At 36.2% G+C, this 72,089-nt stretch overlaps 2 protein-coding genes and 1 long non-coding RNA gene across 5 annotated transcripts; 1 reads left to right on the top strand and 2 right to left on the bottom strand.

The window, feature by feature from the left end:
• Positions 1-1,286: 1,286 nt before the first annotated feature.
• Positions 1,287-3,645, bottom strand: LOC115925992. The gene is made up of 2 exons (XR_004064916.1): positions 3,465-3,645; positions 1,287-2,461 (listed from the first exon to the last, which is right to left on the bottom strand). It is a non-coding gene; the product is annotated as an uncharacterized LOC115925992 (long non-coding RNA).
• A 466-nt stretch (positions 3,646-4,111) lies between these two features.
• Positions 4,112-10,321, top strand: LOC756921 (kinetochore protein Spc25). Its single transcript, XM_001196956.4, has 7 exons — positions 4,112-4,191; positions 5,050-5,243; positions 6,130-6,195; positions 6,827-6,973; positions 7,659-7,763; positions 8,618-8,713; positions 9,589-10,321. The coding sequence occupies exons 2-7, from the start codon at positions 5,057-5,059 to the stop codon at positions 9,708-9,710; spliced, it is 723 nt and encodes a 240-aa protein (XP_001196956.1). The 5' UTR covers positions 4,112-4,191; positions 5,050-5,056; the 3' UTR covers positions 9,711-10,321.
• A 1,506-nt stretch (positions 10,322-11,827) lies between these two features.
• Positions 11,828-67,018, bottom strand: LOC115918244 (ras-associated and pleckstrin homology domains-containing protein 1-like). Of its 3 annotated transcripts, none has more exons than XM_030990148.1 (13): positions 66,898-67,018; positions 44,357-44,931; positions 42,771-42,926; positions 41,250-41,409; positions 40,523-40,647; positions 39,470-39,685; positions 37,273-37,383; positions 35,096-35,194; positions 34,468-34,639; positions 32,404-32,564; positions 31,251-31,304; positions 27,913-29,315; positions 11,828-17,447 (listed from the first exon to the last, which is right to left on the bottom strand). In XM_030990148.1, the coding sequence occupies exons 1-13, from the start codon at positions 66,986-66,988 to the stop codon at positions 17,144-17,146; spliced, it is 3,627 nt and encodes a 1,208-aa protein (XP_030846008.1). In that variant the 5' UTR covers positions 66,989-67,018; the 3' UTR covers positions 11,828-17,143. The 3 variants fall into 3 exon arrangements, with proteins under 3 accessions (XP_030846008.1, XP_030846007.1, XP_030846006.1); XM_030990147.1 differs by lacking the exon at positions 11,828-17,447 and having other exon boundaries at positions 22,405-28,535; positions 29,139-29,315; XM_030990146.1 differs by lacking the exon at positions 11,828-17,447 and having other exon boundaries at positions 22,405-29,315.
• Positions 67,019-72,089: the final 5,071 nt, after the last annotated feature.

Genomic DNA, 72,089 nt, shown 5'->3' with positions numbered 1-72,089 from the left:
GCAATGTATTTCCATATGCACTACTGGGTCTGAATCATACAACTACACAGACTTGAATAAGCACATCGCGACACATACGCATATTGATTTGTCAAACTGGCAAATCAGAGTCTGTGTTTGAAGACTACTATGCCATCGTTTAATACATGTACATTTCGTATGGGAAGTAGCAGAGAAATCATAAGTCCACGCGCATGCGCACATGGGATTTTTGCTCTCTCGAGTACGGAAAAAAAATTCGCGGGGGGGGGAGCGATTGGCATTGGTATTGTCATTGAAAAATGAAAATATGATTGTTCCCATCCCTGCTTTTAAATTTCATGGCTGTATTGCAGGCGGTTGGTTGTAAAAGTTCTGAAATGTGTTTTTATTTAAATTGTAAACCATGGACTAATCAATGACATGAGAAGAGCCTTAAACATCAATTTATTTTGGTAATCCCCAGGCATTCTTTGATAGTAATATTTTATTTGATGTTTCTTTTGTCAATTTATGTAACTCCAGTTCATGTGTATTTTTAAAAAATAAGATAATTACAAAATTCTTTCCCTTATTCTCTTTTCTGTTTGTTTTTGTTTTATAGTGACCCGCAAAATATATATCTGATCATTTATTTTCTGTTTTTGTTTGTATGGTAATGACTATCGGATAACATTTTTAATGTGTGGTGGGTTGAAAGGGCGCAAATAAAATTAATAATATTTTAATTTTCACCTTCAACATCATTATCACAATCATCAAAGTCATCATCGCCATCACAATCATTATCATCATCACCACTATTAACATCACCATCATAATCACTGTCATGATCATCGCCATCACCATTGCCATCATCACAATCACCATCAGCATTATCACCATAGCCATCATGATCATCCCCATCACCATCATCATAATCACCGTCAGCATTATCACCATAACCATCACGATCATTGCCATCACCATCATCATTATCACCAAAGCCATCATGATCATCACCATCAGTATTATCACCATAGCCATCACAATCATCATAATCATCATCCTAATCACTGTCAGCATTATTACCATAGCCATCACCATCATCATCATAATCACCGTCAGCATTATCACCATTGCCATCATCATAATCACCGTCAGTATTATCACCATAGCCATCACCATTATCATAATCACCGTCATCACCATAGCCATCATGATCATTGCCATCGTCATCATTATCACCATAGCCGGTTAAACACAAAATATATTATTAAGACTACTACTAATGATAAATAATTATAAATGAAATTGGACTAATAATATTTCCATTTTATAATATTCATATTTTATTTATAAACTGACTTTGACATGTATGTTGAGAACTTGAGACCAGTGAAAAAAATACACGGGCTCAGGACGAAATAGCCCCCGAAATGCCCAAAAGAGCCCCCGAAGATCAGAAAAGAGCCCCCATAAATTTGCATAGAGTTCAATGCAAAACAAATTTTAGAGTGTTATTTTTACGCAGGCAAGCTTGAAAAGTAGCCCCCGAAAAATACGTACTAATTTTTACCCTGCTTGAGACCATTACTTGCATAACATGTGTCACTGAGAATAAAAGTATTATCTGAGTAAAACATCTTTAAATTGTATAACGGTGACAGTTCAATCAGTTTTTTATTATAATAAATGCTTTGTTCATGTAAAGCTCAGGAATCCCACCTTCGAAGTATCACTATCAGAGATACAAAAATGTAATCACTTGAAATGGATTTTTCTTTCTTCTTCTTCTTCTTCTTCTTCTTCGAGATAATCTGCCTCCTTCAATACTGAAGATTCTTGCAGATGCCGTATTATACTCGGCCTGGTTGGGGGTATGCAGGTGGACCATTACACCGGGGTTTCCCCCTACTCTTATATGAATGGTGCAATGGGTTACTGAAAGAATAAGCTGAACAAAATCCTTCTTGTCCTTCTCCCAAACTCCGCTTTCAAGATTGTTTGTTCCTACATGTATGTGAAGTCTAGCAAACGCTGATTCAGGAATGCAATGGAGACTGATGTGTGAAGTCTGTGTCTTAGATAATTTGTTGTCAATGTTCCGCAAGTTCGATGGTTGATTGCATCCGTCAGAAAAACAACAACATCTACATCTAAGGTGGTACTGGACAGGACCAATTGTTATATACATCCAGACTTCCGTGGCATCGCAAACTGTCAACAAACATCACAACTGAGGGTGCAGAGTTCAAAAATAAAAATAAAAAGGTGCTCATAAAAATACAGTTGGTTGCAGACATCATCTAATTTTTAGATGAAGTAGAGCCACATCGACGCTCTAGCCCGCCTGTGTACAGCTGCGCTGAGTGGTCATTCTGCATGTAGCTCCAAACTTTGGTATGGAAAGACTTGGCTGATGTTGACTTTGATGATGGTGGCTGCCGGCTGGTAGTTGATTCCATTACGAGGATAGAAGCTGTTCTTGTATTCTTCGGTCCTGGCAAATGACAAATGATAAGAAGGAATATAAAATTGCTTAGTTCAGGTATGGGGATTTTAAAAGATCTGATCAAAGTAGCTGTCAATTTATGGTAGACAAAACCTGCTTGCATTAAAAAATTGTTTTTAATGAAAACAAATTACAGGTGTCAAATTCATGAAGTTTTCCCTTCATTTTTCCACATGTGCACAAGTTGTAAAATGTAAGTGTTTAACTTTGGCTTTTTGTTTCAATTCTGCTTTGTTCATAATCATAATACAACTCGTACAAGGGAAATGCTGCTTATTTCTATGGCTGGTTGTAAAGTTTGAGTTGACCAGAACCAAAACAAAAGGCACAACCAAACTAGTTTGAGAATCCCTAAATTAATAATATAATTATCTGAGTCTGACCAGACGCCAGAGTCACTGTTTAACTCTCACAGTTGACTGTTAAATTCGTGTAAAAATAAAATGGATTAAGCATAAATATTATCAAGAGAGCTTGCTAATTTAATGGAATAGTACACGTAAGTCGAGGGCCCCAGATCAGATATGGCTTTGTTTTATGCCGGATCGGTACAGAAAAGGCTATGTATGGGACCGATACGCGGTCACGGTGATGACTACGAAAGTGCGGCCATGTTGGCGAAACGTACACTTTTCGCGCCATATCGGCAAAAATGAGTGATTTTAACGTAGCCGTCACACAACTTCCGGTTGAAAATCGAAAAATGTGTAACTTTCATGGCCATAAAAGCTAATAAAATACATCGTGCATCAATCGAACTCTGCGCTTTTTCACTTCTGCCAACATTTTTCTTGTGAAAAATCAAAAAATTGGGGAAAAACATTGCTAATACCAGTCAGGAACACGCTAAATGCAAGGTAATGTCAGAATACCTCCTACGAAAGAAGGAAAATATGGACACATTTCAATGAATATTTACAATCACTTAGATGCGGTAAAATTAGGAAAATTTCATATCAAAATACGTAGAAAAGTATGGAGATTCACTTACCCCTACATGCTACGCAGCACAGTAAAAGCCATAGCAGCTGTGATAAAGTTTGTTGACCTGTGCAAAAGTCTCTCGAAATCTCGCAAATCGCGGGACACGAAATACGACAGTTTATCGCACTTCCGGGTGCTGTGTAAATTTGGGCATTCTGCCTAATTATCGCGGGCGTTGCGGACTGACTGTACAGAGATGTGAGCAATTACACGATACTTTAGAAAAAATACTAATTATTTGAAAGCAGTACAGCTGTGATTTGTTCATTTCCCCATAACTAATGTAACCCCAAGGAAAAAGGAATGCATGTTTTCTGTCTTTCTTTGCTCGATTATTTCACTCACAAGATATATAGGAATCATATACAAAACACAAAACGACTGTTTACGCTGTCGAGTCCAATGCAAAGTATGTGATCAATCCACAGAGAGTATCTTTGCGTTGCCGTACAAAAGTAAGTAAGAACTGTGCACTTATTTTGTTACTTTTTGTATACTTTAGGTTTTAAAACTTAAGTAAAACTATTGTTTTAATTCTTTTAAATTATGAAATATATATTTTTTGTTTATTAAAGTATTAATTACTAATATTTTATTTCTTTAAAAAAAACTTTAAAAAACTATTTTTGGTGAAAATTCCCGGTAAGTTTTGATTTAGAATTAGATCTAGTGTTCGAAGACGAACAACAATTTGCTGCGGTTTTGCCTGTTATTGTAGATGTCTTTTCTCAAAGGTAAGAAGAAGATGATTATGTAGCATAAATCATATGATTGTGAATAAATCATGTTAATCTTGATGCCTTTATGATATAGAAATGTTCGCTATAGAATTATGTAGTGTCCCACATGTTTAAAATCATGTTAGATCGATTGGCCGCCGAACTGTGACCAAATTGTATTGTGATTGTGATTCATATTACAATCGCCGCGCCGCAAACAATTTTGTACGCACCCCCGAAACAATGCAAATTTAATGAACAAAACTGCATTGTAATGTACTATTATATCGTTAGTAGAGTCTAGGTTATACTAGATCTAGATCTAGACTAGATCTAGATATTCTTCTTTTTCTTCTTCTTCTTCGCCTCCCTCATCCTTCTGACTTGAGTTATTCTTCTCCTAAAATGAGTACAGCTCCTCATTCTTTTCCTCCTCCTCTAGTCCTACTCCTCATAGACCCTACTTCTACTTCTCCCCCTCCTTCTCCTTCTCCCTTTTTTTTTTTTTTTTCTTTTCCTTCTCCTTCTTGATCTTCCAACTTCCAAGAATATTTCTTGACAATTTAATAAAATTATAATAAGACGTGTTGTTTCACTTTCAGAACATTTTAGCCAGATATTAGATAATGGATATTGTTTAAAATAACATTAACAATGCTAGACTCCTAGAGCAATTTATTTTTTGGCCTGATGCCACTCACTTTTCAGGCTAAATAATGATCTCATTTTTGTTTACGATTGGCACTTTACGTATGGTCTGTTGACTTCATTGTCTCCTTCTGCCTCGCTATTAATGGCTTGATACATAAATTATTATGAAGTTTTAACATCAATGAATCAATCATTTCAATATCACTGATGATTATTTTCTAGCTTTACCATGACGTCGCATGCTGATATGACTGGGAGCGTGATGGGGACCGTTGCAGACCAAGAGATTGCCAATCTCTCCAGTAAGCTGAGCCAGGTCAGTGATAAGTTCATCAACCAATGGACCGGCGTAAACCTTCTCCAGCATCTAAAGCACAATGAAGGACAACTACGACAGTTCATCAAACAAGCGGAAGGTAATTAAGGCAATGAGTATTGGATGAAATCATTCAGGGCCCTGTTTCATAATACTTGTTATCAATAACAAGTAACGTCCATCGGATAGGACGTTAAATGGAGGCCATGTGTATAGGAGAGTCACCACCCTTGCACGTTGATAACCCACTGCACTATTCGTATAAGAGTAGATAGAAACCCCGGTGTAGTGGTCCACCTGCACACCCCAATCAGGCCAAGTATATACACGTACACCATCTGCAAGAATCTTCAGTATTGAAGGAGGCAGATTTTCTTGAAGAAGAAGAAGAAAAAGAATATTTCCTGTTATGAGCTACTGAAATCATGGCATTTGATTTGCTAAGAGCAAGAGCCTTGTTCAGACATAAAGTTAATCAAATTATTATAAAGAATGCTGTAGAAGAAAGTCTAGGTGTAAACAAATAGTTCATAAGGATTGGATAAAAAGGAAGAGCACACTTTTCTTTTTTTCTATGTTTTTGAAGAATGAAGATACAGAAGTGCACTATGCTTACATAATTTTATTTTGCTGTGGTGGTGCTTTTGAGAAGGCTTCCCAAGTTGTGTGAACACGGTTTTATTGGTAGCAAGTTACTTTATCACTTTGAGTCTTCATTTCTCCTGTATAAATTGATTTTGCTCAGTTTGATCACATTCGTATGTTTGCAGTTGATGTTTCTTTTAGATGAAGTTTCCTGACAAAATCCATTTTTGTTAGTTTATCCCAATACATAAAAATAAATAAAATTAAAGATTCGTTCTCATTATCTCTCCCTCTCTCTCTCTCTCTCTCTCTCTCTCTCTTTCTCATGAATTTTAACTTCTAAACCATACCATATGTTTCATTTGAAATTCTTTTTAATTCAATTTCCCGTTCCTTTACAGATCAAATTGAAAGTCTGAAAGGAGAAATGGTAGCATTAAAACAGCAAGCTTCCAGCAGTCAGTTAGGTAAGTAAGATGTGACTACAAGATAAAATGTACACAAATTACACCACCAGGGGCCTCCAGTTGTGCAGGCTTCTTTAAATAAATATGTTGTTTGATAAATTACAATTATTTTTTGGGTGTAAAATGACAAAAGATCCTACAGTGCAAGAAGTTAATCGCAGATAGGGTAATGACACTCTACTCGGTTATTTCCAACTCTATGTATTCATAGTAGGATTTTTAATATGTTTTCATTCTTTCTTTATTTTTGTAAACAGAAAGGCATACATATTTGATAATTGTTTTACTTTGGTTTCAATCTAATGAATATCCAATCATAACCAAACAGTGTGCATTGTATCTTGTTTTTTTAATATTTTTTGTGTAAAAATCATTTAGAGAAAGATATGCATTTAGATGTATGACATGACAAAATTGCCAGTATGATGATTTTATTGATAGGTTTCACATAGGTTAGTCTTTATCTTTATAATGTTATCAAAGTATTTATTCTTATCAAAATATATTTAAGTTATTTAAAGTTTAAAAAATCATATATGATGTCAGAATTAAATACAATTTAACATTTAATGCCAAGTTCCAGGGAAATCTGTTTGTATATTTATTAGTGTATTTTGGGGTTTTATTTCAGCTGTGGCAAATCAAGAGTCCCAAGCCAGGGACATTGAGAAGGCTATTGAACAAGCCCGGACTACAACGGAGCAGCTACTCTTCCAGAAAGAGCAATGGGAAAAACAGCTGGTGGAAGAGACTAAGCAGTGCGGAGAGCAGAAAGAATGTAAGCTTTGCTACTGGTAATCAAATTGTGGTAGTCATTACAGTGCCATCGGTAATAATAATAATGATAATAGCTCACATTTATAATAAGCCTTGTACTTTGTTTCTAGGCGCAGCACATATTATTACTTCGGTCATCGGATTCAGGCTTACCCGCAACACAATGAATGCATATTTTCCACTCTCTTGGGAGCATTCCAACCAGTCGCCATTTTACAAGCGCAACTTGCTAATCCAACCACATTGACTTTCGCATCCTACCGGGTACCCATTTAACACTTGGGTGGAGAGTGGCAAATGTAGATCAATGTAGATCAATAGGTGTATCATCCCATATTACTTGTACCTGATGTTCATGGTTGATTTCCGTTCTGAAAGTGTCCTTAATTGTTTTTTTCATTGTCATATTCATATTCATATAATACTGACTGGCCTTAAGGGGGATATTAGAATTTACTGCTCACACTAGAATCATATTTCCAGCCCCAAGTTGCAAATTGGAAAAGGCACTTTGAAAATTGATTTATTATTGTCATCACTATCATCATTAACATCATAATAATCAACATCACCATGATCACCATCCTCATCACTGTATCAATTTATCATTTATTTTTCTCTCCCATACAGTGATGTAGGCTGTAAAATGATTTGTATTTGTATTCTTGAATTCCTTCATATTTTAGTGATTGAAGCCCAAGAGCGAGCAACCAGACAGAGGCTTGAAGCACTGAATAAAGCTGAGCATTACTTCAAGGACATCATGGCTTTAGAGTTCAGGAAGATTGATGGTGAGGACTAGCTAAAGCAAAACTTGTGTATAAAGACCGCTCAAGGGAGACATTACAAAATTTGGTCTTTATAGGGAGGTGCACGTTCATGTACCGGTTCTTTTCCAATGAGAAACTTTTCAAAGGACCCCCACCCCCAATTAAAAAGGTTTTCATACTCATTTGGTCTTTATATACAGGTTAAAAGTACTAATTTGTCTTTTTAGACGCAGTCAAACCTGATTAAGTCACCACCTGTCAGAAAGACCATTGTCTATATATTCGTCACTGTCTGTTTGAATATTCCTGAAGAGAAATTCACATTGAGCATGTTAGGAACCTGTACATAAAGACCAGCTGACTTATTAAACTGATTTCGGGTGTTTTTTTTTTCTTCTTTTCCTTTGATTTTTTTGTTGAAATTTCCAATTTATTGCCAAGTAAAAGATTTTTTTAATTAAAAAAAAAATATATATATTTACTGAAAATCAAATGGCATATGGTCACTCAACTCAAAAGAGCACACTTGTGGATGTTTATTTTGTTCTTTCTGCTTGTACATTTTACATATTTTTGCAGGACTGAATTAATTTTTTTTAAAGCAAAACTAAATGTGGAATTTCGTTATTGATTTTGAAAACACATTCTTGAATGAGAATGAGGAGTTAAAAAGGCACTGTATTACTTTAAAATTTCTCAGTGACCACTCCTGGCAAACAGTTTGAATTTTAAAAATATTTTTCCCACTCTCAATCTTATTAGAAAATCTTTATTGTTATCAATTGTAAAACGCAAAGACTTTTCTATACATGCTTTGCAAAAACTTAAGGTATTATCAGTATTAATATAGTCATGTGATTCTTCTTTTTTATCAGGTGATCATCTACAGTTTGTCTTCACTAACGTGGACTCTAAGAACCATGATAGGAGCTTCTATCTGACGATCAAAATTGATAACAGCCAATATCAAGGTATGTTCGGTGCCTTCCACTTTTCCTCTGTCAGAAGCCACAGGCATATCTATTTAGCTTTATTATTTTTTTACCTATGGTCTTTGATCTGGGGGGTGTTTCACAAAGATCCCAAGTCGAACTTAACTTAGTTGGACTTTTAAGCAAAAAATCAAATATTCTAGACTTTTTATAAATTCCACATCAAGAACATGAAATCTCCTTGAAAGTAGAAAATATGAATGATTTGAATCAACATCTTATGCCTTTTAAAATAACTTTTACAAAATATTTTTATAGATGCTAACAGCTTTCCATAATTGTTAAGTCCAACTTGGAGATAAGTTCAACTTTGAATCTTTGTGAAACACCCCCATGGTTGAAAATTGTTGGTAGGGAAGTAGGAGGGCACCCTCGCCTGCTCACTACACCCTGCGGCCCTCAGGCTCCCCCTTACGTATGACTTTAGTAGAGATAACCTCTTGAAATTATTCTGAATAATTGACTAGTTTTAAATGCTTTTGAAATTAATCTGAATAATTGATGCAAATTAATTAAAGTGGTGTTGTTATCTTCACTTCTGAAAAATTTCATGCCTGAAATAACAAAGAAGTTAAATCATTTATTCACAAATGGGACTTGAATTAATACTGGATTTCTTGCCTTCCTAAAAACCCAGTCTTGTTTCACTTTTGTGCTAGATACAAGATAAATTGGCATTAGACCAAATGAAAGAAAGTCATACATGTATTTTCTAGGTACATGTACATTTTAAAATATTTGTGCCACAATTGCAATACAACATTAAATGGTAATTGTATATAGAGTGTTTAGATCCATAAAATATGAGTAATACCGTAATTATAATTTCCTTTTTTGTCATCTTTGACCCAAAGTGACCGACTGCTGCCCAGCTATAGATGGCATTCCAGAGATGGTCGCAGGGCTCAACAAGTCCAATAACCTCATGAAGTTTGTCGTAGAAGCGAGGAAAAAGTTCAAGCTTACAACGACTTGAAATCAGCATTGGATTCTTTCATTCACATCGTAACGAAAGAATGGTGAATCGTATTTATATTTTCACCACATAACATATGTTTTAGAAAATATCTAATTTTATAGATACTCTAATAACTTCTCATATGATTTCTTTTTTCTTCAAGAAATGTTCAAAAATAAAAAAAATTATATGCCTATTTGGATTTGCCTGTACTGGTGTTGCTGGTATGACCAGCTGTCAACAATAATTTATTTAAACCTGAAGTGATAATTCCTTTCAATTGCAGAATAATTTTTTTTGTAATGAATTAAATAAACAGATTGAATGTACACACACTTGAGTTATATTTAATCACTATTCACATATGCACCAACACTGCTTTCTTATAGAGACTTGAAAAATTATTTTCTATACTTGAAGAGGATAACAGAAGCTGGCGAGTCTTTGCCTACAGATTACAAATTGTGTGTCCTTTTTTGTAGAATGAAACACATCTAATGCATATACATGTATATGTTTTTGTGTGTTTCTGTAATTAAAAGACTAAGATTTAATGTAGTCAAACTTGTTGGCCAAAATCACGAGACCACAATATTGAATAACCTTGGGTCGATCTTTTTTATATATTCAATAATATTCAATGTTGATGTTGTATAAAAGATACCTAATTTAGGAGAGAATGAAATAGTTTCAAGAATTATTATGTTTCTAGCTGCATTTGCAGATTGATTATGTAATATAGCAAATATATCTTAGGTAAATAAAGATAGATTCTAAACTTGTCCTGACCTTCACCGATAAAATTCTACTATTAGTTCACACATGGATATTGTTGAAGGCTTGTTGACTACTGAAGAGAAAATATCAGACAATAGATAAATTCATATTAATCATTTATTAAAATTGAAAAGATTTTTTTTTTAAATACTTGTAATTAATTGAAGCCCTCTACAGTGTTGGGAGCCCCGGCCCCAAATATTTCCCTAAATATTTCCCCCCAATAACGTGTTTGAAGAAAAATATTGATAAAAGAATACATAATTTGGGTTTTCTGTTGTACACAGAAAACCTAAATTTTGTACATTTGACTTCAAACACATTTGTTTTGAAAATCCTCGCAGAAATGTGTCTTAAATGACATCCTCTTTCACATTACGATACAATTTAAGAGAAATTTGGCCATCAAATTTTTGAGGGCTCCCAACACTTTAGAGGGGCTTAAACTTGTACATAGACTTGTAAATATTGTACATATATGCTTGTAAATGAAAAATGTTTGTTTATCAAAAACACTTTTGAAGGCTGTATATGTGTATTATACTTTAAAAAAATGTTGTACATTGTATCTTATTACAAATAAATCATAATCTAAAATGTATATAACTTTATTTTTGTTATTATTTGCGCCTCCTAATATTTGTCTTATTTTTAGGGAATATATTGGATGTTTGGAGCCAGCTAGAAGAACATTAACTTTGTGATATACACTGCATGAGTTAACACTCTCGTGGCTCCAAATAGACGATTTTATGTTTTCGTGTGATTTGTAACCAAGAACGATAGGTGGACTGGTTGAAAAAAAAATTATAAGCTTTTCAACGTATCATATTCTCAAGAAGAAGAACAAATCTGGACAAATAACTTAGTTATTCCATTTCAGGACACCAGTTTAAGTATCTCTTGATTATTTCACACATGGACAACAGCTATCCAGCCAAAATGACCCCCAAAGTGATTGACCCACTGGGTTACAAGGGGGGGGGGGGGGGGACATTATCCATACAGAATTATTATTACATTTACATGTCTTGGGGATGATAGCTAGTACAAAGACAGTTTGTCACCAAATATTTTCATTTCAATGAAATGGACCTGTTTACCAACACATTCAAATTTTATGCATACTTTTTAAACAAAGGTTGTTCTTGAAAACCTGAAGGCTTGCCCGAGGCATCCCAACATAGCAGTATGCAGACTGCATTTCAAGTATTGTAGTTCATTCATTAATATCGGGTTAATGGAATAACTTGTCACTAGGTCCCCAGGAAAGAAACATCCATACATTTGAATATGTTTGTAAACTGGTTTATTGAATCAACCACTTACTAAAAATCAAGCACAGAAGAAAGTCTTCATTTGGTTAGTCATAAGTTGATCTTTATTACAGTTAAATAAAACAACATGTGATAAATCAGGGAAGAGATAAGGTATATTATATTTACAAAAACTTTCTAGAGACTGCATTTTGCTAGCTACCCATAGTACATCATAGTACAACTTCCATACATCCATTCTACCTGTAGCTCAATATTAAACACAAAAACATGTTTTTAATTAGGCTACAACCATTCAAAAAAATGATGACAAATACAGTAAGTTTGGTATTTGGTAATACCAGTAATGATCACAAGTGTCAGAATATACAAGGTATGGTAAATGAATGTCTGCTTTAATATAGTAAAATGTTGACCACCAGGCGCCCAATTTTTGCAATTTTTCAAAGACTTTTTATCCTGTTTTTTTTAAATAAATGGCTATGCTCACTCATGCTTGAAAAGTATGATTCCAATTGCATAACATCTTAAAGAGGATTCATTTGTTGATTTTGAGATATGAAAGATATCTTTATATTAAACATTTATTTGAAAATCTTAATTATAAATAGTCTCCACTTTTTTCCTTTTTTTTTTTGCTGAGTGTATAATGTAGTCAACCCTGTCCTAGCTAGCAAAAATCCACTTTCTGTAGAGGACTTTATATACCACTTTTTTTACTTCCTGACAATCCTGTGAAACGTGGAAAACAGTTTATGAAGACCAACTGCATTTATACACATTTCACTGTTTCTTATATACAATTTTTCTTAATTAATCCTGCCATATGAACAAAAGATTTTATGTAAAATCAGGTTCCCAATAGACGGCTTTTCTTGTTCCCCTTGATTTTTCTGACCACACGTGACTGTAACATGAAAAAAAAAAAAAAAAGAGACAAACTAATGCATGCTTGTCATATTCTCATAATCAGACTCGCATAAACCACCAAATTTCACACACCTCACACGATTAAAACAGTTCTCTAATTTCACCATCATTTACAAAATTCTAGAACATACTCAATTAAAACTTCCCACATAAATGTACCGGTATGTGTCATAAACACTCAACTAAATTCCTTTGCTCAGAATTCTTTGGTGTACTCTATCTCTATCATTAAAGCGCCCACACAGGGGCATCACTAGATCATTTTGAACAGGGGGGGGGGGGGGGGGGAGGTGTCAAACCACATTCGCCAACAAGAACAAGGAACATGCAGAAAAAGGGGTAAACATGTGTTTTGATTTTTAAAGATTTGGCAACAATCTATGAAAATATTAAATTTCCAGACAAAATGTTTGTTATGTGCTATTGGGAGGGGAGGGAGGGGGGGGGGGGGTTACTCCACACATCTAGTTACGCTCCTGTTTAGCACTGGCTAGAACTCAAGCTGCACTCGTCCAAATTTATCATGCACTGTACTCGTAACACATCATTCAACATCAATACATCCCTAGAAATATGAATGTACAGAGATTTTGCCCATGGATGTGATAAAACATGGCCATCACTTTACCTCCAGCCCTGATTTTTCATATAATGATATCTGTAAAGCGCTCAGAGACATCACAGTTTTTTTCATTTATAGTGCTATACAAAATCCATATTATTATTAATATTACTTCCTTTTGTTAGTAAAATAGTTTGACTAAACTGTCAAATTTTCATGCAAGTACCCTGTGCATATGTACATGTACATGTACATGTATAAAGGGATATTCATCTGGATGATATCTTCCTTTAAATAATGAAATAAATATGTAACATGTTTACGACTACACAAACCCTTGTTAATAGCATTAACTTAGAACATCTAGATTTTCTCCACAAATAGTACATTATATAAATACTAATTCATCTTCTGCGTAGAGTAATTAATTAACATACATGTACATGTATATGCAAGGGAATAGACAATGAATTGTAATTTTCTAAAACACTCACAATGTTGGTCATTTTTACATTTTCAGGGACATACAGTGTACAAGCATAATCAACCAATATCTAATATCGATTGCATAGATATTGACCTATTATATAATCCTATTTATTGCATAGACCTTTACTTTGTTTACCATACAGATCTAATAAACCTCCTAATTTTCTGGGGTTTTTTTGCAGGATGGGGCATACTATGAAAACCAAAATTTATATACAGTTTGAATATCAGGGATTCCGTTAATACAATCTCAACTACAATGTACTATACATTTTTATTTTATTACTGTGTACATCAGTAATAACTTCAAAACAATGCCATGCTTGGATTTTTGTTGTGATTAATAATGATAAATGAAAATTCTATGAAGATTATTAAATACTCTTCAAAAGAAATTCAAGAAACTGACATTATCGGAATAAACAGTAAACACACACATACTTTTTCTAACCTGTAGTACTGGTGTTAAAGAAAAATGCATGAAAATTAGTAATTAGATAATTGATTAATTACTATTGAAAAATAATAATAGAAGGTTACATTCCATCCTACACATGAAATACATGCAAATAATTAAAAAGATCTTTCAAAGACTTTGTTATTAATATTCCTATTCTATAAGTCCTAAATAAGAGGGAGATGAAATGCCGTATACATACATCCAAAGAATTGATCTGGAAATGATAAAATACAGTTCTGAACATAGAGCCCAGTATGGGGGAGAACTATAATTGCTATAACTCTAAATTTATCAAAATTTGATCTCAATGATATTGATCAATGTGTGGTCTACTATATAATTTAAAAAATGCAGATGTCTTTATTCTTTCTAGAGTTGATTTCAATTAATCTCTCTCCTTACATGTATATCTGAACAAATACAAGCCATAGAAAGTTTAGTTTTCACAGGAAAAAGTTACATGTTCAACTCTTTATAAAGAGTACAAGGATATAAACTAAATAGCCAATTTAAAAGGCAAAGCTTCTTCATACAAGAAGAGTAATGTACCATCCTTGAAATCACAACTAAAGAATTATTATCATGTCTCATCATTTTACCCAAAGAAATGAGTTGTTCTAAGTTTAACTGTACAAGAAAGTTTGGAGAAGAAAAAAAAATCAATTGGCACTGTTATCTATGGCAAGAAATTTCTTTTTGAATCCCAACTGTCTTTAGGAAATTTCCTAATTTATTGGTAGCACCTTTTGACATAAACAATATTACAGTTTAAATAATTTTTAAAAATACTACAATCATACATGTAGTACACTTGCAGGTTGTATAAGCCTGCGTTATCTGAACTTTATCTTCATTACAATCGTCATTCTTGACTTTCTGTTCTAGGCATCTAATTAATGTCAACCATAAAACTATGGGATATGGCACAACTCAAATTCATCCCATAAGAGACAATGTGCAAAATGAGCTGATATGATACATGGATAATTTGATTTTATCAAGCAGTGCATATGGGTATGTGCAGGAACATAATTTAGAGTTAATACAAATCTAAAGTTGGCCGAGATGTGGAATTCAAAATCATTTCTTTCGTTTACAATTTGGCATTTCACTTTTGTTACATGTTCCTCCATTTTTGTTGTTTTACTGGATTAGAGAAATCCTAATTTGATGTAGATTTACAAAGTATATCACACCAAGCATGTACAGATACAAGTTGAATTAATGCTCTCCCCAATAAAATTATTATTTACATACATACATGTAATTCTCACAACCATACTGTTCATCGACAATACAACTACCGGTAATCTCTAAGCACTACGATTTCACTATTGCATCATGATCAGTTTAGTAAGTATATATATTACAACGATTACAGGATAACAATTATATCAATCTATGTAAAATTAAAGGTCAATGTATGGTAAAAAATATACCATACCATCGCTTTTTTTTTGAAGGTGTTTTGTTTCTAAATCTTCTAATAGACAAGTGCACTTTAATTTCTAAATTGCATAATTTTGAAACAGGATGGAAAAGAGTCACATGTACATCAAGACCGTGCTTTAAATGCTAGACTTCCTTGAAGGAGGGGAGACCATGAAATTTGTTTTAAGGTGTTCCTCAGTACTGTTCCTGTGCACCTTAGCAGTTTAGGGCGGCTGGTTATGTATTCACCATGCACAGCGCCTGAAGTTTCTGGTATTGCGCATAGTAAATACATGATCAGCTGGCCCTGCGTAGCTAAGGTACGCTCTAACATTACTGTGGAACGTCCTTACCTAACATGCAGTTCATTAAAGCTAATCTTGAGCTCTTCCCCATTTCTAGTCCTCGATATACAAATAATACAATGGTGCATGGGTATTATTGGGCGACTGTTGAATAATTGTTCTAAAATTAATACTGACGAAATGGTGGAACTCCCAGCTATCGCATCTGATGCTTGCAATGCAAAATACAAATATGGGAGTACAGATTCACATACTACACTGTGTAAAGAAATGAGAGAATTATCCCTAGAAGACTAAATACATGGAGTTGCAGCATTTTAGTTCTATGACATTTATAAAATGGAAAATACATGTATCAGCCACCGGTACTTTTTGATCTTCATGACATATCTTGTTTTGAGGGGTGGGGGAGGCTTACAATGAGTCAGATTCTTTACTGTTCAGTCATAAAAAATCTTTGGGCTTCAAACACTTTATCCGCAAGACACCCCCGACAAGACCAACACCAGATCGACCATAGACCAAACAAAAATTACACTACCCCAAATGGACAAAATGCTCTTGGTTATCGTTATCGGTCGACTTGTAGTTGGTTTGGTCATGTGGCTTGGGTATTAGAGTTGTGGGTGGTACAGACAAAGAGTTGCCAATACAACTTATTGAGGTTTTTAAGGACAAGATGGAAGGTATATCGTCAGCTGATGTTCAGTATTTCAGAAGAAGTCTAGAGCTTCACATAGATCAGCCTCCTAGGGGTACATTCACACATGAAGTGGTAAACAGCTTCAAAATCCTGGCACAGCAAAATAAAATGACATACAGTGCAAACATAGTGCGCTTCACATTTACGCATGTTGCATCAGGTATAGGCGAGTTTATAGAGAGTCATGTGGTGGACTGAAAAATCAGTCTATTTCATTTGGGAATACATGTAATATGTTCCGCTGAGACCGATTCTGGCTTAAATGGCAATAGTCGAAAGATGGTAAAAACTTCTCCAAGCAGAAGGACTACGCTGTCTAGGTGGGTTGCTAATTTTGTCGCCTCCCACTTGCCATTCAAGTCTTGAAATATTTAAAGTTTGCTGCGGCGTTTTTGAGGTGATTACCGCGCCATATGTGAATGACCCTTACGTAATAGCTGCGTGTGAATAGGGACATGCTAATTAAGCAGTCATGCAAATTACAGCTGGCTAGTGTGAATCCCCCCAAAACGTTATGCTACCTATCCAAAGAACGATACTGCCATGGCTCCCACACGGAGGTGGACTTCATTGATGACGACGACGGTGATGGCGACGCCGGCTGATACAGGGATCGATGCGACGATGATGATGACATTGGGGTTGGCGATGAGGGAAATCTTGATGGTGGGGGTGACGTCATGGATCTCAAAGACGATGAGGATGATGAAGATGGGAACGACAGAGACATCGATGGCGATGTCTGCATCATCGACCAGGGATCGTATTGCGGATGATTATTAATCCTCTCCGTCACTTGACTCTGCCTCATGAGAGGAGTCCTATATATATATATATTTTTTTTTTTAGGGGGGGGGGGGAGGGATTAAGTAGAAATTAAAATTGAATGGAGGGGGGGGGGCAAAAAAAGAGAAGAACAAACAAAGGATTAGTTTCAATACCTCTTGTAATACATCAAAGTACAACCTCAATATATTGTTTTTAATAGTACATATACAGATAATCAAATCTATGACAACAAACAGCCCCACAGAAACAAACGAGAAGCAGAACAAAGCTCTTTTTTCTAGTGGTAAGGGAAGTATTTCATCCTTCCTGTCCTCAACTTGAATTATTCAAAATATATTGTACCTCAAATGAAAAATACTGACATGATTTTACTATTTCTATTCATCACATATTCAAGATATATCATCATGCTATTGTTGCTGTAAACGTGGACGAATTTAAAAGTAAATTGTCATTATGATATGAAAGTACAAACTGTCTCGTTTTCACGTCAAATTAGGCCTTTCCTGTTTACAAAAATTCAGCTTATGAGAGTCTAATGATATTGAAAGCAAAACTGAATGCACAAAAAAATTGTTCTTCCTTCCTTTGGACAATTATTCTAAAATCAAGGAATATTTCTGACTTCAAACATTTTAATGACACTAGATGATATCAATCAAGAAAAGAACCATATATTTACATTCAAAAATCCATAAAGCATTTCTTACATTATACAATGCAGACAACATAATCACAGCCATTCTGTGATATATAAAGCTCTGATAACTCTTTAATAAAACCAGTGGAATAGCAAATTCTGCCTGTGATATGCAACTGAAGGATTCAAGTGATCGTCTCTGATCAATTGAAGAAATTACTGAAATCGCTAAATATGAATATAATACAATTAGCAAGCTTTTTTTAAACTTCCTTCTTTCTCTTAAAGTTAATAGGGAAGCATATCTCAATTTATTCCAAATTGCCATTCCACTGAAAACTCTTTTATCAAATCAACAACAAACTTTGAAGTGAGGTCATATCATAATGTGCTTTCTGAAAAGTCAACAAAAAATATTTACAATCTGGTTAAAGTTTCATAAAACTAACCAATCTGCATCATCACAATGATGTTTGGAACAAATTTGCTTGTTCTGTTTATATTTTGATCACATTCTATTTGTACTTCCTTCTATTAAAAAAACATTATAGTCGATTGCCTGAGCAAAATAAGGTAGTCCGAAGTGATGAAAATATATGACAAAATTGTGCTGTGACAACTTCCACAGCCTGTTTTGAGATTATTTATATATCATGATTTTATTTGTATAATTCAAAAAAATAGTTGGGAAAAGAAAACATAGATTTTTGTTTTAAAAAATTGCCAAATCCAAATCAGAATTCAATAAAAAAGGTAAGTTTTCAGAAAGATTTTGAAAGAAAACAAGGGACAAAAAAATGTGATGAACAAAGTTAGAGAAGAAAAGAAACGGAAATGATATAACCTCACTCCACATAACGCATTCTGGGTACAATACAAAAATACATAAGAACATAATATCAAATAACCATGCAATTTCATTGTTGCAAATCAAATTCTCAGAACAAAGCGCAGATGCACATACATGTACATACAGGTAAAGAAAATTGTGAAAAATGCATTAACACAACACAGAAAACTCCTGAATATCGTTACAGAAACATTACCATTCTGAAAATTTGTGATTTCTCATTAGAGTACAAAATTGTTTTTGAAACCCCCATTTGTCAGTAACTAGAATACACATCTTAAACAAATACAAGTGCAAACTTGATATCCAATCTTACATAATAAGAATAGCGCACATGGTATTTTCACAAATACTTTTATCTTAAATTATCCCGAACTTATTGAAAGAATCCAATTTCAAAGGAAATTCACATCAAAGTGATTCCATGGCTCATTTAATTAAATATCTCTTTAAAATTAATTCTAGATTTTCTAGAAATCTCTGTTATCAAAGCACAAATCAATTTTCTGCTCGTACTATCGTTTGCTCAAAATCAGCTCCTTTGATAAGAAATATTTAGGCTAATACATGTATGTACTATTTTCTTATACCAAATATACAAATTCAAAAAGACCTTGCATTTGATATTACATCCTAAAATTCCTACCGGTACATACATATATTTCGCAGGTTAAGTTCATTGTTAAGAAGAAAAAGAGGGAGAAAAAAAAAACATATCGAATGATGAAGTCTGTGTTAGATTTACCCAAAACCTTAACTTTGCAAAATAAAAAGCTATAGGAAAAAACTTTAAACAAATTAATACAACAATACATATGTACCAACAAGAAATAAATACATTGAAACTAATAAATTATACCACATGCCGACATTAAACACATGCATTAATCAACAGATAGAGGAAATAAATCAAACAAAAAGGAAACTTACATTGACACAAACGATGAAAGCATGCAAGGTATGTGACAGGAATGCGAAGGTAGAGGGCAGTGTGCATACAAGGTAGTAGCAGACACGTGCGGTACATGGCAGGCAGCAAGGCTTTTTTTAAATTTCCATTTAATTTATTTTCATTTCTTTGTGATAAAAGCTTTAATATTTTGAGAGAAAATTAATGTGCTGGGGTTTTTTTTATTGAATATTTATCAACTACTTGCTGCGAAGGCAGTGATTTGGTTTTTAGCATTTTTTTTTATTAACAAAATTGTGTTGTAAAGAAATATCAGGTACAAAAAAGCAGTATTAAACCTAAGTTTATAACACTTGCCTGATATTTTCAAAGACAGCATATAAAATTGTGAGGCAAAATTTAATAAAGCTAGAAAATTCCTACAAATGTTCAGTTCTAAATTGCAAATTCTTACCTTAGCAAATATTTTTTGAATCCTATATTCTATTATTGTTAATTTGAAATATTTGTTTTAAAACTAGGATATTCTTTTGTTATTAAAGAAGACTTTTTAGATACCAATTCAAGCAAGCAAAGTAGAGATAGTAAAAACTGCAAAGTGCTGGAAGAAAATACCAGAAAATATAAGTGCAGATCACAAAAGAACAGAATCGAGTGCAATACAACGATGCAAGGTGCAAGATAACACACAACTCCGGTGCAGCAGTGCTTCAACGATAAACATCTGTCAAATCATTTGAATACATATCTATGCTTACTAATTATGTTGGTTAATATTCTAGGTTTCTCGCTGCTTAGGGCGGAGGAAGTCCATCATTAGAAGTATCAAAATTGAGAATCAAAAAAAGAGGGGGAAAAAGAGGGAAAGGAAGACAAAAGAAAGGGAGAGAGAGAGAGAGAGAGAGAACAAGGCACAAAAACAGATACCTAGCTCAAATGTGGCAGATATTTACAATGTCTTTGGATGTTTTAAAGTGCTATTTCAAATAATTAACTTTTTTGTTCTTGCTTTCTTTTTTTGCTGTATGCAGGATAAAAAATAGATAGACAATAAATATGTATGACAATAGATATTTCTAATAGTACCAATTGATGTATGTAATGAGTGGGAGTGAAAACATGTTTATGAGGGGAGAGAATTGGATGAAAACCACAACGATGACAACAATTTCAAACAGTAAACAACATATTAACCACTCATTAAGTTACAAGGTTTCACATTATCATGTAAAACCTCATTTTTTTGCCATTACAATCTATTAAGTCTCTGAGTTAAATTTGATATGAGAATGTCTGAATTGAATTCATGCCTATTGTCAATTGGAACGTGTGATTATTAAAAGATGAGAATCTTTGCAACATCAAAATATCTGACATTGAAGGAAAAAGTTAATAGTGTCAGTTCTCAATTAACTAGAAAGTTACAGAAAGAGTACAGATATATCACACAGCTATATAATATTTGGTTAGTGTCCAGAATTCCAATTAGTTAAGAAAATTAAATATATTTTAATCTGCATAGATGCAACAAGAGTGATTAATTGTTTGTTTACTATTCATATACCAGTTCAAATCGATTGCTTTGTTCACACTCGCTAAAAACACACACATCAGGCACCTTTCACACTCTGTGGAATTATCGTTATATCTTGGAGGAAGGAAGGGGAAGGGGCGGGTGATTTGTGCAATATATTCATGAAAAGATGTTATTTTGGATCTTTACAAACAAGTAATGTTCTGCTGTGTGCTTATATACCATCTAAATAGTGAAAACTGTATGTAATTTGTGCAATCTAAATGTGTAAATAAAATATGTTAATGGTAATTTCAAAATTTACCACTGCCCTTTGTGGGTCGATTTGAATTTGCATGAAATACACTCCTACACTGAACATTGATATAGCTTTAGAAAATGGAAATTGAGCATGTATGAAAAGTTTGAATACAAAGGGCAGAATTTTGACATGTTAAAAGGAGGAGGCATTACATGATAGTTTACAGGTTGGAGGTATACATACATGTGTTTTGAAGTTGGTACAAGTTGAAGCCCTTTTCTTAATATCAGCATTATGTGACTTTGTTGGACAATTGACGAGGTTGAATAGTTGAACGGAACAGATTGAAAATATCACACACAATCAACACACATGAATGTAATGGAAACCCACAAGTTTGTGAAAATGCTTCACAACTCCAGCACAGAGTGACCTAAAGCGTTTGATAATTCAAATAATGAAATTCCAATTGTCATGGAAGCTCAATGTAAATACATGTACAAAAAGTTCCTGCCAAATTTAGGAAGACTGAAAAATGTGAGAGGGGAGTTTAGAATCAATTTCTGCGCTGAATTTGCAAACATAATCACTGAATGATCACAGAGAAAGAACAATGAACATGAGAACATAGACAGACTTAAAACCACAAATGAAATACATGTACAAACAAAATATAAATGAACTTGTGTGGAGACAGAACAATAATGGATGATGGGGGACAAATGGTCTGATGGATGAGAGGGGAGGAAAAGGGAGAATAAATGAGAATAAACCCAAGGCAAGAAATAAAAACAAAAAATTAAGAATGCAAGAGTGGTTTTCATCTTATCATGGCTTGTGGCATATATTTTCATTGTATCATACAAGAATAGCATAGCAATCCTGGCCCCATTTCACAAAACTTGTCATCAGTGACAAATGACAGTTTTTTGTTATAAGCTACTGAAATCCTTGCTTCTGATTGGTTATCAGCAGATTTGTCACTGATTTATGTCATTTGCCATTGAAAAAAAAGTTTTGTGAAACAGGTCCCAGGTGGTCTCATTTTAGTGATAACAAATTATAGAAGAAAACAGCAGATTTATGGCTACAACTGCCTCATGATGCAAAAACCTTCACATTTTTCTCTTCATATACACTTTCATCTTAATATCAAATGCTTTGTATCAACTTCTTTCTTCTGATAAGATGTCAAAAGACTTTAATATCATCACAACATTTACTTTGCAATTCCTTTATTTCTTCCTTCCTGTGTAAATTACTTTTTTGTAAGAGTGATACTTAGTTTAAAGATAAAAAAGTTATAGTTGCCAATGATGAGATACATATTTCTATTTGAACTTGCAAGACAAAAGAGCAGATAAAAATGTCAAAGGTCGTATCACTTCCAATCAAGGAAGCACGCCCTCTATGTGCAGTTTGTGTACAGTTAGCATAATCCATGGTTATTGGAATATCAATTATAATCATGATTAATATAGTCATCGCCTCTGACATCAAGAATGTTATATTGCAGTGTCATTTCTGACTAACCGTAAGTTTTCTTGTAATGTTGAGATATCGCAAATTCATACTTACTATATAATTATGGATATATCTTATCAATGAGTATATACATTATCTTACAGACTATAGTTAATATAAAAGTTGTTAAAACTCAAAGTAATATATATTAATATACCAAAATAACTCTTGCATAAAATCAATCAGATCCAAATAACATTACACTACAGTCCCACAAACCCTTTCTCCTGTTAGGGGTACGTGCCATTCCATCAATAAAACTACTGTATGGTTTACTAACAAAATGAAAACATGATGTGAATTTGTACAAGGTGAGATGTCATTATAATATCATTAAGGTTCATAAAACATAATCTTTTTAAATATTTCAAATGTTAAAATGTCAAAACAAAGAAAGCCTATAAGTATCATTTCCAATGATAAGTTTTTAGCAATGAATAAAACTGTTCATCACGCTCACTGATGAAAGATAAAATATTCTATTTTCAAAGACAAAAATATATTAATCTAGTTTTCTTGTTTTCCTTCCATCTTTCAGCTTCATCAGTCTATCATATCAAAGACGTGGTGCTACCTAACTGCTCATATTTACAAGCAACTTTTACCATTTTGGAGGGATATACTGATCCCTAAATTAATCTTGTCAATCTCAAAAATCTAGAGCATCGATTACAATTTTCTGAATAGTTTAAACATAAAAATGGAAATCAACAAGGAGCCAATTTTAGGTTATACACAAAACATTCAATTTACATTGTACACATTATCCGTCTAAAATAGGGATATGTTCATATAGAAAATACACAGTATGTACAAGCTGTACTGTATGTACACATATAGAAAATATCATAATAAGAAACCGACACTGGTGGACCAATTCAAACTTTGGTTGGTATTGGAAAGAGAATACATTCATCACATACAGACCAGTAATATTGATGAACTGTCTCTTGGCAAAACAGACATGCAATAACATGCATGGGACTGGGGAGAAACAGACCACATATGATTACTTTAAATGTATATGTCGGACTTAACAAAGAGAATAAATATTTGTATATATCAATGAAGAACATTGCATTTAAGCTTTGGGATGGGGGGGGGGTGGGGGGGGGGGGAGGTGTATATGAGATCAAGATAGCTGCCCTTTTCTACTTTTTTTCTTCAATGTTGGTTCACTGAACACTCATTGAAACAAATGTGCAAAAATATGTCACACCAAGCTGTCACCCATATCAGTAACATGTAATTGATGTTTTAATGAACATGTGGTATATAGCTCTAGTTTAAAATAAAACTGTTATTCATAGTAAAGGAATGATCTCTCTGTTCCTAAAAACCTTTCTTTAAAAAAAATCATGGAATAAGAAGTAAAATAATAGAATGGTAATGTATTCCTTTCCCTTTTTCAAATGAAAATTCACGGAGAACTATGCAATGGAAGGAATTGTGATCTGTTTTCTGTTTCTCAATTTGTAATGAACATATCAAAGCATTCCAATACCAGTCAAAGTTGGAATTTGGACCACGGTGGTTTCAATTCTACTATAATTACAGACTACATCAATATAGCACCTATTAGAAGCAGTATAGTGTATGTTGTTTACAACTACACTCGAGAAAAAATACAGAGAATATTCAATGGTGTTGATAACAGAAGACGATGATGATGATGAGGATGATGATGATGATGTTGATGATGATAAGGATGATGATGATGATGATGAAGGTGATAAAGATGATGATAAAGATAAAAATCAACAGAAAGTGTGATAGCAGTGTATTATCAGGTAATGATACCCAATGAAAGAAAGAGAAGAATTTCAGAAGAAATAGAATTGAGAAAATAAGAATCATGATGATGATTTTGAGGGTGATGGTGTAAGTGGATGTACATGAAGAAGATAATGTGAATATATTAACTCATATAAGTATCTGGGGCCAGTTTCTTGAAACAGTCACAGGTCTAAGTTCACAGACATCCCATAGAAACATGTGTTTATTCTAAATAGAGGATACATCACAAGATTCTCTGGGATGCCCAAGAAGTCAGACTCATGGATTCAAGAAAGTTGACAAAATGCAATTTCTTTCCTCACTTTCTTTCAGATTATCACTCATGATATTAATATGTATCATTGTACATTTATGACAGCACCAATTGCATATTTTCATGAAATCCCTCCATTTATCAACTACCGATACTACTCTAGTCTACAGCATCAGAGCATAAAGTTGTGAATTTAACAGAAAAAGCTAAACTATTTTAAAGGAAATTAATACAGAGTAAAAAGATCCCTGGTTTGAAGGGTCATTTTTCAGTTATCCTTCTACAAATTTCCATTTTTGGTAATGTCTCACATTAAGTACATGAAGTGCAGCATTGAACTTTGTAAAATTAAATGTTTTCTAAATGGTTTAGGCGCTCATTTCTTGAGCATATACAATATTTCAGAAAGAATCTTGCTCTGCATGAATCGATGATCATAACATTGGTAAATAACAACAGATCTGACACAACTGAGGAAATTATTGCCATCATAATGACTAAAGGGGAATTAAAACTCAATCATATTCAGCTAAAAGTTTGAGCTGACAGCTTCTGGTTGTAGTTGTAATACATTTGTAGAATTCTTTCTGAACGAATTGGACACATTGCAAAGTTTTTTCTTTTCTTCATAGAATACACATTTGTCATGCAATTTTACAGGTAAAAGGTTGGAAAAAGCAATTTGCTATAAAAATAAATAAAAAAAGCAATTCCTATATTTCAGATTAACAATTCAAATAAAGAAAAAGAAAAAAGAAAAGCCCATATTAATGTGCATTTTTAAAGAATTGTATTCCTCTTTAATTATATTTTTTTTTCCACATTTGAAACATCAGAAAACAGAAACTAAATATTTTTCTATCAAAATAGAACCAAATACAATTTTGCTATAATTTCTAAGTTACTACAAAATAAAAACATGTAAATATGAAATTCTCTTCATAACATAAAAAATAATCTATAAACATAAGTTGGCCACTCTTCTGCTACTGAAAGGTCAGGGAACTATCAGCCCAGCTGCTAAAATATTCTCTTTACATTTGATGATAAAGCTTCATTTTCAACAAAATTTCTACCATTTCAACTAAATTCTGAATCTACATCTACTAAACCTGTGTACCTTGGTAAAAATTGCACATTTGTGAGCAAAAATGGCAAGTAACAAATTAAGTATAAATAAAATTCTACACATTGCAATGGGTGCATCGTTATATATTAATAATCTCTCTCTCAAATAAAAAAAAACATTAGTAGTTTATCTGGTTCGTGTGTACAAAACAATCTACATGTATACAAAAATGCTAGAATTGTGTTATGTTATATTACTTTTATTTCCTATATACACTTGTCATTAGCTGTGCAAAATGACAGAATAAAATTGCTGCGTGTGTAAGCTTTACAACTTCTTTCCAAAGTCCGATTTTTATTTTGCATGGCATGAATTCTTATGAGTGCTGCAATATATACATCACACTTACACAAATAAGATCATTGCTTTCTTTCGAGTGGAAACACATCTTTTTGTGAAGGTTATAGAAGCACAAAACACACGCAGGAACACGTCAAACACTGGGGTTTTGTGGAATCTTGAGGTATATGATCATGAAAGCTTAAGGGTTTTACTGGAAGGTGGTGGGGTAGGGGGTTGACTAGGTTTCAGGTTGGGGGAAGGGCAAGAAATTGAAATTACATCAAATCACAGCATAGCATTACATGGTAAGAGTATGAAAACATCAAATGAGGTTTAGGGTAAGGGAAACATGCCGTGTACACATAGGGATGGGGTAATCGGCCGGAGGGAGGGGGGGGGGGTGAAACTATCAAGTAATCCTTGTGGGTGGGGTGGGGGGTATCTTCTTTGTTTTTGTCGGTGAACCAATAGTGCTCAGCCTTGTCGTGTCGCTTCTCTTTGGTGGGGGAGGCGGCCTAGAGGACTTCTGGGGCGGGGCATTGTTGTTGCTAGGGAAAGGGGGTGATCTGTAACTGGAAGAGGGGGATGGGGAGGGCGTGGAAGTGGAGCTCACAGACGAGTTGCTAGGGCTCATTGGCACACCATATGAGTTTGGAGGATAGGCGTTACCTTGAGGGAGCATGTTGTTAACGTGCACCGGTTTGGCCATAGGTTTAGGGGAGGGCTTGGGAGAGGGCTTGGGCGAGGGCTTGGGCGACATGGGGAGTGGCCTGTCCCCATGGACACTGGGTTTTGGAGAGACCACAGGACGAGGGACGCTTGGCTTCTGGTTGACCATCGGTCTTGGAGACATGGGTTTGGGGGACATGGGAGGGGGCACTTTGTTTGCCAAGATGGGTTTGGGCGATGGTGGGGGCTTGTCTCGGACATTGACGTGGGCGTGGGACGGGGACTGCTGGTGGTAAGACTGGTGTTGCGGAGAGTGTGGCTGGGGAGAGCGTGGTTGAGAGAAAGACTGCTGAAGTTGTGGGTGTGGTTGGGGCGAGGGTTGGGAGTAACTCTGACTGACAGGTTGGTGGTTTGTAGGAGGGTGTGATTGTTGGGTCTGGTAATGATGACGAGGGGACGGAGAAGAAGAAGGAGAAGGAGAAGAGTTGGGTTGGGGTTGATAGTGTTGGTTGTTGTGGTGGGCTGGAGAGCGGGGTGGAGACTGAGATTTTGGGGGTTGTTGTGAAGGTTGGGTGGTAGCCACAGTTTGTCTGTTGCCAGGCAATGGAACGGGCTGTCTGGGTTTAAGCGCATTACTGAGTTCATTTAGAAAGACAGGATTGGCTTGCCTCAGATTCTGTCCCTGTTGTGCCCGATCAACTGATGTCTGTCTCTGAATCTGTGGCTGCAATTGCTGCTGCTGTTGCTGCTGCGACGGAGGCCTTTCAAAAGAAACATGCCTCTGAATTTGTGGTTGCGGTGATGGTGGAGATCTAACTGCATCAAATGACACATGCCTCTGCATTGATTGTGGTTGCTGTGGCTGCGACCTCTCCATTGATAAATGTCTCTGAAGTTGTTGCTGTTGCTGCTGATAAGCTCTTTCAGAAGCCTGCCTCTGCAAATCTTGCTGTCTCCTCTCCTGCTCCTGCCGCTGTTGCTGCAACTGCTGCTGGTGTTGCAGCTGCTGCTTGAGTTGGTCTTGCTGCTGCTGCTGAATCTGCTTTTCCAGTTGCAGTTTCTGATGCTGCAACTCCTGCTGCAGCTGATGCTGCTGCTGCTCAAGCTCCATAAGCTTATGCTGTTTGGCGACGATTTCCTGGCTACCCTGCGTGGGCTGGGGGTAGTTTTCCGGCCCTCCGGCATAGGTCATGGGTTGGCCGTAGACGATATCATCCTGCTGGGCCCTGGTAGCAGTTGCGGTGTGGGTGTAAGGGTGGTGGTATTCACTGGCCTGAGTTTGAGGTCCTAGCTGCTGTGAATAGGAGGGATGGGAGTCACTGGTTGAGGGTGTTTGTGCCATGCATTGGGTAAAGAAAGAAGGTGGGGGAGGACTAGGGGATCGTGCAGTAGCATTCTGCTGAGGTGACAAGCAATCCAGATGAGATGGTGTACAAGCAAAATGGTTAGGGATGGGTTTAGCTGAGGATGGGTTAGTAAGCGGAGGAGGGGAATGCAAAGGAGGGGTTGGTGGCGAGGAACTGTACTCATGCTCGGGTTCGAAGCCCGGACTATTGTCCGGTATCTTCTCCTCTATCTCTTCTTTAAACTTGACCCTCTTGACGCATGCACTCGCCAAGCTTCCGCCCCGTTGTCTCCCAGAGACGATGATCCCCTGGGTTCCCCTGCAACCTATCTGCGTGTCCGAGCTCCTCCGCAAGCTGGACCGCGTGGGGGCCTGGCACTGCCAGATCGGCTCGTCCGACACCGTGGAGCCGCGTGCGCCCGCCGAATCAGCCACCGTCACCGAGACTGCTTCGTTATGCAAAGCGACTACCTGTACCCGGGTTAGGGCGTTACTGTTATTTCTATTGTCAGTGATAGTTTGGGATGCAGGTGACCTATAACTACTTGCCTGCTGCTGTGTTGTAGGAGGAGGAGGTTGTGGGGTGGGATTGTTAGGTGGATGACTAGCACAGATCTCGCTCTCCAGGTCGTACAACGCCTTCTGGACGTCCAGGTCGTCAAACGTGTTGCCAGAATTGGCTTTCGATTGGTTGTTGAGTTGCGGCCGATTATCAAGAGGTGGCTCCTGGAATAGAATGTATTTGACATGGTATTGTTTATATTGTGCATGAATGTCTTTGTTTAATAACAAAGAACTGGAAAAAAACTACAGACCAGCATAGAGCCAATACTATATTAGTGACAATCATTTATGTTCACACTTCTTGGGTGCTCAATCTATTTTTGTAAGAAACATTTCAAAATTAAGAAAACATCTGTGTTAATTTCTAAATACCTATCCTTTTCATTGTCACAACTTTTACTTGTCATGGTTAAATGACTATAATTGGCCTGCTCTCAAACTGTGTGAGAAAAAAATATCATTTTCCCTCAATTTCTTTTTGCCCTTAAAGAACAGAGACCATTTTAAACATATGCAATGAATTATCATCTTTCCTGTCAAGATTTGCTTCAGTGATAAAGATGACATTCTTTGGTATGACATCTTTCTTTTTTCAAACTTCAAAAAAACAAAATTGGCATTACAACAATTACTCTTTATGGCATCAAGCTTCATCCTTTTAAAATGAAATATGGGTGTTGGCTTTACAGAACAGTCTCTAGATACTACTATCTTTCAAGCTTTATCTTTTTTTAAAATGAAATATGTGTGTTGTCTCTCCAGGAAAGCCTCTAGACATTACTATCTCTCAAGGTTACTGTATCTTTGGTAGCCATATTACAAGACTTATCGAGCTACAATTCTTATCTTGTCAAAAGTAATCAGCAATTGTTATAGGGATTACATGTCCTCTGTGACATCTGGAAGATTCTTTAATCGACAACTGACGTCATTTAACTTACATTCATGCACCAAGAGACATCAAAACATGCCACAAAACAGATGTCAAAATAACAGGTTTAAAACTAGCTAATCCCTTACCATGCTCCCAATTGTACAAGCTGCCAGCTTGGCAAGAATTTAGTTTGTTTACCGGTATGTTGCAATATAATACATCATCCCATTTCCAAAGATGATCTTTTAAATGTAATATTTTCAGAAATTCTTCAAAATTCGAAGTTTATCTGACAAATGAAAAAAAGTAGCTGTCCTTTTTAAACTGAATGTTCTTGCTCTAAAATGTTAATCCAATTAAAAAAGGTAGGATATGACAAGAACATGCCATGATTTTAAAACATCGGCATAGCCCTTCGTTGTCCAAGGATGGTTTTTTTCTTCAAGTGAAGTATATGAATTTCTTGTTGAGATATTCTTGTCTAGATTTCTTTTCAAGAACTTGTACTTTTCGATTTGGTAGCATGGCAAGGGCTGAAACTAATCTCCAGTTCTGGTAGTGAATTTACATTCAAAGGGTTTTTGTCTGGAATTCATTCTGAATTGCTGATTAGGTAGTACATTAAATTCACATTTGGAAGATAAAGCCTTCAGGAAATTCACCTTTAGAAGATCTAAGAAGATCTTCTAAAGGGTTTTTGACTTGCAAAATATCAACAGAATTACAAAATATGTTGAATGCCCCTACACAAAAAAGCGATCAATGATATGTGCATATGGGGCATTATATACTTTGATGGACTACCGGTATTCGTAGTTTGATGGTAGATAATTATCTCCAACACCTGTTTATTTTCCTGTAAACCCCACCTTTTCTGTCATGTTCAAGTGACACCAAAAAGAATTGAGTTGATTTGGGTTGGTTTCTGTTGGTTTTTGTTGGAAAATGTTGTTTAAAGCCTATCTGCCCTAGTTTGGCCAGGAGAGGTTAGACCTCCCTGGGTGGTCACTGACAGGTGGTTATCTCATCAAATCAGCTCTCAATCAACATATGAAAAAGGGGACCATGGGGGACCAACGGGTACTGCTTAGGCATTGTTTGCTATATAGAGGGCGCAAATAGCTACAAGTAGTGCAGTCCTTCTCTAAGATCCCTACCAGAACTGTAGATTAGCTTTTCAACATTATACTTTCATGCAAGGAGGGTAAGAAACATAAACAAACCTCGTCTAAAATCCTGCCTGATGGTAGAGAGGAGGAACGGGTGCTGTAGCGCTCCTAAACAATAATGACAACATTCAATGATAACATGCGAACACGGCACAGATGGCAGAGAACTCATAGAGAAGCACATCAAATATGATACAAACACAATCTTGTGAGTATATCAAGTCAAATATGGAACAAGTAAAATGTTTAACAGATGAAAAATGATCAAATTGCAAATAATACAAGCGCAGATTGTAATAATATGGACAGGAAAACTGTATATGGGGAGGGAAATACAATAAGGTGGAAATGGAACGCAACATCAAATTTTTCTCAACTTCAATTTGGAATGATCGATACATACCGAGAAAGAATGATATAATATATCAAGTTTGTGATTTGATGATTGTAAATACAAAATGCAGTAAATAATGAGCGCCGCCCACGGGAATGTAATGATTATACTGAGCGAGGTACATATCTGCATGGACGTATAAAATGCACATGTTTTGTATTATGATTTGAAATGAAAGCGGGGAGTCTGGTTGAATTTATGACTGTCGTGAACTCTGCATTTATATAAGCCCACAAGCAAATCATTGTTACAGGTAATATAAGAATCAGATTCAATAGGTCATGGCATAAAGAGGTTGCATAATAATCATTTACAGGAATAATATGAATTGAAATACATGTAACAGCGAAAGTCAATGAATTTGATATGTTGGTAAGAAATCATTAAAATTCTAATGCTTTACTACAATTACCCTACCCTCCTTAAAGACGTACATGTGAAGAAGACTAGGAGAATGTAAATCATCAAAGGAATTCACTGCAAATACATCGCTAGGGTTACTTCTAATCAATTCATCTCTATCAACTAAAAAAAATGATTAAAAACAAAAACAGGAACAAATTATTTAAAAACGTACTCCATGACAGGGAAACTATCCAAACATTAAAACAAAATCTATGCCAATTGTATAACATAAAAATCGACCTTGTCGACTTGTCAACTGCAAAGCATGCCAAACATAACAACTTAATAATCTCTTTCATCAAACCACAAACATACTGCTTACAATCAAAAGAATACATCTAAAAACAAAAACAAAATGTCTTAATGTGATTGGTCGAGACCAGTCACATGACACGTTGCTATAGTTACCCTATGCATAGACAGTTGGTGATGCGTCTCGGCCTCCTGCCCTTTTTTCCAGGCATTGGAAAACATATTACCCATGCTGCTCTTGCGATACTGGGCGGTCATTGGAGGCAGGACCAGGGGCGCGTTGAGGTTGGCTGTGATGCTATTGCTGGGGCTGGACCCTGCGGAAAAAAATAAATAAATAAAGTGATATGATGTCTGTGCATGTGAGATATACCGTACATTAGTGAATACAATGAGCTGTCAATTGATATTGTTAAGTCTACACTGTATCTCTAGAAATATAGTTTAGTTTAAGATTAGAACACTTCTCATATCCATAAAATCAAGTGCTTAAAACATTTAAATCAATTTTATATAATTGATGAGCAATACTTTTTCTTCTATACAGCTGTACCTGTATCTATAGATTATATCCCACATAAAACTGTCTGGTAACTTTCCTGAATCTGATTTCTCTCGGTAGTTCCAGGATAATCACTATTAGAATTTTTTTTAAATAAAAATGCTCTTTGTCAAACTAGCATTTCTTGAAACTACTACTCTATACTGGGAAAGTCCATTGTATGTGAAAATGTATCAGCCTCTACTTTAAAATATAATTGCCTAAGAAATACAAATTAATGGATTGCATGAAAGCGTGAAAGGCATAGATAGTACATCTACATGTTCTTTATGTTTTATCCATCTCTACATCAAAGCTCTAGTATCAAACTAAATCCATGATGTTCATGTGTGTATTATTATATTGTATACCAACACCTAATGAAAGCTAGCCATCTACAGCAGCAATTGCATCAGCAACATGGAAATAGCATGGTTACTGTCCCTCTTCTCCAATTCTCTCTCTCATCATCACCATTCCCACCATCAATACCAGCATCCAGCAACTCAAGTTTACAACTACAGCAACACGTTGCCACACATGTTGTTGCCGCACTTCAAGCTATGTGTACCACCAAAAGCCACGAGTTGCAGAAAGTCTGCCTGATTTTGGTGAACTTCAATGGTCCACACCGACACCATATCTCAACAACTACAATTAAGTTGTGCAAGTATGTTGCTAATACACACACACAAATCAAGCTCCTACCACCTACCATGAGTTTCAGGGAGACTGCATGAGCTCTGTAAACTACAACTACACTGCATGTTCAATGAACAACCATGATAGAATGACAACAACAGTTTCAACGTACAGCCACATCTACAACATATTCCTGCCACACACTCAGCTCCCACCACCTACCATGAGTTGCAGGGAGAGTGCCTGAGCTTTAAGAGTTCAAACAAGACACCATACTAAGTTAACAAACATGAGCCATCCGATACAACACAAACACAACATATCTCAACACTGACAACCACACCTACTACATGTTGCTGCCACACACTCAGCTCCCACCACCTACCATGAGTTGCAGGGAGACTGCCTGAGCTTTAAGAGTTCAAACAAGACACCATACTAAGTTAACAAACATGAGCCATCCGATACAACACAAACACAACATATCTCAACACTGACAACCACACCTACTACATGTTGCTGCCACACACTCAGCTCCCACCACCTACCATGAGTTGCAGGGAGACTGCCTGAGCTTTAAGAGTTCAAACAAGACACCATACTAAGTTAACAAACATGAGCCATCCGATACAACACAAACACAACATATCTCAACACTGACAACCACACCTACTACATGTTGCTGCCACACACTCAGCTCCCACCACCTACCATGAGTTGCGGGGAGACTGCCTGAGCTTTAAGAGTTCAAACAAGACACCATACTAAGTTAACAAACATAAGCCATCCGATACAACACAAACACAACATATCTCAACACTGACAACCACACCTACTACATGTTGCTGCCACACACTCAGCTCCCACCACCTACCATGAGTTGCGGGGAGACTGCCTGAGCTTTGCGAGCTTGAGCTAGACTGCATACTAAGTTAACAAACATGAACCATCCACAACACAAACACAACGGATCTCAACACTGACAACCCCACCTACAACATGTTGCTGCCACACACTCAGCTCCCACCACCACCTACCATGAGTTGCGGGGAGACTGCCTGAGCTTTGCGAGCTTGAGCTAGACTGCATACTTGAGAGGGAAGCAGTATCAGTCAGACTGCTAGATTGTGACATACTTTCAGCGCTGGAAGCATACTCCGTCATCTCACGCTGCGTGTCGCTGAAATTTTCGAGTAGGATCTTATTGTACTGCAGAGAGGGAGAACAAACATTATTTTTCTTTGCATTATCATTAATTTCTCACTCCTAAAGTGTGCATACATGAAGGATCAGTCAAGTCTGTAAGTGTTAACTTTTAGAATAGTTTCCCTTATACTTAGTTGTTGTTATAATATTACATTGTATTAATTCATATTAAATTTGAATGTATTCTCCTAAGCTTTATGAAATTCTTTTAACATCGCTATGTATTTCATGTGCTTTTCTTGTAAACTGAAGGTAATTCAGCTCTCGGGCTGCTGTTTTCAGTATTTTTAACAAACCATTCAATTCAATTCAATTCATAAGTCAGAAAATCTGCAAATTGGCAATGAAATTCATATTGCCGGCGCTATATAAATATCCATATTATTATTATTATTATATTCACATCCCGTACGTCCGGATATGTTGGATGAATGAATAAAGAGTGGACAAATGTCATACCTTGGCTAATCTTAATCCAGCTATCCATCTCTGACACGTCCTATAGTCTTCAGCACACAGGTACTTGATGTATTTGGATTTCTGCTGGATTTGAGGATGCTGGAAAAAGAAAAAAGAATCAACAAAATGAAAGATTTGACAAACACATGTATACAGAGTAAGAAGAAAGTTTATGAACAGATTATGATAAAAGTAAACAGGTAAATGTACTTTTTGTGAAGTGTAATTTTATGTGAAGTGTACTTTAACGTTAAGTGTACAAATGTACTTTTGTTTCAAGGTTGCAGGCTTTTTTACGCATCCACAATTCATACATGCTGAATTAAAAGTACAGACTATCTCATGATATATGATATCTATAGTATGGTGGTGTAGTTTATGTTCTCCAGACTCTGTTAAAGTCATTTCCACTAGAAGGAAGGTTATTCTGTCTGCATGCAAGATTTAATGGAAATATTTGAATTTGAGTACTTCATATGATAATTTCATTAATTCATATAATAATTTCATTCACAAGACAGGGTAGGTACTAAGGAGACAGAAGAAAAAGTCCAAAGAGAAGAAAACAAGGACCATTAATGATGGCCAAAGAAGTTACAAAATAAAGAGAGAAAAGAAGGAATACAAGTAGGAGAAATTAAAGGACATAGGTATTAAAAAAAAACTGAACAACATAAATGTATAAGAAGATAAAGACAATGATGAAGATTGGTACATTACCAATTTCAACTGAAAAAGTACAGGTGACATAATAATAACAACAAACAGAATACAAAGAAAGTTTCAATTTTTCACACAGGATATTAAAAACGGATAAGAAAATAGTTTGGAAAAAATACAAGAACTGCGATGATAGAAAATGAAAGTGAGAGAATATCAAAGAACAATGCCAACCAAAAACAAAGAAGTTTCGAATCGCAATCGAGAAACATGCCCATTCTTATATTTCGATCAAGCCATATGTTTTGAAATTCCCTAAGGATTTGAGAACTGTGTTATCTCGCAAGAAGAAGATTTCCACCAGAAATGTTGTCCAGATGTTCCTTGTTTCCAGGTTCCCCTCTGGAAGAAAGTGCTGGTGGCTGGGGTAAAGGGTAAAGAAACACCGCACACAAAACAGGAAACGAGTCGATGCTGGATGACATCAATGTTCTCTCTGGGGTTTTGTTTTTACCTTGAGCATTTTCGGCTCTTTGTCGTTCCTCTGACTCTGAGACCACAACAAGAAGCAACTTTAATGCCGTCATATCTAACATTTTCTCTGCCTTGTCTTCATTTCCTCTTACCATTCCCTCTCATTCTTATCACTCTTTGCAGCAGGGTGCTATTGTTTTAAAGATCCCAAAAGGAACTTGCATAATTGCAGCAGTTGTTTGTTTACTCAGATAGACATTTCGTTTAAACTCATGAACAGTATTAGCTAGCCTTAATTATCAAATTGTCTGATTTTCTGTGGTTTGGGCCGATAAAAATCATGACAACCACAATCATAAACAGTTGTATTGCTTTTTCATACATTACCCACGGCCTAAGACTATGTACATGTAGTTTAACACATTGATAACTGAAATGTCTCATTCCCCATATAGATAGTACAGGACAATATCGATTAAAAAAGGGGCACTTATCAAAGTGCAGTCATATATAAAGGAAAAGGGAGACTTTTCAAAAGTAACACGATGAACTTTTCATATTTATATATTTAGAACTGAAAGGAAGAAGGGGCACTTAATAGATGGGTAAAGGGCACTTAGAAAGGAAAAGAGCACTTGTTAAAGTTGAAGTGGTCCTGTAGACATTGTTTGCATGTAACTTTTGTTTTCAATATTTGTTTTCTTTTTTAGTACTTTGCCTCGTGCCAAATCTTCACATGGTACACTTCAAATATTTATGTTGAAAGAGAACATTTCTCAAATTTTCACGACAGCCATTTTTGCAACTAGAAACTTCGGCACAGTGCAAAAATCTAGCATTGTGATTAAAATATTTAATGGAAATTTTGTGAATCTAGATATTTGCTAAAATTGTCTGATTTCCAATATTGAAACTATTAAGAGGGCCAAGCTATAGTTGCTTATCTTCCTTAAACATGGTCTTTAACAAAGAAACAAACAAACATGCAAACAAAGACAGACAAACAAACAAAAACAAACAAACAAACAAGATACTTTAGTTACCTTGAGAGCGAAGCAATGATCTGACGGTGCCTTGTGTTTCTTCTTCCAACCCATACCGCTGTAGACGTTAGTGTGTTCAAATTGCACAAGACAAACAATGTCTTTGGTGGACTGTAGATAGATCAGAAGAGAGAAAAGGGAATAATAATACTAATAATAATAATGATGGCTTAATATAGCGCACATGTCCGTCAGCCAGACTGATATGGAAATGGTATGCCACAGACAGACATAATATGGTATCAAAGTGCTTAAAAAGAAAATAAGAATGTGTGCACTGTGTCGTTAATTAGTAATCAAAGTACTTTCCTTTGAAGTTGACTATAAGCAATTTTACAAGTCAATTATTGGGGGGAAAGCATTAGGGACTATGACTTTGATTTATGCACATGTACGTATGGAGTTAAACAGTTGTTGCTCATCATTTATCAATGAATGTAAATCGACTTTATTCCATGTTGAAAGGAAAAAAAACTCCCATAGATATTTTCAAAAATGTGTCTGATGCCTGTCCAACCCAACAAACTTGTTTGTGATTAAATACAAATCTGGAAAAAAAACCAAAGTGAATTCAACAGTCTGTAAATCTGAATACCTTGCTACTATATGTATGAAGCTAAATAAAATCACCTTGACAAATTTGAAGAAATAATCAAATTAAGCATTTAAAAATAATACCATCATCATTATTATCAGATTGTAAAACAATTTTTTGTTACTATGTTTTTTTAAAGTTTCTCCATGTTTAAAAATCTCAAAGAACATTCAAGAAAGCAATGTTGCAACAGGAAGTTCATGTTTATCACAAGGAAAAGCCTTTTGAATTTGGCTTCAAAAACCTCAAATCTATTCAAGAAACTTGGCATAAATGTTTTGTTTGGTGTCCTGTCGCTTTCCCCCTGTGTTTCTTTCTCACTGAATGGCAACTAGGAGAGACAGGAATTAAGTGAAGCAAGGGATTTTAGAAAAAAGAGACTTGGCTAAAGTGATTGCTTCTTGTTCCTGCCGCACTGTTGTGTTTATTCCTGATTTTATAGATGAGTTGCTGGAGAAAATTATCCCCCCTTCCTCACTTTTCCCCTGTGTTCCCTCCTGCTATTCATTGTGGTTTGGCAATGAAGTTTATTAGAACTACAGGTGTCTGTTTGTCTCTCTCTTGGGAAGAGTGCATTTCATTTTGTAAAAACTATCAAGAAAGTATTAGCTTTTGTTTCTTCTACAATGTTAGAGTGATTTTTAGTTTTCTTTAGTGTCCGATGGTCTTGCTCCCAAATGCACCATTCAATAATTTTGATGAAAATAAAAGCGGCTAAATTGTGCCTAAATTCATATCACACAGTTTTCTACATGTGTTTGGCAACTCATATATCAAGCAATAAAACATAATCATCTATAAAATTCCTTTTCCTTTTCGAAAACTATTTAACGTATTTAACGCACCGTTAAAGACCATTTGCTCTATAACAATTTGTGATTGTAGTCATATGCCCTGGCAAGACTTACTCTATGGTCAATTTCTTCAACTAATCTAGACCTGGATTCACGTAGTACCCAACATTAACCCTAAATATTTCATTTCATTGTCCAATGGAAATTCACCCTACTCACATTTCAAATACAACTTTACACAACTTATACATAATATACATACTGTAGATACATCGCATAGATAGTTATTATAATGTGAAAAACCAGAAACAGTATTTTCAGTTTGGCTTGCATAGAGGGGAAAAAGTTGGTATGTGGCATGACTGGGATAATACAAGAGAACTTGATACGACATAACCAAGCCCTAATCCAACATATATCACAAAATGTCACTACTTGGGAATGTTTCACAAAGATCCGAAGTCAAACTTAACTCTAAGTTGGACTTAACTCTAAGTTGGACTTAAACATTACGGAGAACCATTTGTAGCCACAATAAAATATATTAAAAAGCAAAAATTCCAGCATTTTAAACTTTTCATAAATTCCACATCAAGAACATGAAATCTCCTTGATAATAGAAAATATGTATGATTTGAATCAACATTTTATGCCATTTAAAATAACTTTTACAAAATACTTTCAAAGATGCTAACGGCTTTCCCTAATTGTTAAGTCCAACTTAGAGTTAAGGTCGACTTAGGATCTTTGTGAAACACCCCCCTGGAGGATACGTTGGGTCACCACTATCTTCAACCGGGTTCCTTACCTTGGATTTTCCCTTGGGTGAGTAATAGAGACCGGATCCTCGGAGGACGAAGTAGTGTTTCTTCCACGACTTCTTGCCTTCCTGCTTCAGCCAGAGGGGGCCCTCTATCTCGGGGATCCGGTTCCCGGCGTTGAAGAACTCCTCGATCAGAGACTGCTTCGACTTCTCGGCGAACTGCGTCGCCACCTCTGATGCATGCTGGGAGAGAAGGAAGTTCTGGGGAAGGAATGGTCAAGGGTAGAAGAACAAAGAAAACCGGTAGTTAAAATATGTGTAAAATGAAATTAAATCATTTGATTTGACAACTGACTTGTGTTTCATTCTGGTATCACTGCAAGTATATAATGAACCTTCACAAAAAGTTTTCTTGAGTTATACAAAGTAGGAATTTCAAGAAGGACAGAAAAGAGGTTAGTGTCAAGTCCCCAACAAAATATATAGAATTGCATCATACAACCTCGTAACTATTTTGCAGGCACATTCTCTTTTTTTTCATAAATCATTCGCCATGAGCACCGAAAGGTTGACCTGTGCACTATACAAGTGGCCACTATTCTTATAATTATTATTCTGTATGTAAAGTATAAAACATAATTCTTTGAAAATCAAATGATATATATGTACTAAAGGAAACAATTCTATAATATTGAAAAAGAATTTAATAAAGCCTTGGGTCTAGCCCTGGCTGTGTCAAATACATGTAGGGAGCAACACAAAGGGCATATAGACTACAGTCTTGACTGGTCTTAAAGTTAAAGCTTATCTGTACTAGTTTATAGGAGGGATTAGACCACACTGCAAGGTCACTGGACAGGTGGTTTTCTCATCAACTCAGCTCTCAATTAACATAAGCAAAAGAGGATCGTGGGGGACCAATGGTCACCGATTAGGCATTGTTTTCTATATAGAGGGAGCAAGTAGCTACAAGTAGGACAGTGTGGCTTTAAGATCCTCTTTCACATCTTAGGACTGACAAAACTTATCGTCTACAAACTACTTCATGACAACGCTACATGTATCTTTGACCAGTGATCAATTGATGGTGTATAATACCTGTGGGTTCTTGAAGATTGCATATTTGTCTCTCCTTTCCTGGAAGAGGATTCTGTTGGTTGTTTCTCTCTTCCAGTTCAGCATCACGTCTGTCACCAGATGCTCGTGGTCTTCCAACGCTCTCTCTGAAAATGTGATGACAGACAATAAATTTGTAAATAACAGAGTGTTTTATGGCATTGTGGTTGGAATTGAATGAAACCGCTGATTCCAAGAATGACAAAGTATCATTTTGGGGGTAGTTTTTAGATTTCTAGATAAGTAGAGTCAAACTTGCGTAAGTGACCAATTGTATAGAAGACCAACTGTCTATAGAGACTACATCTTATGTTTCCTTCAACAGTATTTCTCATCGATATATGTATATACCATAATGAACATGTACCGTACGTGTAATGCCAAGCTGCTTATGAAGACCAAATAAGTTGGCTCCCCTGATTAGTCTTTATTTACAGGTGTAAAATTGTATAATCCCCTTGCTGATATCAATACTAGTAATAAGAGGAAATGGCTTAAAGGCCGGTTGTACTAGTTTGGCTAGGAGGGATTAGACCACCCAGGAAGGTCACTGACAAGTGGCTATCTCATCAATTCAGCTCTCAATTAACATAAGAAATAGAGGATCATGGGGGACCAATGGTCACCGCTTAGGCATTGTTTTCTATATAGAGGGAACAAGTAGCTACAGTAGTACAGTGGGGCTTTAATAATGGTGTTTGTTACTCACCCATTAAGAGATCTGGAATCTGTTCAATGATGGTCCAATCTGGTCTCTCGTCCAAATGGTTCTTCTCGACCAGCATGTGACTGACTTGCCTAACTCTCATCGTCTCGTCAACAAACATCGTCTTGGAACTTCCATCTTCCATGTACACTCGCACGATCAGCTGAAAACAGAAGAATGGAAAATGAAAATAAATTTTAGGTGAGCGTTGATTCATTTACAGTATACTCTTTTTTAAGAAGTTGTGACAGACCTGCCAAAGTCTGTCATCTCTTCAACAAAGTTTGTCTTTGAGATATCCTGTCCTCCATGTACTGTACTTCGCCCAATCAGCTCTGGACAACAAACAACGATGGGAATATCATCCGATGGAAAACAATATGAAAGACATCATTACTGAGATATATTCTTCTCGGCCATCAAATGACAGGACTGTCAACATGCACAAGTAACTCTCATCATCTCGTCAACAAATATCATCTTGAAGTTCGTGTCCATCATGTACAATCTGACATAAAACCAGCTTCCCAATTAAAAACATCAAATGGAAGACAAAAAATGAAGTATGAAAAACATTGAGAGATTCTATGGATATATTCTTCTCACCCCGACCTGCCAACATGTACAAACACATGTACATTTAGGTCTTCCCATCTCGTCAACAAATATCTTGGAGCTGCAGCCCCGAATATAAACTCGCAATAACAGCTGGTTGGAACACTGAGGGGAATTTGACAAATGGAAGACAATTTGAAAATTGTCAGTTGAAAAAAAAGGTCAGATGAAGAATTGTGAGTTAATTATTGACATTCATCAGGCGAGACTGCACTTAGTTTCAGTCTTGGTTTCACTTTGATTGTCTTTTGTTTGCGGCAGCTCTACAAGAACAATGGCTGGTGTCAAAGCTTTTTTTGGAAGCGGATTACTGTACAAGTGTCAAAAGTTTGGCCAGCACGTAAGGAACGTCCTGTCTCAATTCCTGTTGTTAGTTATCTTAATTTTGTTTGGTCTGGGGATGTTGATATGAATGGAATATTGTCCTCTGCTTGTACTGAAAATCTTTTGAAGATCACTTAATTTGTTTTTCATTCTTTATCTCCTTTTCTGCCTCTCTCCATATTTCTCTCACACCACTCTATCCTTATCTCTTTCTCCCCTCTCTCTCTCTCTGTTAACCTGCCTCCCGCTTTCACATATGTAACTTTTCTCTTCTCTCACCCCCCCCCCCCTTGTTTCTCTCTCTCTCTGTGTCTCTCTTCCCCTCCATCATCCCTTCTCTTCTCTCTCTCTCCCCCTCAATCATTCCTTTTCACTCTCTCTCTCTCTCTCGCTTCATCATTCCTTTTCTCTCTCTCTCCCCTCTATCATCCTCTCTCCCTTCTATCATCCTCCCCCCCCCCCCCTCTCTCTCTCTCTCTCCCCTTTATCATCCTCTCTCCCCTCTATCATCCTCTCTCTCTCTCTCTCTCTCTCTCTCTCTCTTTCTCTCCCCCCCCCCCCCCCATGTCTATCTGTATCACTCACCTTCTGCACCCTAGCTTTCTTGAGTTTCTCCAGGGCTATTTTGATCTTCTCCGACTTCAGTTTGGCGGCTTTCTCCTCCTCCGAGAGACTGGGATCCAGCTCCAACTGCGACTCCAGGTCCTTGAGTTTCACCCTCACGCTTTGTGTTAACTGATCCTGCAAGATAGGATAACATTCTTTCTCATTTATTTCCATTCAATGATTTACAATAATAAAGCCAGGGCTGCCAGGCAACTGCTCACACAATTGTCTCAAGAGAAGGAGGTGCAAGCATGAGTTCTATCCGCTTAGTTTTCCATTTTTAGCAACTTCTTTTGGTCAAACAACTACAATACATATATATATATGACATTCCAAACAGAGTAAATCTCAGGATGGGTATAAGAAACACTTTATTGCAATACATGTATGTACCATTGCCTTTAAACATAAGAAATACAAATATACCATGCCTTCTATACAGACTTTATTTTTAATGAAAAGAATATTGGCTTTAGAACTGAAGCTCATACATGCGAAATCAAATTTATGTTGGGGGACTTACTGTAAAACCATAAATGACAATTTTCATTGCAAAAATTCATGGTGGTGTCAGCTGTTTATTTTAAATATTTAATTGCATGAAACTTTGATGAGTTAGCATCTTTCAATAAAAATATGCACACGCAAAAAAAAAGTATCTTGATGAGATTAGGACCACATAAATGAACATTAAAGGTAATACAAAGTTTTGGGAAATTTTGAAAATTGGGTGGATAGTGAATCTTTACAATTTTGATATATTCGGATGCCCCTGTGGATGTATTATAAGCACTAAAAAAATTAGCTCCTAAAACACTTCTGTTTTCGAGAAAATTTGAATATAAAAATTTACTGGTGCTCCCGGTAAATTTTGATAAATTTCAAATAGCGCCTATGGCCGTATAATGGTAGCTGCGACCATGAAGCTGTTGAGATGATCACAATTTCCTAATTTATATTTAATTTGCTATTTTATCATTTTTGCAAATGTTTAGATATTTCTGTAACAAAGTTATAAATCTTATATTGTATACCGGGGCCCTGCTTACAAGCAACCTGCTTATTAAGGGTATCCCTCCATGTTTATGTTTATATTGTTATTTTAATACAATGTGTCAATACTATGTCAAAATTGTTCTTTTTTAAAGATGGAAAATAAATTGAAATTGAAATTGAAATTGAATGAAAATCTCAGAATATGTAGTTGGGATATATAATTTCCAAACGGGAATAGCTAATCGGTCGAGTTTAGTCAAGAAACATTGTTTCATAGCTAAATTAATATCTTGACCTTGAGAGGGAGCTATACAACATAAATAGTATATTATTTATAATTTCATAACTTTAGACTCGATTACAACCGCGACAACGATCAATCTATATTGTAGGAACGCATATGCTTCCAATATGTTAATTTGAACCAAATTCATGACCCCATACCAAAACTTTGCAATACCTTTAATAGGTACACATACTTTATTATTCACAAGAGGTATAACTCTCACTTGACACATGTATGATGGCTACAATTTATAACCAAAGCAGAAAAAAGAGTAGAAACTTACTGGTGGTAATCCAAACGCTGCATAGCTAGCCGTAGGGCTTGGTGACGTAGGTGAGGTCACACTAACATCAGGTGCTCTGACACTACCATTGGCGGCACTGAAGTCTAAGTGTGTCGTTGGTTGGGTGTGGTGCACCGACCTCTGTGCCGGTGCCGATGGAGCAGGCACCGGTGCCGTGTGCCTTGGTGTTGGCGTCGTCGGTGTCATGGGCGAATCTAGGGCGCCGGGTGTTGGTGTAAGCGTCGGTGTGGGTGACACCGGAGTGGTTGCATCTTCCTCTGGAGGTGCAGGGAAGTCTTCTGGCGGTGGGGGCATCCTGGCCTCACCATTCATCGGTGGCGGGGGTGGAAGGTCATCCTCCATACCGTCCTGTTCACTAATATCTGGCATGGGCGGTGGCGGGGGCAGACGGCCGGTGTCCGTATCGGGTGGTGGTGTCGGTTTGAATGTGGGAGGGGGCGCTGATAAAGTCTTGGAGGCCGAGTTTGCGCTGGACTCATCAATCTTTTGCTGGAGGTCAATCTCCATTTGGCAGAGGTCGCCGAGTAGGGCATCAAGATCGACATCTTGGTCTTCTACAGAAGTAAAGAGACAAGAGAAACAAAGAGAGAGAAAATTGTTATCTCTTGATGTCAAATAAACCCTTGAAATACAAAACAGTAAACTCATAACAATCTGAGATAGCAATTGTAACATCTCCAGGCCCTGAAACATTATACAAACACTGCATGCTTCGGCGTTCAATATAACAAATATAAGAACCGAAAAATTCAGAATTTCTGAAGTGATGTTATATTTCACCAATGCCGCAGGCTGAAGTTGAAACAAAATGGCATGAGGGGACTTCTGAATTTGGAGGTGAATTTATGGCTTTGAGCAGATTATATATTTCTTAAGCTTGAGAATCGACCATCCCATCTTCTACACAAATCTTATCCAGTTACACTAGTCAAGCCTGTCTATTAAGGTCACCCAAGGGCAACACAAAACGTTGCCACTGTAGGCACGTATCCTTTTTAGACAGGACCTTCAACAAATATTTCCTTCTAGAGGGAGGCAATATGGGTGACCACTATAATGATATGCAGGCGGGCTTTATAGAGAGGTATTTGTATTTATTTACATTTAATCCCTTCTCAACGGTACAATATAAAACACAATGGATATATTATATGTAACAATGGTTTCAGCATAGAGTATACAGTAAATAATTCAGAGCATAACTTGAGTTGGGAACGCCCATAATAGAGGTGGCCACTTAGGCAAGGTTGACTGTAAATCTATTACACCGACATTCCACTGACCACAAGATTCACTTTCCATGCGTTCTTCTTTCAAGGAAATAGTATTGTCAGAGACAAAACTGAAATTCATTACTTCTTGGCTCCATCCCACGAAAGATCAAAAGAGAAACAAACAAAATGACACCGTCCACTAATTTACAGCAGCAAATGCTGATTAAAGTAAGATTATCAACACAATTGTGTGAAAATCAACAACGTACATGAAATAACTTCCAATATTTGTGATGTTCGAAGCAAAAGTTGAAACAATACACTACTTATTTCACCATGTCAAAATGTTATATCTTTAATCTTTATTAATAGTCATCAAAACCAGAAGAAAGAATATGAAACACAAGTGAGTTTTTAAAAAAAAGATACAGATAAAAGCCTACATTATTTGATTTAATGTAATATTCTATATCAAATTCAAAATAATAAAACTCCTTTCTTGACCTATGTTAAAGGGCTTAATTTGTACCTTTAATCTTTCAATTACCCGGAACCAAATGTGTATGAAACAGCAATTACACATGCATAGGAAGGTTATGAAAACTAGCATTATCCATGAACTCCAGTTGTGGTATTTTCAGGGCTACTCAACTTCATTGCAATATGCATCATTATCCTTAATAACAATTTTAATTCACTATTTACACATAAAACAAATATCAATATTTAGCTAATATCCACCTACTTCCAGTAGCAACCCCTCATGCCTAGCCAGTGGTCTTAACAGGCTAGGAAAAGGATCCACAATCAACCGTGAAAAACCACCGAAATAAACAAAAATCCTCCTTTGTTTTCCTTCCTGAACCATGCAACAAATAACAAAACATCCTCTTTCCTTTTGATTTGATTTTGTTTTGTTGTCAAGGATTGTAATTTTTGACAGAACAACTGTTTTAGGTGATGTTTATGAAACTATAAATCCATGTTGTTGTTCTATCATCTCTCAATTTGAGTTGTATTCAATGAGATTTGAATGACAAAGAATAAGATTCATGAATAAATACATGATTTTGTTCTGCTCATTGTTTTTTTCAAATGTACATGGTGTGATAATGTTTTTCTCTCTCTTTCTCTCTCTCTCTCTCTCTCTCTCTTCCACTATCTGTCTCTATGTCTGTCTGTCTGCCTCTCTCTGTCTCTCTCTCTCTCTCTCTCTCTCTCTCTCTTTCTCTCTCCCTATTTTTGTAGTTGATTTGAAATTAGACATACTAGCATTACACAAACTATTTTTGTTACAGGAAATTTCTGCCTGTATAGAAATAAATCAAAAGGTTCATAGCCCTTTATGAAATTCAAGGTATGCATTCATTCCTCTCTTCCGATTCAACCTAAATCTCAGGAAATGTCCATTTCCACGCCCTGCTATTAAAGCAAATAAATCTAAACAATAATTAACATGGTCAAGGTATATTGACCACCGTGGTAAAGCTTTATTTGTTTTTATTAATCAGCTTTGCAAACAGAGCAAATCAGAGTTATTTTAAAATACAAATATTACACAACCACTGATTCATTTAGATTTATCAAGGGAAATTGAGAAAAAAGTACAACTGGTTGACACTGAATGAAATAAAATTAAGCTAAAGTTGCTCATAGTACAAAAGGTTACAGTCACACCACAGATAACGAAACACTTCCAAATATGAACCACAGCTTCTTTTTGCAGTCCCATATATTGACAAGTTTGTTTGCTTTATGACTAAAGGTGTACTGTCACTGCGAGTATCAGGTAATATAGTAAAATGAATAAATGAATGAGAAAAGCCTCTTTTTTCAATTAATGTTTGCCTTTTGCGTTAAAAGGAAACCTAAATCATTCATAGACATGAATTAGGAATATTTTATCCAAATTTATCTTGCATTATTCACACATTTAGCGGGCTATGCTCTGATTATGATGGCATATTCATCGGCTATAAGAATAAACATGATTTCATTCAATAAATTCACACCTCCACAGTCATAATTATTTTCAATGTTTGCAAGTCGGGGGAACAAATGTTATGTCAAGTTTCCTCACTTCAGTTTAGTGTGTATCATGTATACAAGGAGCATATTTGAACACTTTCTATTTTAGAGAGGAATTTGAGCAATGTCAGATATGTTTTTGGTCTGAACTCTGAAAATCAAATATTTGAATGAAGGGTGAATCAGAGTGTTAGAGGCAATACTGCTAGTATGTGTTGTAATATCACAATGAAGATAAATATAGCTGATACATGTAGTAAACATCTATTTAAAAAAAAAAATCATTTGAGAGTCATTTTTACAAAGGAAAAAAATTACTCTTTAGGGCATCTCTTTTTCATGATTTGGCTACATTCATGGTGTACAAGTAGTAACAACAGTAATAATAATTAGATCAATTTATGTAGCACAGCTACTATAATAAACTCTACTGCGCTGTGGTGAAAAGTTGAAAACAAAGTGCTACTTTACAGACACAATAAAAAGAAGGGAAAAAAAACTATTCAAAAGCTCCTGAAAACAAGTGCGTCTACCAAGCGCGTAGCCAGGGGGGGGCGGTGGGGGCGGTCGCCCCCCCAAAAAACGCCGGCCAAAAAAAAAAGAGAGAGAAAGAGAAGAAAAAAAAGAAAGAGGACGTAGGAAGAAAAAGGGAAAAGGAGTCGAGAACAGTACAATGAATCGTCAAAGCTTCCGCGCTTCGCGCGGGAAGGGGGAAACTGAGTTCAAATTAAGAAATATGAGTCGGAAAAGGTACAACGAATCGTCTTCTTTCTCTAATAATTTAAAGAAACGTCAAAGCTTCGCGCGAGAGGGGGGGGGGGGAACAGAATTCAGACAAGGATTAAGAGTCGAGAAAGGTACAACGAATCGTCTTCTTTCTCTAATAATTTAATGAAACGTCAAAGCTTCGCGCGAGAGAGGGGAGGGACTGAATTCAGACAAGGATTATGAGTCGAGAAAGGTACAACGAATCGTCTTCTTTCTCTAATAATTTAATGAAACGTCAAAGCTTCGCGTTAGAGAGGGGAGGGACTGAATACAGATAAGGATTAAGAGTCGAGGGAGGTACAACGAGTCGTCTTCTTTCTCTAATAATTTAATGAAACGTCAAAGCTTCGCGCGAGAGAGGGGAGGGACTGAATTCAGACAAGGATTATGAGTCGAGAAAGGTACAACTAATCGTCTTCTTTCTCTAATAATTTAATGAAACGTCAAAGCTTCGCGTGAGAGAGGGGAGGGACTGAATACAGATAAGGATTAAGAGTCGAGAGAGGTACAACGAGTCGTCTTCTTTCTCTAATAATTTAATGAAACGTCAAAGCTTCGCGCGAGAGAGGGGAGGGACTGAATTCAGACAAGGATTATGAGTCGAGAAAGGTACAACGAATCGTCTTCTTTCTCTAATAATTTAATGAAACGTCAAAGCTTCGCGTGAGAGAGGGGAGGGAATGAATACAGATAAGGATTAAGAGTCGAGAGAGGTACAACGAGTCGTCTTCTTTCTCTAATAATTTAATGAAACGTCAAAGCTTCGCGCGAGAGAGGGGAGGGACTGAATTCAGACAAGGATTATGAGTCGAGAAAGGTACAACGAATCGTCTTCTTTCTCTAATAATTTAATGAAACGTCAAAGCTTCGCGTTAGAGAGGGGAGGGACTGAATACAGATAAGGATTAAGAGTCGAGGGAGGTACAACGAGTCGTCTTCTTTCTCTAATAATTTAATGAAACGTCAAAGCTTCGCGCGAGAGAGGGGAGGGACTGAATTCAGACAAGGATTATGAGTCGAGAAAGGTACAACTAATCGTCTTCTTTCTCTAATAATTTAATGAAACGTCAAAGCTTCGCGTGAGAGAGGGGAGGGACTGAATACAGATAAGGATTAAGAGTCGAGAGAGGTACAACGAGTCGTCTTCTTTCTCTAATAATTTAATGAAACGTCAAAGCTTCGCGCGAGAGAGGGGAGGGACTGAATTCAGACAAGGATTATGAGTCGAGAAAGGTACAACGAATCGTCTTCTTTCTCTAATAATTTAATGAAACGTCAAAGCTTCGCGTGAGAGAGGGGAGGGACTAAATACAGATAAGGATTAAGAGTCGAGAGAGGTACAACGAGTCGTCTTCTTTCTCTAATAATTTAATGAAACGTCAAAGCTTCGCGCGAGAGAGGGGAGGGACTGAATTCAGACAAGGATTATGAGTCGAGAAAGGTACAACGAATCGTCTTCTTTCTCTAATAATTTAATGAAACGTCAAAGCTTCGCGTGAGAGAGGGGAGGGACTGAATACAGATAAGGATTAAGAGTCGAGAGAGGTACAACGAGTCGTCTTCTTTCTCTAATAATTTAATGAAACGTCAAAGCTTCGCGCGAGAGAGGGGAGGGACTGAATTCAGACAAGGATTATGAGTCGAGAAAGGTACAACGAATCGTCTTCTTTCTCTAATAATTTAATGAAACGTCAAAGCTTCGCGTGAGAGAGGGGAGGGACTAAATACAGATAAGGATTAAGAGTCGAGAGAGGTACAACGAGTCGTCTTCTTTCTCTAATAATTTAATGAAACGTCAAAGCTTCGCGCGAGAGAGGGGAGGGACTGAATTCAGACAAGGATTATGAGTCGAGAAAGGTACAACGAATCGTCTTCTTTCTCTAATAATTTAATGAAACGTCAAAGCTTCGCGTGAGAGAGGGGAGGGACTGAATACAGATAAGGATTAAGAGTCGAGAGAGGTACAACGAGTCGTCTTCTTTCTCTAATAATTTAATGAAACGTCAAAGCTTCGCGCGAGAGAGGGGAGGGACTGAATTCAGACAAGGGTTATGAGTCGAGAAAGGTACAACGAATCGTCTTCTTTCAAAGCTTCCGCGCTTCGCGCGGGAGGGGGGAAACTCCCCCCTCCCTGCACCCACCCCCCTAGGGAGAGCGCTTCGCGCGCTCTTTAAGTGATTCGCACGCTTCGCGTGCTCACTACCGCCCCCCCTAAAATGAAATCCTGGCTACGCGCTTGACTTGGCGTCTACAACAAAACTTTGAAGACAGTAACGTACAGATGAGGCTTTCCTTATGTCTAACAATCACTATCATGTAAAGTAGGTTACCAAAATGGCAACAAAATATACTGGGTGTACGTTTCTCATGTTTTATTATACACAAGAATACAACACGGTTGCTCTAATTGCTTCCCTGTTCCTATATCACTTCCAATAAATGCTCATAAAAAAAATGGCAGCCATTAAAATCAAGAAAAAGAACGGAGTACAGAATAAATGGCAGCCATTGAAAAGAGAAGTATTGTGAATTACTAGTGAATGTTTTTTGTTGGAATTAAATGAACGAGTTGGGTAATGGAAGCTCTTTCTCTCTCCGAGAACTTGACTCAATTAGGGTTATTTGTAGGGAAGATGGCCGACATGGGCATCGCTTGACACGACAGGAAAGGTCAAGATGGTGGTGCTGCGGAGTGAGAACCCAGTACGCTTGACAGTAAATCAATACAACAACAAGTTAAGAAAGAACCCATTCACACGAGGGGGAAAATCAGATAGGCCTACTTGTCAAGAAACAAAAAATAATAATAATCCGTTCTTGTGTAGCGCATAACACATTATGATATAACCTCCCTTTGCGCTTCTTTAAGGGCTTTGGAAGTTATTACCCTAGCTTTAGCTCCGGCAGCCTTATTAGCACACAGTGCATTTCAAGGAATAATCCTGCCAGGTACCCGTTTACCTCACCTGGGCGGCAAGTGGCAAATGTAGATTAATGTCTTACAAAAGGATGTTATCAACTTATCATATATTTAGCTATAGAGTTATTGTATCAAATTACACTGTATAAAGTTCCTTGTCTGAAAGAGGTTAGACCTATTTTTACCTGGCCAGAGTAAATAATATTAGATCTATTAAAAGCATTGGAGCTACACCAACAGTATGCTTGTTGCTATGTTTACCTTTATCTCTTCATTGTATATGGGGATCCAACGCTTTCTAGATTCTATAGGTCATAATGGTGTCCACATACAGCATAACCTTTGTAACATGAAGTATAGCACTTTTCTTTTTTTCCCATTTTTATTTCATCCTTCACCTTTCCACTTTCTGGATGCTCAAACTGGTCAGAGATGGTCTTTATGAAAAGAAAAAAACTTTGTGTTTGTTTAGCCAGAAGAACATTAACTCATACAGTTAACAAATCTTGTATCCTCTAACACAGAGTTGAGAGCCTTCTGGCTCTAAACAGACGTTCAAACCATTTTTTCCTACTTTTTTTCCCTTTTCCATTTCTCTTAATAGGTGATATTTCCAATTGGTCTGACACTCTCCTGGTAAAGAAGCAAACCCACATTTGAAAAAATGTGGCAATTTTTTTCTTCAAGCGAGCAAATAATTCCCAAAAGGCCTCATAATACATTAAATGTCTGCTGAAAGCCAGAAGGGCATTTACTCCATATAAAAGTACCTAGATTAATGCCTTTCTGAATCTTTTCAGATAAGCTCTTGCACAGAAAATGCAGAACACTCTGCATATTGCTACAAGCAAGTCTGGAAACTCTATCGGGTTATCTGTCATTTGCGGTACAGATTTTGAAGGGGCTGTCTCCATTTCTCCAATAAGTTTTCTAATCAGAAACGAGATCGCTGAGGCAAGGACGACATCGTTTGGCCTTATTGCGACCGCTGAAATGTCAGGGGGAGCTGCACGGAAGTATCGCAAGGAAAAAGCGGGGTGCTAATTACGAGGATCACGACGACGGCGTTGACAGTTTGAAATGAGGCTGATTGGCTAAGGGTCTGGTCAGTGGAAATGTTATGGGTTTCCTATTTCATGTGGTTTAGAGTAAAGGAAAAAAAAAGGAAAAGACTTCATCCCAAACTCTTTCTCTCCCCACCCTCCCCCCCCCCCTCACTCTCAAGAGATTGTTTCTGTTTCTCTCTCTCTCTCTCTCCCTGTCTCTCTCTCTCGTACGTTCTCTCTTCTGTTCTCCTTCTCCCTGTCCTCTTACTTATTTTTCTCTCTCCTTTTCCTCTTTACCCTCCCACTGCACCTCTCTCTCTATCTCTCTCTCTCTTTACTTTACCTCTCTCTTCCATTTCTAACTCTTCTCTCGTTCCATCTCTCATCCTCTCTTCTCTTGCTATCTCTACTCTTCTCTTCCTCCCTTCCCTTCCTCCTCTATCTCTCCCCTCTTTCTGTCTCAACTCCATTTTTCCTGTTCTTTGATTTTCTAGCACATTAAATCTGTTCCCCTCTGCTACCCAAGTCTCTCTATTTCTGTATCTATTTCATCTATATTTCCCATCTTTCTACTCTCCGTCTCTATCCGCCCTTTCATAATAATAATGATTATTAATATTTTGTTTTTACATTCACTGTGGAAGATCCATGAGAAGGGGGGGGGGGCAGAGGGGACTGAAAAAGCTATACATAAAGGTCTACCTTCAAATTCAATACATGACAGAGAACCACAATTTAAAATGTCTCCCTGTGGCCGTATCTCATTATTACTCGTATTGGATGGTAACAAGCACCTAAAAAAGTTGTGTACAAGGAGCTTGTTTAACATCATTCTAAAAAAAATTCAACCATCATTTTCTTAAGGTACTATGTCCCTTTTGCAGCCAACCTCAAATGCTGTAGAACTTTGCAGGAATTATGAATATGTCATGTATGTCCTATCAGTGAAATTTAAACGTTAGCAGTGTCCTCATATTCAAATTATGCAAGGAAACCTGTTTACTTGCTAGACTTCACTGTCAGACACTATTGAGTGACTGACTGGCTTTTTTTCTTCTTTGGTAATAACATAAATGAAAAGAGTTGTAAAGGGTACATGAGCATTTGTCTACATCAATAACCCACTTCTTGTGATGGCCAAGATTAAACTGTTTGAATCTTTGCACAGCATAAAACGTATGACCATTCGGTACAATTGTCTGAAAATCAAGACTATTACTTTTGGGCTCAATAGCCCTAAAGTCGATTTGACAACTAATAGTTGTTATTTTCCCACTTGAAGACATTTTCAAGCCCCACCTTTTTAGGGAAGTTCTAAATTAGTATTATCTTTCAAATGCAGTTGGAATTTAACTTTTTCATTTTTTTGGCCTGCAAATGGGACATTTAAGGTGTAGTATGAAGAAACAGAGAATAACAGAGAACTGTACACTACACTCAAATCCCAAATCGGACTTGGGTTCAGTGTGTGCAGTTTTATGTGAGCTTGTACAGGTGCAGCGGTTGGTAGTGTATTCTCAAGTCACTTTTATAATTTGCAAAAGCTTTTTTTTCCAAAATTAATATTTCATAATCTGGAGTCCATATTTTGAATTATTACAAGGAACATAAAGACCAGCAGATATTTGGTGACTGGTACACTTCAATGAGAATGTGACAAGAATGACAAGTTGGAGAAAAAGCTTTCGAAACTTAAAAAAGAGCAACCAAATTAAGACATACCATACACTGTGCTATCCCTTGGTACGAAGAATGTATATCTTAGCATCCTTATTCCAAGTACAATACTCCAAGAAACTTATTCAAGATGACTACTTCAAGATGACCACTTCAAGATGAAATACAATCCTGTTGAAGCATTGATACACTACTGAACTCCCATCCAGATTTAGTTCTACATATTTTCTAATATACCGACATCCCCTCCTGATCTTAATGTCCCTTTCACTTCCATTTTCGACCCCATAACCAATAATTCATTTCTTTGCCCATGTAAATAATGACAGATGAAGACATGGGTTTGTTTTCTGTTTCTATATAAATGTTATCACCTGTCGATAATCCTTATTGTTATGCGAGAGTAATTGAGCGATACAGAAAGTTCCATCCATTATCTTCAGCAAGGTTTATCTGCTCATGTGGTACATAACTCTTGTCAATAATTATAAAGATTATGATGTATGTTTATACAATCATAGGGAAAACTTTCCATGAAAGGCCTATCATCATTTTTTAAAACAGGTAACGATTACCTTGAATAATTGTAAGCACTTTCAAAATTATCTACGCCAGCAGAAAATTGCCTGTTGGTTCCTTAATTTAAATGAATAAAGAGCAGATTAAGGTGACCAAGGGGAGGGGCAAAGGATAAGAGCCCCTGCCCTTACTTTAACCCATATTCATTTGGGTATCTAGTGCTTGTCTAAGATGTCAGTTTTGTCACCCGACCAATCACCTATCTCATTCACACTCAATTCGTCTCGCCTAAGGGACTTCCCCCAGATTTCCCCGACTTAGCTTCCGGGAGGATCGCATTAGTCCCATTAATCCCATTCTGAGCACCCACATAATCCCCTCCCCCTCCTACGCGGCAGCACCCCTCACTGCCATTGCCAACAATTGCTTTGTTCACATAGGGCCATCATATTCTAAAGTTTGCTAAACCTCAAAGTCATAAACAACAAACGATCCACTAACAATGAAGAGGATTCACATGGGACAGAAACAACGAGATCCAAAGTTTTTAACTACAAGCGAGGCAAGCAGTCATTTATCTACAAGTTGGCATAATCAAACTCTAAGTTAATTGCAATGTGTCCGTACTGGCACATAATTTCCAGGGAAGACCCCCTAGTGGTTTGTAGTTAATACAGCGCTAACCATATAATTGCTTGTGGTTTATTACTTTAAGCAAAGTTGAAGTTTTAACATTACAAGAGCATCCCCATTAATCCCCATGGTCCATAACTACAAGATAACCTCAAAGTTTAGAATCATGACTTTAAGTTTACAGGCTGTCATGTGAACCTAAACTTTAAGTTTACAGATTGTCATGTAAACCTGAATTTAAAGTTTACGGACTGTTGTGTAAATCTAAACTTAACATTTACAGATTGTCGTGTGAACCTAAAATTAGAGTTTGCGGACTGTCATGTGAATCTAAACTTAACTTAACTTAAGATTGTCGTGTAAACCTAAACTTAAAGTTCATGGACTGTTGTAGGAACCTAACTTTATGAATCAGACAGAGACCATCAGGCATTAACCTCCTTCATGATTTAGTCACATGCCAAGTTCACGACCTTTCCTACGTCACCTGATACAAACAATCCCACAGAAAGGAATGAATGATGCTGCAACTTGTAAGAACATGTGAACAAAGATTAAGAATGTTTCTTTTGCAAGTCACCTGCAAAATATGAATCATTATAGCAAATGGTTCAAACCTCAAAAATAAGGCCACAAAATTTCTCCTCAAAACAGCAATTAAAGGTATACTCATTATTAATATTCAATATTAATTATTCTCTTGATGGGCAAAATTTATTTCAAATGTTGGAGTGGTAAAATAGATCTGAAAGGTAGAAGTAATACAATTTCTGCATAGATACATTCATTGTTTAAAGAAATAGGAGACAACATAATCATGAGTTGATAAAAATGTAAGTTTGTTCTATTGCACATAGATTTAGGCTGAGCCTGAATCAATTACCCCTACAGAAACTGGGAATTTCCGTCTTCCATTAACCTACGGTATTCAGAAAACATGATTATGGTAAGACAAAACAATTATGTCCATAATATATTAAGCCCTATCTGGTATCAACACAACAATCTCCTATTATACTATAATATTTCCCTTCTTCTAACCTTTCAATACCTCTAAATTTTTATATTGATTCTTCCTGATTCAGAAGAGATATCAATTCCACGATACCTACACAAATTGACGTTATAAGAGGCTATAAGGTACTCCAGACAAAATTTAACCTGATTTGGAGCCAAAAGGGCATTATTAAACTTGTACACTTTAACACAGAGTTAATGCCCTTCTGGCTCTGAACTAGACAGTTTAACAGGTAACCACTTGCATCCTTGTCAATTGACACCACATATTGCATTGCTCTCGGTGTACATAGGATATGGCCCAATATGATATGACCAAAATAAACAAACTCAATCCTGGATAATTCACATAGTTTCCTTTGGCAAATTAAGTTTAGGGAATTATATTTTTGATATTGATGCATGTTATACGGGGATATCCTATTGATACTCTCCGTGCTGTATCCTCTTCAACTTTCATGTACTTGAAAGAAGTGTTTTGGTCTAGTGGTCTAGTCTAATGGGGTTCAAATCCCTGCCGCAGCGCTAACGCCCTTTGGCATGGCATTCATCTGCATAAGCCACACTCGACCCGGGTGTGGTAAATGAGCACCTGATTTATTGCTTGAATGCACTGAGCACTACGGTTGCCAGAGCTAAAGCCATGTTAATAATATCCAAAGTCCTTAGAAAGCGCATAGAGACGTTAAAACATAGTGTATCATGTGCTTTACATCTTCTTTCACTGCAAAATCTATTTATTAAAATGCTTAATTTCAAGTTCTGTACTTCAGAAACCAATTATAACACACATAGAAATTTCCCAATAGACTCTCTTGCAAAAAAAAAAATGTAAATCTAATTACATTAACGAGGCAGGAATAGCTAAATATATAAACACAAAATGGATGTGGCATATGTTTATCTCACAGAACAAAAATAATATAAACAGTACATGTAGTTTTCAACATGTATTTCTTAAATTTGTTTTAAATGCTTATAATTGATTTGTAATGTTTTGTTGGAAACATGAATAAATTTGAAATCTTGAAATCTAGTATTTGATTGTCACTGTTTTTACAGCTTTAAAGATGATGAGTGCACCTTACACACCTTGTCAAAAACCGCACCGATTTTGGTTTTTACCACTATTTTTCTTTTTCGTCATTCCTGCTAGTCATCTCTTTGGGTTGAGACGTTGCCAAACCTCACATTTCAGCACCCTTCCCCCTCCCCATCCTGCGTAACCCTATCCCCATGACCCCCTCACCGAACCCACCCAACCCTTTCCTGTTGTGGCTCGATCTATACTCCTAACCCCACCCTCAAGGCATGGCGAGACAAATCCTCGAAGAAATATATTGCTCACTGAGAAATAAACCGGCTCTAACTCATCTAAGCAATTGGTACGGGAAAAAAAAAATATATAAAATGTACACCCTATGATCTAATTTTGTATACCCCAAATTATGGAATGAGTTCCGCTTTATGATTCCTGTCATCAACAACAACAACAACGATAGATCTTTATAGTAGATGTTTGGTCTCGACACCTTCATGTATAAAACCGGGGAGTATAAAACTGCACAAGGACAACAAAATAGCTCATTTTTGTAGCATTATTGAGGTAAGTTTCACTGAATAATATTAAGAATATTACAAGAACCGAATGATCGTATCAACCTTTTAAAACTGAAACTATGCCCTTCTTGTTCTTGACAGAACAATACCCATCAACTCATCACAGATCAACTTGAGTTATTCTTTCTCACGGCAGAGGTGTGATAAAATTAGCATCCATGACCTCAAAGTATGAAATAATTATGCCCCCCTGAAATTTCCAAAAATCTATGAATAGAATTCCAGATTTAAAGAAATATTTTTCAAAATACAAGGTTTCCTTGAAAGCCATCCTAAAATAGAACATAAAATATAAAGTAATTGGACAAAGGTCAGAATTCCATTTGGCTCGTACCACTACATATAATTTGATAAAGTGTTCCATTTTGTGTTCCATTTGCTTCAGAAGAAGAGAGATTCATGCTGGTTTCCTAAAAAAACAATTGAGTTTCCAAATATTTTGACCAGTTTTTTAAATATTAATTTTACCCCAATGCAACACAGGGGAGTAAGAAGGTAACTCGGATCCCTTGCAACCAAAATGGAGTTCATAAATCAAAACTAGCCCAAATTATACAAATATTGGCACTTTGGCAGGTAACTATTTATTTGCAGCCAATAATGAAACCTTCACTATTAATGTTGAGAAGAGAGGAGAGATGGGGTATCAGATTCGATCAGCACATTGTCGCAACAACAGATGGCAAAGATAATTACACAACTGTCTTTCAATTATCTAAAGAATATGACTGATGTTTCAAGATCAACTGATATGTATTTACGATTTCCTAAAGGCTAGACATGTTTAATTCTCTGTATAATTTATGCTGACTGGCATGCAGCAGAGATACCTATGGCTTAAGTCCTATCCAAAGGACAACTTAGGTGATGATCTATTTCTTTAACACATGCACTAATGCACTGGTTAAGGTTTGAACCCAGGACCTTCCAGTCTCAGGACCACTTCTCTAACCACTGAGCCACACGCAAATCTTTGGAAATAATTAAGATGTGTGTTAACTGCCTAGAGAAGTGCACCCTGCTCCCCCTCCCACACACACTTGTTCTACCCTACATCAGTTTGAACCCAGGAGCTTCAAATCTCAAGACCCCTTCTCTAACCACTGAGCTCATACATGTATAGCTAAAGATAATTAAGGTAGTGAGTGTCAATGTATATCAGCAAAGCGCTCCCTTATTTCTTTCCCCACCTCTTAAACCTGTTTGACATTCCTTCAGTTTGAACCCTGGAGCTTTTACTATAAAGTCCACTTATCTGACCATTGAGCCACTCAATTATAACCTCAAAACTGACTGGTTTAATGAAGGTTAACGTACATCTGGCAAGTGCTTGCTACTTATTGCCCACCTCTTAAACCTGTTTGACCTTACTTCAGTTTGAACCCTGGAGCTTTCAATATCAAGTCCACTTATCTGACCACTGAGCCACTCAATTATAACATCAAGACTAACTGGGTTAATGAAGGTGAACATACATCAGTGAAACACTAGCACCCCTTTCACCCATTTCATAAGGAGTACGGTTTGTCATGATCCATACATGCTACTGGTTTGCCTAATTAAGAAGGCTGATGAGAAAAAGCTTTCTCTCAAAGCAGCATGCTGTAATACTAATTACCCCTCCTTCCTGTCTTCATATTAATAAGTGATCTCATCTTTAATCCAAGTTCTGAGCTACCGATGATCTGTCTGCATTGCCTCAAGTCACATCAGAGGTCGGTGCACTATGGTGTGGGATAGTCAAGTGGCTATGATGTTAGATGTACTAAAGGTGGACCAAATTATCATTCTAAATCAACTTTGTACCTAATTTCAATAGTATTTGATTTCAATAGTAAAATATGATTCACCAAAACTTTTGAACACCATATCTTCATTTTGGAGCCAGAAGGGCATTAACTTCTGTCTAAAATGAAATGAGTGAACACCTTTTCTTTCTGTTAAGTTCTAAACATACAATATGCATGTAATGAGCTGTTTCACATGAATAAGTTTAGTTAATACTAATTACCCCTCTTTCCTGTATTCTTACTAATAAGTGATCCCATCCTAATCCAAATTTCTAGCCATCTATGATCCGTCTGGCCTCAATTGAAACCCGCATCCGAGTTCGAAGCACTATGTTGCCTCACAAAGTTGACATTGTTTGGTTGATGAAAGGTGTTGTATGTTACAACTTAATCACTGTTCAGAGAAAGACTGCTCTATGTTCATTTTTTGAGTCATCTGAGAGATTATGTGTCACCTTACTCACATCAGGAACAATGATGGTTCCTTTGATAAAAAGCAGTGACATTATGCATACATTTTCATGAATGCACGTGGAAGTAACCATTAAAGGTGTATTTTTTTCATATAAGATCCAATGCAATGGATTCAAAGGACGTGGGTGGCATTTAAGGATGAAATTCTCAAAATATTTCTGCAAGGAATTGTAATAAATCTTTAAGGGTGAACTAAAAATTGTGAATTACATTAGGGAAACAATTTGATGTCAAATGTGTATTTTATGAGCTAAACCATTTTATAGTAATGCTTTCCTTATTAAAAAATGTGATGGAATCATGATTTTTTTTAAATTTAGAAATTAGGTATAAATTAAATCTAAAAACATTAGAAATGAGGGGTGTGGTAGACAATTACTTCTGGTGCAACTGTCTCTAAATTTGTAATTGTGAAAAAGTACAATCAAATAGGCATACTTAAATATTTATCTTTTTTACCCACTTTTATGTCAATGCCTGTACAATTCTTTTCAATAATCCAAACTCATTTCCATTATACTCTCAGCTTTTAAGGTGCATTGTTATTTTTCTTCATTAAAACTAATCCCCTAGATCACTACTGTTTTTCTTTAGTTCAACCGTCAATAACTTACATTATCATAAGAAAAAAAAACCCATAATAGCACCAGAATTATCATAAAACAATACTGCTTCCTGAATAATCAAATTTTAAGTCTGTTATAATTGGCAAATTTTAAAACAATCAAGAAAGGGGATTTTCCCTACGATTGAAGACAAATTGATTTCTTGTCAATTGTTGGCTTTTGTTCACACGTCATCCTCTGTGTGTTCCGTCTGTCACATCTAGATACACGCAACAATGACAATGACAGCTAGCCAACTCCCGAGGGCCTGCTTCTCTTGGCGTCTCAGACTATTGTTGCATGACTCATCGCTCTCTTTAAAGGGGCACTGCCATTGCCATTTGAATTAAAAGCGTTGGAGTACTGTATCACATTAATGTGAATGGATGGATTCCTTACTAATATTCACGAGAATGATATGATTGCTGTCATAAATATTTAGTTGTTCACAAAATTCTCCATTATAAGAATTCAAACCCCCAAAGGAAAAGAAATTATTCCTTTTTTTCTTCAAGATTCCATTTCTAGCTAATTTCTTTGATAATAATACAATTCTTTAAACTATGTCATATTGTATATCCTCAAAATAATGATACGGGGTATCAAAACATGCTATGTTAGCATCTACAGAAATGTGCAGCCAAGATCGATATTTCACATTGCCAATTTATCAACATAATTACTGACAAGTAATTTCTTGTAATTGCTCAAATTTATTAGAATTTAGTTAAATTTACAAGGAAAGTCCACATCAAAACTGATATGAAAGTCAAAATTTTGTTGATAGTTTGAATGAAAGAAAACTTCAAGGATGACATTTTGTCTTTCTCCCCCTCCCTCCCCCTCTCTCTCTCTCTTTCCCCCTCTCTCTCTTTTATGAGCCAAACAATAGAATGAATCCATTCACTATCAAGATGACCCTTTTCTTTTCAAGAAAGCAATATGGGTTTGGCAAGATTTTTCTTTTACAAGCCAAGTCAGTAATATGGGTAAATTAAGATAACATCAAATTACCAAATTACCATGAACTTGAAGAAAAAAAGGACAGTAAAACCTTTTTCATTAATCATACTTAATGTGATTCATGCTTCTATATACAGAAATTAATTTAATACTGATTTTAAAATTTATAAATATAGTTTAATAGATAGTAGTAGTAGATAAAAAATATAGTAAACCGAAAGTTTGAAATAACAACAACTATTAAAATATTTATTAGTCATTATTAAACAGGATGAGCTGATGAAAACTATGTAAATACTATCTTCCTTTAGTAAAACCATCCCACACATTTTCAGCTTCAAGTACACTGTACTTTTGAGAATGTTTTCTTTTTCCCCTTTTTTTTTGAGAGATAGATTGCATGTTGGGAGTGTATGGGAAGTGTCCTTATATGCATCCTAATACATGTTAAGGTAGGAGTACAGGATTTATTTTATTCTACACCTTAATTTCTTCATGATTTTCTATTTGGTCTAACTTTTTTTGTTATAATATATATTTTGCAATTGTTTGTCATATATATTTTGCAATTGTTGTCACATATATTTTCCTATGTTTTGAATATATTGATTGTTGCATTGAAGAATTTCTAAAAAAACCAATAACAAATCATGTGATTTCGTAAATGAATATGCAATCACTTCATGTTTAAAAGGTAACATTTGTAATGGAAGACTGATCAACTTGTATTTCAACAATGACAGAGGCAGTTTCATATGATACGTGAAAGAATAAAAAATACTTATATCTGGTTTCCCTATTTGAAAAGAATACTTTGAATTTAAGTAACTATAGCTTTCACAACAACAGAATTGACAACTTGAATACAACCCCAATCTATTCATATCTTTGGTTTCAATAGTCATCTTCCAAATTAAGATTAATTGCAACTTTAGTTTTGATGTATTCTTTAATTTGTTTCCTTCCAATACATAAACTTTAGACTAAGTGATAAATGATACTATATTATTAGGCCTATCTAAAAATGGATCAACCTTCATTCATAGCCTAACTCTTTCTTTTTTATCTCTTTCAAATTGATGCTTTCGTTTTGGGCACTGGTGAAGTTTCTCGGGTCTGGTCACTTCAAGTCATGGCTTTAATTTGAGGCAATATAACAAAGTTTAAAAGTTTTCACCTTTAATGAAAGCTTATAAAAGCAGCTGGTATATATTTATTCTCCTTTTAGTTGAAATCCCAAGGAGATTCTACTTTTATGGTACCGCATTTCTGTTTTTCCTCAACTAAAGTGTTGAATAAGCAAGGTTCTTTGAGGATAATTGGGAGAATTATATATCAACATATTATTGTTTAGCAAATGTTGCACAATTGCACATGTGAAAGAAATGTTTTGTTGATAGCTGTAATACTAACAGGACTAAAAGGATCCAGTGACAGGCAAATAGCTGTATTTTTAAATTTTTGTTTAATGTCCAAGCAAACCTTCAGAAATTTTGCACACGCTAGTTTGTCCTTACTTCTGGTTTTCCCTGTGACACTGTATGTAAAGAGTGTTTGGACATGGTGTGTGTTCACGTGGAGAATATAACAAATATGGAAGCATTTGAATTCTCTGTGTGATAAAGTGTAACATAGTGTGTGTGGACAGTGTATCCGCAACCAATTCTACCAAATTACCAAATTATAATAATAATAATAGTCACATTAGTTCTTTGTGACTGGCTGCTGCCATTCATTTACACGTTTAAAAAATATGCGGCAGTTTGTTTAATGCACTTTACCGTGCCATATCTGAAAAAGCCTTTAGTCATTAAAATGCAACTCCAAAAATGTAAAACACATACCTTTCTTGTAATGATCTTTTACACTAGACTTACACATATACAGTAACCCCCCCCCCCCCCCCCCCCTCTTCCCCAATCAAAAAATAGAAAGTGATAATTGGGCGCATCAGGATTGCTTTATCTAAACGCTTTAAGAGCTGTATCCGATCTCCTGATTGATGGGCTGCTATTTGCTAGGAGAAATTGAACTTTTCATGTCCAGATGGAAAATGCATTGTTCTTCCCCCGTACTTGCTGCTGACAAGAATCAAAAGAAACTTCAGCGAAATTCTCTGACATTTTAGCATTCCAATCACAGCCGATAGCAGTCTAATCAAAGAGCACGGTTTTTAATTAAAGTAGCTAGATTGATACAAATGCATCCTCTAATTTGTTTTCGTCATCCAAAATAGGTGCAATAATTCCTGTGTTTCTTCATCTTTGTGTGATAATGAGAAGTACATGTAAGCATGTCTTCTCAGGAGAAGCAAAAGGACCCATCTCCAAGTCTCCTAAGTTGATATGTTTACGTTTGTGCACCAAGATTATACTGAGCCACTGTGTCTATGCATAGAAAAAAGGACATAGCTGTGGCATATTACAAATGGCTTGTGAAAGAATCATTCACATGAGCTGTTACATGAGCTAAAAATATATTTTCCAGGTCAATAATTGATTTGTTATTGAGGGCTGAGGGACTAATCCTCGATAATTCAGAAGGCAATACACTTATTTAACAACATACACAAACTTCATCAACTTTAGCATTAAAAGACTTACAAAGGCTGAAGGACGTTTATACCTAAACAATCATAAACACACAAGTAATAAATCTGTAGTTTTTCATTTTTTAAAGATTGCATTATCAAAGCAATCTCAGAAACACATAAAAAATGTAAAATACACATGATGCAAATGTATACATAGTGCGTGCTCAGAGCCAGAAGGGCATTAACTGTATGCTACAGAATGTGAGTTAATGTTCTTCTGGCTCCAAACAGACATTGCCCTTCAGTAGCAGAAAGAAGTATCATCAAGAAGTTCACTTAGATGTCAATGTCTTCTGGACCTCTATTCACAATGCAATCAAGCTGAATACTTAAAACACAATTCAAAACACAATGAAAGCACACAGAAAAATATGGAAAATGCAAGTAAAAGTGCAATATCACAACCCTTCGAATTCCCCCATCCGCCAAAACTAATTACTATGTAAATTGAGGTTTTTCAGCCAAAATTGGCAACTTTTGTGGAAACATGGGAGTAACCTTGAGGTTGGTCGACACTTGGTTTTGTATTCATCATTCCTGGTGATTTTTAGGGATTCTGAATCTTGCTGATTATTCGGTAACCTCTACCGTTGAACTATAAAAAACCACATGATTTCACAGATATTGAGCAGCGATTGACATTGGCAAAGTAGCCCCAAGGTATGACTAAGGAGGGAATTTTTAAGGATTAAAAAAAAAAAAAGACTACCGGTATACATATATTTTTTACATCAATATGCAAAACTACATTCCAATTAAAGAGAGAGAGAGAGAGAGAGAGAGAGAGAGAGAGAGGAGAAATAGTTTTAAGGTTGGAGAAGGGGTAAGAGGTACAAAAAGGGAGAGGGAGCGCTAGAGATCGAGAGACGGAGATAGGGTATGAGACACAGAGAGGGAGCATCTAGAAAAGTTACAAGGTAAAATGAAGTTGGTTGTTAAAACACTTTTGCAACAAATATCAAATACAAGCACATGCATTCATTACAAATTTATGAAAATGAACATGACCGTGCAATATAAACATGCTATTTGATGCACATGCTCATGCACATCAACAATGAAGCAAAAACATGTAACGATACACAAAGTAAGACAGGGAGTTACGCAATTGTACGTAATCTACCAATGAGTAGATTACGAGTTGAGATGAGCTCACAATGAAAGTAAGCTAGCTAGGACTGAGTCAATCCATACATAAGCCAAGGAACTAAATCCAGATCAAATTGAATCCATCGTTTAGTAGGTCCATGATCCTATCAACCCATAATAATTCCTCTTTAGCTTTCCTTTTCTGTCAGTGCTCTGGGCGGTAAATCCTAACCAAGAATTTTATGAGGTGGGGCAAGATACGTTCGGGCCAAAGTATAGCTAGCTTTCTTCTTGAAAGACAAAGGATATCTGTTGCAGAATCAGGAGGGTCCTATCTCTCTGTGATTTACATGAATTAATGCTTTTGAGCTCCAAAACAGAAGATATGCATTTGGAAGTTTGATCCAGAGGAGGCTGTTTTAAGCCCTGCTTGTACATGGCAATCTTTTAGGCAAATCCTGCTCAACAATTTTATTAGGTGGGGCAAGATACGTTCGGGTCAAAGTTGCCAGCTATCTTCTTGAAAGACAAAGGACATCGTCTGTTGCAGAGCCTGAAGGGTGTTAACTCTGTGAATTACATGAATTAATGCCTTCGAGCTCCAAAACAGACGATAGACATTTGGAAATTTTGATCCAGAGGAGGGTGTTTTAAGCCATGATGTACATGGCAATCTTAGGCAAATCCAGCCCAAGATTTTATGAGGTATGGTAAGATTGCCAAAATTGCTAGCTTTCTTCTTGAGTCCAAAGGCCCTCTTGCTCCAAACAGAAGACAAAAATTTGGAAGTTTTTTTTTCAGAGGAGGGTGTTTTAAAGGCAATTTTTACTACTTCAGCCAGAAGGGATTAGACCGCCCAGCGAGCCAGCGAGGTCACTGTGACAGGTGGCTATCTCATTAACTCAGCTCTCATTTAACATAAGAAAAAGAGGATCGTGGGGGACCAACAGGCACTGATTGGGGAAATTTTCTATATAGAGGGAGCAATTAGCTACAAGTAGGACAGTGTGCCTTTAAGCCATGGTTGTATCACTTGTATGTGAAACAAAGAACTGACCTCAAACAGGGACCATTGAAAGTTCAATGATAATTTTCTTATTTGTCAACTGGGTGGTGCTGACTACAGCTAGCCTTAATTTTATTTGGAATGATTAAATGCTTTTGAAACTTCATCTTTAGGGCAATTTCATAGTATAAATCCTGGTGAAGTTTCAGTATCAAGATCAAAATATGTTTGCTTCGATCAAAGGACTCATTATAAAATCTTCTTTCCAAAAATATGTCAAAAACTTGAAAAATCAAATAGGGTTTACTGTAAAATAGAATCCCTCTCAATTACAGTAAAACAAGGGTCCACCTTGTTTTCTTTAATGAAAAAAATGATTGGAAATGGTTGAAATTTACCCAATGTTAAATGCATGTATTTCACCACCAAAGGACCCCCTGTTTGGATATAGGAATCGTTTTCTTTCCTGTAGAAGTAGTAGGAACTCCCAGTCTTTATGAAGCACATCAAAGGTCAAGACACATTACAAACACATATACATTCATTATATTCCATTACCTTCTAATGTGTTACTGTCTGCTGTAGAAGTACCAATGCCATACGCTGAAAAGTTGAAAATAAAATGAGTGTGAGTGAAAGCCAAAATCATAATTGGTAATTGAAACAAAAAATAATAGTGGTTGTTAGGATAATAATGGTTGTCAGGATAACTATGATGAGTCAATTAAACACCAGATGAATGCTGTATAAGGTGCATACAATCCAAAGCTAGGCTCAGCCAATTTCCATACCCACAGTGGATTTAAAAGGCCTATAAAAAAAAAATAATGCAATAAATTTAAAAAATTTGAAAGATATTCCAGTGAGAAGAAGAAGGAAAAAAAAAATCGTATTTTGAATAACAGAAATAGCCATGTGTGCATTGATATACATGACAAATTTATATTAAAGTTGTAATGTTTCCATATGTATATTCATTTGTAGAATTAATCACAAAATTTTCTTTTCCAGACAATTCTGCATTCTACAGTGTAAATTTAAGGAAAATTTCTCTTTATTTTGTTTGGGAAATTCTTTGAAAAGTCTGGTTAACATGCTCCAAATTTCTGACAATTTCGCATCAATTTCATGATTTTCAGAATTCATCTAGTGATCAATTGACATTATCATAAGTAAAATAGTAAAAATCATAACAAAATATTAAAACAAAAGTGAACAATATGAAATATGAATGGCATCTAAAAATCAAATAGTTAGATAAAGTCATGAGATTTTCATTAGCAAATAATAAAACAAAATCATAGAACAACATGAGAATCAAATATCATCTACAAATCATATATTGTCTGTTTCGAGCCAGAAGGACGTCAACTATATTTACTTTGAACTGAACAGATTTAAGGATCTTCTGGCTCTGAACAGGATCAAGACTTAATGACGCAAACAACGTATAAATTAAAACTATAATGTAAAAAAAATACAAATGAGCATGTTAGAAGGTAGATTAGATGAAAATAATTAACTTCCCAAATAATGAGATAAGCTGATTTAGGATCCTTCTGAAGCCTTGTTCACATGATGCAGTAAACTGCCTCAAAAAACTGCTGTGACAAAATAAGAATGACAGAATGGTAAAGTGCCCTTCACATTTCTTACAACACAAACTAAGTATACTTGTGGGACTTTGTTGCATGCAGCTATTTGTTTCCACCCCATTTGTCATTCAAATGGTTTTATTTTGATTTTTTTGTTTGGTCGAGGCAGTGACTGCTTCACATGTGAAAGAGGCTTAATAAAGTAGCGAAAGGGCAAGTTAGAATGTATTAATGGGGTATTAGTGATAATTAATTATCCAAATGAGATGAAGAACCCTTTCAACCTTGTGAAGTTGGTGTTACATTGATTAAATCGTCCCTATTTTCACAAAGTGACGGTAGTGAGGAAAATCGTCACGCAAAGTGAATGCAATTTTTTTTCACTACTGTCACTTCGTGAAAACAGCGACGAAATGTCTGTTCAGAGCTATTGTTAACTTTGTGTTAAAGCATTTGAGTAATATTTCCCTTCTGGCTCCAAACAGACAATTTGACATGCATATCTAATGAGTCTGATTGAACCCAAAGTACCCTCAGACCCAACCATTAAAAGGTTAAAGGTCAATGTCGGGAGACAGCAATAAAGGATTAATTACATAATAGATTATAATTTTTTATTAGTGAAGCTATAGTGAGCAGAAAGTTAGATCACCTCTTACATATGAACCTGTGAACAACAAGAATGCATGGATAGTATGAACATATATAAGGAAATAAGGATTAAAATGATGAAAATCTCCCTCCTGTTATTAATGAAGAAGAAAAAGAAAGATGGTAGAGGTATATGAATATGATTTTGGGGTAAAAGACAACTCCCCTCCCCCAAATAATCTTTAAGTATCCAAAAAGTTGTACGAAAAAAATGTTTAAAATTACAACTTATTATTTATCGGTTATAAAGCTTTGATTGTAAACATGTACAGGTATGAATGGTTGGTAATTATTAGAAAAGGATGAGAAGGAAATCTGGGTTTCCATACAACACAATAAGTAGTCCTAAATGTCATGTGGAATGTGTTTCATTGTACATGTATGTCCTACAATGCTTAGTCCCATATGTCAATAGCTGTGGTGCTGCATTTTAGTGAATTCAAATCCATACTTGGTCCCGTGTGTCCATATCCGTGTCGATGAATTTCACTGGGTGCCTTTTTCAGAAAGTATGCATTCTTGTAAACATTCGCAGTGTGGAAACCAAATACACAATCTACAGGGATTCTATACAACATGAACAACACATTAGAATGACATTCTATACAATATATAGATAAATATGCTTTCCTTGAAATAGAGTTATAAACAGAACTTCACGGGGGAACAAAATCCTGTCACTTTACAAATCCATCTCACAAACAGTTACACTACTGAGACAAATTACTCCATCCCAGACAAAAAGGAATAGATTTCCATATTTCCATGATAAGCGAGCATCCATATTTGGTGCCACAACACAGCAGACTGCGCTAATAATAGATGACAATTTCCAGAGTCCTGCGAGATTTGCGAAAGCTGTCTACCGAGAATTACGACCAATTTACATCTTTCAGCCATAAACATTTCTGCCAAAGTTGGGAATGGGGAAAATATATGAGGGCAACTGCTGCCTTTTCATCATATTCAGTTTATTGCACACAGAGAGAACGAGATAGAGAGAGAGAACGAGATAGAGAGAGAGAGAGAGAGAGAGAGAGAGGGAGAGAGAGAGAGAAATGCAAGGAATTTTGAGCATTACTAAAACATTCTTTCATTCCCTAGTTCATAAATGAGATAATACCATTTGCAAAAATTTTGCATTAAGAAATGAGATGACATATTTTCTTAAGGGAACACTTTAAATATCACATATTTATAACAGGTTTGTAAAATACCAAGCCAGTCTTGTTTATTTCACTTATAAATCAACCAATCAAGAGCCAGTAAGGAATTATTAGCAATGTTCTCTTTTTGTTTCTAGATTTTCGATAGTTTGTGAGATTGCCTCCAGTCAATTTCACATTCCTTTTTTTTTTTTTTTACCAGAGTTCTATTCATACAGCTACTGATGATCATTCCTCTAAACTTTCTCTTCACCTAAGAAGGATCTATTTTAAGCAAATACTTGCTTATGAATGATATAACCTTACTTTTACGAGGAAGTCTTTAGATAGAAATTAAGAGCGTTTTACACGTACACAGGTTCAGTGTAGTTGCAGAATTGATCGCTTGAACACAAGAGCACTTTAGCATTAGAATGACGTCAGCAATTCCCACAACTGTAAATCATCAGTTGCTGCAAATCACATATCCTATAAATCATGCGTGTTATTTCTGTTTTAAGTCAAAATGAAAAGTAGTTATTTTGAAATGAGTAATAGTGTGTTGAATAAATCAAACTCCTTGCTTCTCTTTAACAAACATGATTACTGATGACTGAATTGCGGTGAAATTTAAAATATTTATTCTGTGTGTCTTCTGCTGGGAGCTTTTAAAATGTTGACTTTGTGCCAAAGTATAAAGTTAACACCCTTCTGGCTTTATAAGCAAGATGTTTTTAATCAATGATATTTATGATTCCGTCGCTATTAAAGTTAAGTACACAATATTCTTTAAGACATTCACTATTTTTTTCAAGAGTTATTAACAAAAATTGATCATGTTAAACATATTTCCTTTCCCTCCATTATGTTCAATATTCTTGAAATCATTGCCATTTAGACACCAAGCCCCTATCCTTTCCTCCCCCCCCCCCCCCCGGCCTTAAATTAATCGACGGCCATCGACGGCCAGGCCGTTGATGCCCCTATGACTGGCAGCGGTGCCCTCCCAAAAAAAGATAAATTCACGGCCAAAAAGGCCGTGCCCTTTTTTTCAAACTGGCCGACGTGCCTTTTTTCCAACTGGACGTGCCCTTTTTTTTTTTCATTTGCGCACATAAAACCACCAATTGCGCCCATAATCATCTAAAACTAGACGGCAAGGCGCAAGTGTTTTCCGTGAAAATGCGCCCATAAATTATTAGAACAGTACAAATACACGAATCACGAATAGTTTGCCGCCCACGAGCTCTCTTCTAGCTTCGTATTTAGTGCTTTAATAAGGCGCAAGTGCCGTGAAAATGCGCCCTTTGTTATTATATAGGCAATGCGCTAGCGCACGTACGTACGTTCATGCAATCGCATGATATGCATATGGTGCATGCTGTTGACGCACGCACGTACGTACAAATCGAAGGCCAGGATCAAGAAAACAAATCGTCAAATGGAGAAATAAACAAGCATTCAAATAGTCATTAGAGATCTGTCGAGGTTTGTTTGTAGGTCTAGTTTATTATTTTATCTCAAATAGAATTTAGAATTATCTTATTAATAAGTTAAGAACACCTACGATGTTCTCGATCGTAGTTACTCTCATTTTGCCACCAGCCGACCTCGCTTCTAAAAGCTACCCCGCCAGCTTCCCAAGATGAACGTTTCGAGTCCCGGTAAAATTACGCGCTGCGTATCTCCGAGGGTGCATCGGTTTCGCTGGCAAACTTCCAGCCCGACAGCTTCCCACCAAAAGTGGCGAGAGTGTGTGTGCGAGGAACGATTTTGGTTTCGTGAATGCACGTTACGCAACTGAGCTGAGCGTGTCACTTTCAGCTGTCGAATGTCTATAAGGACATTTTTACACCTTATTTCATTAGTTAGGCCTATCTAATTAGACCTTTCTATACAACAGTTAAAAAGATAATTTCTTCAAATTTGCTCTTACTACCGAGAGAGTGGCGGAATGTGTGTGAGGTGCGATTTTGATTTGGGATACCCGGCCGGCCCGGTAAACTTGCCAAGTCCTTCTGACTTTCGATGTTTGTGAAATTGACAATTTATTTATTCATTTGCTCATCAATATTTTTAGTTACTTTAAAATACTGTTTAATGTGCAAGTTTGATGTTCTTAATCAATCTTTCCTGTTCATATTGTTAAGATTAAAAAGTTATTAAATTGATCGTTCGATCTATTCACATTATGAAATTAACATTTGTAGACTCTCTTTGAACTTATGATTAGATAAGGGGCCTATCTGTTTTTGGAAAATTGCCCCTTGCTCTGGTAAATTCCCGTGGCAAAGGGCAACTTAAAAAAAAATTGCCCCTTGCTCCTGGCTGCTAAATCTAAGGCTTGCGGGCCGCCGCC

Source organism: Strongylocentrotus purpuratus, unplaced genomic scaffold (assembly GCF_000002235.5).
Source record: "Strongylocentrotus purpuratus isolate Spur 01 unplaced genomic scaffold, Spur_5.0 spur5_scaffold_19, whole genome shotgun sequence".
Taxonomy (NCBI): Eukaryota; Metazoa; Echinodermata; class Echinoidea; order Camarodonta; family Strongylocentrotidae; genus Strongylocentrotus; species Strongylocentrotus purpuratus.
Note: the sequence above shows the minus strand (reverse complement) of the source record. Positions and strands in the feature narration are given on the sequence as shown.

What these genes read in the sequence shown, in the direction of transcription:
- LOC115918244 (XM_030990146.1), bottom strand. Translation starts at nt 66,988, where the DNA reads ATGATTTTGGCTTTCACTCACACTCATTTTATTTTCAACTTTTCAGCG. An exon ending in AGACAGTAACACATTAGAAG is followed by an intron (nt 44,932 to 66,897) that starts GTAATGGAATAT and finishes TTACTTCTGTAG; the next exon opens with AAGACCAAGATGTCGATCTT. An exon ending in CAGCGTTTGGATTACCACCA is followed by an intron (nt 42,927 to 44,356) that starts GTAAGTTTCTAC and finishes CCTATCTTGCAG; the next exon opens with GATCAGTTAACACAAAGCGT.
- LOC756921 (XM_001196956.4), top strand. Translation starts at nt 5,057, where the DNA reads ATGACGTCGCATGCTGATATGACTGGGAGCGTGATGGGGACCGTTGCA. An exon ending in GTTCATCAAACAAGCGGAAG is followed by an intron (nt 5,244 to 6,129) that starts GTAATTAAGGCA and finishes GTTCCTTTACAG; the next exon opens with ATCAAATTGAAAGTCTGAAA. An exon ending in AGCTTCCAGCAGTCAGTTAG is followed by an intron (nt 6,196 to 6,826) that starts GTAAGTAAGATG and finishes GTTTTATTTCAG; the next exon opens with CTGTGGCAAATCAAGAGTCC.